We start from the raw sequence: 64,756 nt of genomic DNA on the forward strand, positions 1-64,756 counted from the left end.
GGCACTAGAGCAACTTTCCAGGAACCTACAACCTCCAGATGGCTCCCTGGTCCAGATAAGTCCTGAAACCTAGCCTGGCCTCTCTGGAATATCAGATGGTTCCATCTCCCTACCCCATATTAGTGACAGACCCTTCCAATATGAAAACTTTAGAATTACCATAGCCCAAAAAACTCCAAGGAGTGGGGTGGAAAGGTTAAAGGTGATGGTGGAATTATACATAGAAGAGAGGACTTAACAAATGAATATGAATGTTGAATCATTAAATTGATATCTCTTTTAGTCTCCAGTATTTTAGAGCAGCTAGAAGTAAAAACCTAAAATTGTGAAATTGTAACCCATGTCAAACTCTGAAATATGTTTTACAACTATTTGTGGTGCTGTGCTTTGAAATTCACAGCTTTTTTGTATATATAGTATTGTTCATAAAAAAGAAGGAAAAAAAGTCAATTGTGATGATAATAAAGTATTTAAACCCTGTAGCCTCCTATATTTTGGAGCAGCTAGAAGGAATAATATGAAATGATCATATTGTAGCCCATGACAAACTCTGGGATTTATCCTGTAACCACTTTTTGAAGAATGCTTTGAAAGCTATTGCTTTTTTATTTCTTTGCTTAGTGTAAATGTTGTACTACACAATAAAAAAGTTAAAAAAAAAAAAGAATGGGAATAGCCCAAATACCCCTACAGAGTGTGAGAAAGATCATAAGTGAAAAATAGTTTATACTTTAAAAAAAAAAAAGCAGAACAAAACTAAACAAAATCCAGAGATCTTCCAGTTCATTGAAATTTTCAGAGGCCTAGTTGAGTGGTGGTGTGGTTTGAAGCTGTCCGTACCACAGAAAAACACATAGTATTAAATCTACTCCATTCCTGTGGATATAAATCCATTGTAAGTAGGGCCTTTTGTTGAGACTACTTCAGCTAAGGTGTGACCCACCTCATTCATAATCAGTCTTAATCCTATTACTAGAGTCCTTTATAAATGGAATGAATGCAGAAAGAGAGAGAAAACTACAGAATCAAGAAGCTGAAATAAATGAAACCAGGAAGAGAAGGGAGAGACCAGCAAACATTGACACATGCCTTGCCATGTGGCAGAATAGCCAATGACCACCGGTAAGCAGTATTTGGGAAAAGAAGCATCACCTTGATGATACTTTGATTCAGATATTTTGTCAGGCTTAAAACTGTAAACAAATAAATTTCCATTATCGAAGCCAAACCATTTCATAGTATTTGCTTCAGGCAGCCTAGGAAACTAAAGTAAGTGGCTTTTGAAGCAAAACCTCTGCCATCCTCTTGAGATGACTACTATCCCTTTGAGAATCATTGCTTACATATTCATGGACCTTAGTAGAGACTGAAGGCTTAAACTTGGGCCACCAAGTTATTGGTGACCTGATGTTCCCATTGTGAAACTGGGTATTGGCTGATTTACCAAGATATAAATTTGGACATGCATGGCAGCACTCTTATAACCAGTGGAAGTGATATATGAGATTGGACTCAAGCAAATCCTGAAGGCATAAGTAAGTTACATGAAGAAATAGTGTAAATGCTTGTGGCCACAACTTCTGACACATCATCACCTTGCCTTTCTCTCTCCTAATCTGAATCTATGGCTTCATGTGGAGTTCCCTATAACCAGTTGACTGAAAAAAATAAAACTCAGGCCTGGATTACAGATGGTTCTGCACAATACACAGCTACCACCCAAAAGTAGACAGCCCCTTTCTAGTACATCTCTGAAGGATGGTGATGAAGGGAAATCCTTACACTTTCAGAATTTGAAGTAGTGTACTCTGTTGCTCATTTTGCTTGAGAAGAGATCTGTTTCTCTGGTGGAACCCTGATTGATGCAAGGTCTTTAATGGGAGTTATGTGCTGGTATTTCATGTGAAGAATGTAGCCAGCTGGGGTTCTCCCTAACTTTGGTAGTACTGTGCATTATCACCAATAATTGGTAGAGTTTTTCCCAGCTTGGTATTAATCCAGTTTGTCATTAGAACACTTTAATTTAGAGTTTGTCTCCTTGTCCATAGCAATGACACAGCTCACCTGTTGTGGTTGGGGTGGGAAATTGTAGCATCTGGCCATATGATGGTGAAATGAGGCTAAGAAAATAGCAAATTCTTAAGCGTTACATCTGATCATGAGTGTTTTCCATTTTATCAGAGAAGGGGGTAGGCTTAAACTCCAAATTCATGAGTCTTCTAAACATTAACTCAAAGGAAGAAATGTTATGTTTGCTAGTGACAGTTGACCTTATTTTTAATAAAACTAATGATAAGATAATGGGCCCCCCAAAGTCAGTGAGTGGCTTTATGTAAATTAACCAAATAATTCTTTAGTATATAATTTATTCATTCCACTTGTCCAGAAGACTGAGGGTGATAAGGAGTATGATAAAATACTGGTATTTGTAGGGATTTAGAGAGCACCTAAAATGCAATAGAAATGAAATTGTCTTCAGTAACAGATTCTAGATATTCATAAATTCTAAAGTTGGAATATTATGATTCAGAAATGCATTTATCAATGTTTAAACATATCCTATAGTTGAAAGGACCAATTTTGGCCTTGCAGACATTATACACAAAATTACTAAACAAAACTTTTTTTCATAGTGTTGTGTATTTAATTTTTAATTTTTATTTTTCTATGAGAATTTGTGGGAATACAGAGCAATTATTCATAAAATACAGGATGCACATATATCACCCTATTATTAACACTTGCATTGGTGTGGAACATTTGTTACAACTGATAATACATTTTTATAATTATGCTATTAACTATAATCAATGGTTTAACTCAGGGTTCACTGTGTGTATAGTGTACTTCCATGGATTTTTAAAAAAATTTTTATTCAGTTATTATTTTTTTTACATGGGCAGGCACCGGGAATCAAACCTGGGTCCTCTGGCATGACAGGGAAGCATTCTTGCCTGCTGAGCCACCGTGGCCCGCCCAAGTTATTGTATATAAAATTTAACATTTCCCCTTTTATTCGCATTCAGATATATGTTTCAGGGCTCTTAATTACATTCACAATGTTGTGCTACCATCATCACTATCTATTACCAAAACATCTCCGTCATTCCAAATAAGAATCATGTACATTTTAAGCCATGACTTCCCATTCCCTAACCTCAACCCTGGTAACCTATATTCTAGATTCTGACTCAATGAGTTTGCTTATTCTACTTGTTTCAAATCAGTGAGATCATACAATACTTGTTCTTTTGTGTCTGGTTTATTTCACTCAACATGATGTCTTCATGTTCCATCTATGTTGTAGCATGTATCAGGACTTCATTCCTTTTTATGGCTATATAATACTGTATGTCTTCACCACATTTTATTTATCCATTAATCAGATGATGAACACTTAGGTTACTTCCATCTTTTGGCAAATGTGAATAATGCTGCTATGAATATCAACGTGAAAATATCTGAGTCCCTGCTTTAATTCTTTTGGGTATATACTGAGAAGTGGGTTGGAGGGGTCATATGCTCTTCCACAGCAACTCCACCAATTTACATTTCCATCAGTAATTAGTGTTCCTATTTCTCTGCATCCTCTATAACACTTTTCATTATCTTTTTTTTATTAACAGCCATCCTAATGTGTGTGAAAAGGTGTTTCATTGTGTTTTTGATTTGCATTTTCCTGATGGCTAATAATTTTGAGCATCTTTCCGTGTGCTTTCTGTCCACTTGTATATATTCTTTGGAGAAATATCTATTCAAGTCTTTTGACTATTTTTAAATCGGAGTGTTTTTCTTTTGTTGTTAAGTTGAAAGATTTATCTCTATATATTGTGGTTTCCAAATATTTCCTCCAATTGTGTAGGTTCTCATTTTACTTTCATGATAAAATCCTTTAAGATGAAAATGTTTTATTTTGATGAGGTTCCATTTATCTATCATTTTCTGTTGTTTCTTATGCTTTTGGTGTAAAGTCTAATAAACCATTGCTTAACACAAAGTCCTGAAGATGCTTTCCTATATTTTCTTCTAAGAGGTTGATAGTTCTAGCTCTTATATTTAGGTCTTTGACCAATTTTGAATTTTTTATATAAGATGTGAGGTTGGGGTCCTCCTTTTTATTGCAAATGGAGATCCAGTTTTCCCAGCACCATTTGTTGAAGAGACTATTTTTTCCTAATTTACTGATTTTCCCCTTGTCAAAAATCACTTGGAAAAAACTGTGAAGTTTCATTTCTGAGCTCTCAATTTTCTTCCATTGGTCTGCATGTCTCTCCTTATTCCAGTTCCAAGTGCTTTTGATTGCTGTGGCTTTATAATAAGTTTTAATATGGGGAAGTGTGAGTCCTCCAACTTCATTATTCTTTTTCAAGACATTTTTGGCTATTCAGGTCCCCTTATCCTATATATAAATTTAATAATTGGCTTTTCCATTTATGCAAATAAGTTTTTTTTTAATTTGGTTGGGATTGTATTGAATGTATAAATTTCTTTGAATAAGATTGACATTTTACTGATATTGAGTCTTACACTCCATGAACAAAGAACGTCCTTCCATTTATTTAGGTCTTATTTGAGTTCCTTAAACAGTGTTTTGTGGTTTTCAATGTAAAGTCTTACATTCTTGGTTAGACTTGTTTCTAGATACTTGATTCTTTTAGTTGCTGTTGTGAATCTTTTTTTTTTCTTGATTTCTTCTTCTAACTGTCCATTACTTGTGTATGAAAATAATACTTTTGGGGGTGTATTGATCTTGTATCCTGTCACTTTGTTGAATTCATTTATTAGCTATAGGAGCTTTGTCATGCATTTTTCAAGAATTTCTGTGTATAGGATCACATCATCTGCATATAGAGAAAGTGTACTTCTTCCTTTCCTATTTGGATGCATTTTATTTATTTTTCATGCCTAATAGCTCAGGCAAGGGCTTCCAGTACAATGTTGAATAACACTGGTGACAGTAGGCAGACAGTGCTTCTGACCTTCAAGGAAAAGCTTTCAATCTTTCACCAGTGAGTAGGTTGTTAACTGTGGGCTTTTCATGTATGGCCTTTATCATGTTAAGGAAATTTCTTTCTATTCCTACTGTTTTAAGCGTTTTTATCAAGAAGGGGAACCGGATTCTGTCGAATGGCTTTTCTGCATCAGAGATGATCATGTGTGTGTTTTTTTTCCTTCATTCTGTCAATGTGGTGTAATGCATTATTTGATTTTCTTATGCTAAACCAACCCTGCATATTGGGGATAAGTCCTGATTGATATGGTGTATAATTCATTTAATATGATGTTGCATTTTGTGTGTTAGCATTTTGCTGAGGATTTTTTGCATCTATATTTAGAAGAGATATTGGTCTGTCATTTTATTTTCTCATGGTATCTTTATCTGGTTTGGGTATAAGGGTGATGTTGGCCTGGTAGAATCAATTAAAGAATTACCTCTTCTTCAGTTTTGAAAGAGTTTGAGCAGAATTGAAGTTATGTCTAATTGGAATGTTCAGTAGAATTCCCCTGTGAACCACGTGGTCCTGTGCTTTATTTGCAGGGAGGTTTTTGATTACTGATTCAATCTCTTTACTAGTAATTGGCTTATTGAGATCTTCCAATTCTTCTTGTGTATTTCTTAGAATTTGTCCATTTCATCGAGGTTATCTAATTTATTAGTCTACAGTTGTTCATAGTATCCTTTTACTGTCCTTTTATTTTAAGAGTCGCTAGTAATGTTAGCCTTTTCATTTCTGATTCTCATTATTTGCATCCTCTTCTTTTCTTTGTTAACTGAGCAAAAGATTTATCTATTTATTTACCTTTCAAAGAGTCAACTTTTAGTTTTGTTGATTCTCTCTATTGTTTTTTATTTCATTTGTCTACACTCTGATCTGTTATTTCCTTCCTTATACTTGTTTTTGGTTAATTTGTTCTTCTTTTTCTAGTTATTCCACTTCTGAGATTAGGTCTCTGATTAGATGTCTTTCTTCTTTTTTTTAAAGGATTTATATTATATTTTAGACAAACATTATTTTCAAGTATTTTTTAAGTACAAAGCTGATTATTTGTTTAGAATGAGAAAAATCACAGTAAAATACCAGAACATGGGAGATTCCTGTTCCTTTCATCCTAGTTTTCTAGAAAATTTACCAGAAATGCCTACACAGAAATGCTTCTTATTGCGTCCTGACTTCTCCCCTCCATCTATGACATTCTCCAACTCCAAACAATTCCCAGCAATTGTGGGGAGCTGGGGAAAATTATGAGGCCTAGGTTCCTGGCAAAATCCTCTGTAGATCACAAAATTTAAAAGGTAGAATTAGCTATTTGTAGAGCATCAAGCATTTCCTAGAAGGTTAAAGGGATTGATCCTTGAGCAGTGATGTGATCGCTGCCCTACAAGGCATACCAAAGGCAGTGAGCCCGCAGTGTTAGATTCCCCTGACCTAACACTTCTTCACTGAATTGTGCCGAATTTCAGCATACTATGTACAGTATGTGGTCCTACTGGGTGAAACATAGAGGGTGATCACAGCCCCTCCTTGATAGCCTGTTCATGGGTTTGGAATGAGCCAAAGGGAAAGTGAACTTAGCAGTCATTGTTCTCACCCACATTTAAATCCTGGTTATGTTATGTTACAATACTTTACATTGCGTTATGTTACTTTATATGGAAATCACCTCATTTTGTTGAATGAGAATTAAATAAGTTAGTATTTACCAACAGTTTAGAATGTTCTTGATACACAATTAGTTATCAATAAAAGTGATACATTATTATTATGAAAATGATTCCAATTTATAACATTTGTACACATTTGGACAATATTTAATGTTGTAAAATTTATGGAACAGATGAAGAATCTGATCCACTTTTTTTCAGAGTGTGCAGGCTCCAGGAATCGAACCCGGGTCTCCAGCATGTCAGGTGAGAATTCTACCATGGAACCACCCTTGCACTGCACCATTTGTTGTTGTTGTTGTCATTGTTCTTTTAACTTTTTTATTATATAGTATAACATATACACAAAGCAAAGAACTGAAAAAGCAATAGTTTCCAAAGCACTGTGCAACAAGTAGTTACAGGACATAAATATTTTTTTAACATCACAATCGACTTTTTTCCCTTCTTTCTTGTGAAAAATAACATATATACAAAAAAGCTATAAATTTCAAAACACAGCACCACAATTAGCTGTAGAACATATTTCAGAGATGACATGGGATACAATTTCACAATTTTAAGCTTTACATCTAGCTGCTCTAGAATGCTGGAGATGAAAAGAGATAAAAATTTAATGATTCAACATTCGTATTCATCAGTTAAATCCTATCTTCTCTGTGTAACTCCACCATCACCTCTGATCTTTCTATCTCTCTTTAGGGGTGTTTGGGCTATGGCCATTATAAATTTTTCATATTGAAAGGGTCTGTCATTCATATGCAGCAGGGAGATGAAACTTGCTGATGTTCTGGAGAGGCTGGGCTAAGTTTCATGACTTGTCTAGACCAGGGATACATCTGGAGGTTGTAGGTTTCTGGAAAGTTACTCTAGTGCATGGAACACTTGTGGAATCTTTTATATTGCCCTAGGTATTCTTCAGGACTGGTTTGGGGTTGACAGGTTGTGATAGGTACCAAGGTCTAACTGAAGCTTGCATAAGAGCAACTCCCAGAGTAGCTTCTCAGCTCTACTACTTTCTATGCCACTGATATTTTATTAGTTACACTTTCCCTTTTTGGTCAGAATGGAATTGTTGATCACATGGTGCCAGGTCTGGATTCATTCCTGGGAGTTATCTCCCATGTTGCCAGGGATACTTTCACCCCTAGATGTTATGTCACACGTAGGGGGGAGGGCAATGATTTCACTTACAGAGTTGGGTTTAGAGAGACCGAGACCACCTCTGAGCAACAAAAGAGGTCCTTCAGAAGTAACTCTTAGGCATGCCTATAGGTAGTCTAAGCTTCTCTGCTACCTACATAAGCTTTACAAGAGCAAGCCTCCTGATATAGGGCATGGCTTATTTATTTGGGTGTCTCTGAAGCTTGACATAGTATCGGAGGATTCCCTGATGGTAGAATTTAATAGTTCCATATTCTTTCTCCTATCCCTCAGGGGACTTTGTCAATACTTTTTGATTATCTGTTTAGTATACTATAATGTGTATCCAGGCGTTACAATAATCTATACAGGATTAAAGGACCTCTTTCTTATTCTGTGTTCCCTGTGTTTGAATTGTTCAAATGAGCTGTACAGATAGGTTGAATTAGATTATGCACTACAGAAAATTTCAGTTCTAGACTAAATAACCCTTCCTTCCATTGGTCTCAAAGAGGATGTGTGGTTCTAAAATATAGACACCGTCCCTCACCTCTGTGTTGTGAATTACTTTAACCCCAACCTGTTTGGCTTCCTTCTTATCTCTAAATATCAGGTTATATATATAAAGTAGCCTCTCAAAATCCAGAAATAATCATCACCACTCCAGACTTAATGTGTCTGCTCTAAAAGTTTACAGTCTGGGCCCCTGTTTTCTTGTAAGCATTTATTCTTTAAAAACAATACACTAAAGTTGGTATGACTGGGAGTTTGTTATAAAAGAATTATCTCAGAAGAAAATATTGTATTTTCCTAAGTCAATCAGAAAGGGATACATGGAACAGTTGATTAGGAAAACAAGAGTTATGATGATATTGCCTTTGATTTAAGGCATTTTTCTTAAGAAGTGTAAAGCATTTTCTTTTGAATGTCTTTAAGATAGGGAGGTTCAGGTATCATTGTCATTTTATAGATTGTCAAGTTTAAGCCTCAGGCAGTTAATTTGACTAAGATTAGAGGTAGTGGTGCTGTTGCTGGGGTTTATAAGAAGACTCAGTCCATTAAGTCAGCAATTTTTTTCTGTAAAGGGCCACATGGTAAATGCATTCTGTCACAACAGCATGTAGTCTCTGCCTTTGTAGTGCAAAAGCAGCCTTAGACAACCCACAAAACATTACTATGATCTGGTAATTAGAATTCAAATACTAAATGATAAAGCTTGTTCTTTGAGGATGATTTTGAGTTTGCCAAATGGCTGAAAGGGAAGCTGAAGACTCATTTTAATACTTTCCACTCTTAAGGTATTTAGTATCTTGTGAAACAGGAGCTCTGAGGATATTTTCTCAATCTCTTGCTTCTGACATTTCTAAGGTCACTGGAAGTTCCTGCTTTCAAGTGGTTTCTTTTTTTAGCACCACAGCCCTGGTCTTGCTACAGCAGTAGGAGTAAAATGCTGACCTAAAGTTTGATGCCCTTTTAAACTGAAACTCGAGATGCACAAACTCTAGGCTTAGAAATGGCAAGAGGCAAATGACAAATTGAGGCAAAACCGTTTATTCCAGAAATGATAACCTGATATGTTTGTGACTTCTTAATGAACTTTCCATTTAGTGCCCAAATGGCTTTCAATACCTGAAATTACAGGAGCCAGTCATAAGTTCAGAATGGTTAAAAAACCCAAGTGAAGACATAAATTTTTGCTTTATCCACAGTGCCTCCATTGGTCTTTTAGGACCATTCTCTTCCTTCTAGTTATTGGCAGATCACAAATAAGAAACAAGTTCTGATTATTATTGTTATTTTTATAGTATCCTTTTTCATGAAGAGCTTTCAATTTATCCCATGTTTTTTTTCAAACAATTCTTAAATAGAGGGGTTATCTTGTCTTTTTGAGAGATGGGAAAATTTCAGGGACAGAGAAAAACTTGCCAAAGTTTCAGAGCTGGGCCTGGAACCTAGGTTTTCAGCATTTGGCAATGTTATCATGACTACAGGTGTTGTTTCCCGGTTGGCAGATGATATTCCATTCTAGGGAGATAATAGGGCTCTGTGGTCTTTAATTTTAGCATTGCCGTCTCTGTATTCTTTGGGTCATTAGAAGAAAGCTTAATTTACCTCCTTGTTATGTAGGAGGATAGCATTATGTAGTGACTAATATGAACATCTGTCCTGCGTTGTGTGCTTTTCTGTTCCATGTCCCCCTTCATTTGGCTTGCTTCCTGCGCATCTTTGCTTAGTTTCCTGCCAGCAATTCTTTGCTTTGTTCACCCTTACCATCTTGCTTTATGTTCTTTTTTTTCCCTCTCTTTTTCAGTATATTTCTTGTTTTCTCAGTTTTTCTCTTCTAGGGGAGACTATAAAATACTCCCTTTTAGCCAATATAAAATCTTTCCGAGGTCCTTAAATTGAGTGGAGGCTTTCCTGTTGTCACGTTTTCCATCTGTCTTCTCTGTCCTAGCCTTCTTTGTCGCTTTTATGGGGAATGTGTGTCTTTCCCCCTTGCAGGCAGGTCTTGGTAGACTGCAGCTTGTGAGTCAAGATACCTAACTTTTACAAGAAGAATATGTCAAAATGATGAAATGAGTCAAATAAGGAAAGGGAGATATAATCAGAATCTTGTCCTAGGAAATGGGGAGAGGCCAATGGGATGTAGTTAGAAGTTAAGCCATGGCTCAGGTTTCCAATTGGAGGGAAGATGTAGGGGAGCAGAAACGATCAAAACACCTACAGTATTTTGAAGCAAGAACAGATCCCGTTGCTAAGTTGTAAAAAATTGCTGTGCTATGAACTCTGGATCTTTAGAGATATTCAAAAGGACTCCTGGTGGGATGAAATGATTTTACAGTTGTCTTTGGAATCATCGACATTTACTGTAGGTTTTTAATTTTTTTCTATTTTTGCTTTTCTCTGCAGGTTAAAGCCGAACCAGCCAAAATAGAAGCTTTCCGGGCTTCACTTTCCAAGCTAGGGGATGTCTATGTCAACGATGTTTTTGGCACTGCTCACCGAGCCCACAGGTACCAAGAGACTTGTCCATTGTTTGGCTGAGAGCAGTATATTCCTCTGTTGACTTGAGCAGCCCAAGCTCTATGTTGCTTTTGAAGATCTTTAATATATTGAGATTCTTTGAGCTTCTGTCTCTATTTGGGGCTACCATTGTGCCTTCTAGTTCATTATCCCTAATCCAAAGAGGAAATAAAAGTAAAAAATGTTGGGAATTGTGGAACTCTTCACTAGGGCATGCTAATCTTCAGGAAGAGGTTGTGCTTTTTCACTTTGGATATTTTATTTATAGTTCTCCCTTTGCAAATGTTATAAGATCAGAATCTTACACTTTGAGTAGGAAGCACATCCAGGAATGGAATCCTCTCCTTTTTTTATTAACTGGTTGATTACTTATTGTATATAAACACTTAGCCTGCTGAAACTATTAATTAGGTATCTTAAGTCCTACTATGGTCATTGCTTTTTACATGTTCCCTTTAACCCCCCCAGTATTACTCCAAAACTTTACTTTGTATCTAAGTGTTTTCTTTGCAGTTTAGAGCTGAAAACAGTGGTCTCCTGGAGTCTGAGAAGTCTTTCAGTGATAGCCTCTAGGTCTGGGGGAAATGATAAGAATTGATTGGAATCTGAATATCTTTGATCTTTTCTAGCTCCATGGTGGAAGTGGATCTGGCACAGAAGGCTGGTGGTTTCTTGATGAAGAAGGAGCTGAATTACTTTGCCAAGGCCTTAGAGAGTCCAGAGCGACCTTTCTTGGCCATCCTGGCGGGTATGGAGAACTCTTTAAAATCATGCCTTAAGTAGTGTGTTTGCCTGGGTAGTAGGCCATAACTTGGTGCTTTATCACCAGCAAAAACAGACTGGGTAACTGAGGAAAGTTTACTAAAGTGACCATTTACAAGGTATGGGTGGGATTTAGGGAGATATAAAAAGGGACAGTGCAATAATCTGGGGCTAGAGACAGCTAACACCATCCCTAGACTTGAAAAGTAAAAGGAAGGGGGGAATAGTTACCAGAGTTCAGACAGGGTAATTCTGTGAAGAGGACCCTGTAGCAGGAACTGTAACCTTTGGCCAAGGGATATGGCCAAGGCATGGTCTTCTAGTAGGGAGGGAGCTAGGGAAGTAAATTCTCTGACCTCTCTCTGATCTCTTGCTCATATACCCCTCTACCTCCAATTGGTTGAAACCCAACTTGAAGCTAGAAGGGAGGGGAGCTCATTGATGTAGTCCATGAAGGTCATCCTCTTGGAACAGAGAACAGGGTAGAGAAGGATAGAAAATGGTTCTTGAGGGCAGAATGAAAAAAATCCACCACAGGAAGTCATATAACAATTTTGAAGAGCTTCGTCCTTTGACATACATATAATGTGGCAAGGTGTAAATAACTATAGAAACCTCAGCTTAAAGTATCATGTAAACCTCATTTTTCTAGATCACATATCCATTTTATTTTTTTTTCTCCTATGGGGAAAGGTACCATGTGCTTAATGATATTGTAATAGCTTGGTTAAAACTAGAAATTTCAGAATTGAGAGTTGAGAGTCTGGCGTAAAAATCTTAGCGACAGGGAGCTGGGACAACTCAGAAGAGAGAGCTACTCCCTGTAACTTGGCATGGCTATGTAGGTGGCAGCCTCTATGGCTTGAGATCCTTGGCTTTTCATGAGAAGAGTTCTATTCCATGGAACTGAACACATTCAGCATTTCCCTGTGAAAATTGATTCTGAAGTTGGGTGTCAATTTTAAATAATATAATTGCCTGAAGTTGAGAGAATAGTATAGTAAATTCCCAGGTACCCCTTACCTTGTTTTAACGATTATTGATGTTTTACCCCTAACTCTTTAGTGTCAGGAATATTTTAGAGCAAACCTTAGATGTCATATAATTTCACTCCTTGTACTTGTGTATGTATCTCTTAACTGATAAAGGAGATTTCTTTGAAATAACCACCATGTTACACCTAATACAGGCTTTGTGAGCCCAGTTTCAGGGCCCTAAAAAAATTCTGGTAGGTATAGGTTGTTATCTGTGTCCCATTCTTGCAAAAAGGTATTATTCCCAGAAGTATTTTTCTCCCTTGTACATTGGGTTATATAGGTCTAGCTTTGTTCTCCAACCTTCTGGAGGCCTGGAATATGGGAGTGAGTTGCACCTAGTGGTTTTGGTTAGGTTTTAGACTGTCCTGAAATAGCTGCTTTGGGGATGTTGTTGTGAGATTTTTTGCCACCTTTCTGCAGTGTATTCTCCCTAGCCCTCTAAACATTTTTTTTTGGAAAATTTTACATTTTAAAAAAGATTCTTTATTGTGGAAACATTCAGCCATGTACCGAAGTCGAGAGAATGATATAGTAAAAGTCCCAGGTACCTATTACCTTGTTTCAATGATTATTGATGTTTTTGCCAATCTTGTTTCATATATATCCCTAACCCTTCATTGTCAGGAATATTTTAAAGCAAGTCTTAGACATCATGTAATTTCATTCTTAATACTTGTGTATGCATCTCTTAATTGATAAAGGAAATTTCTTTGAAATAACCACATTACACCTAACATAATTCAACAATTTTGTTAATATCATCTAATATCCATATTCAGTCACTCTTGATTATCATAAAAATATCTTTATGCAGTTGGTTGGTTTAAATCAGGATCCAGATAAAGTCCAGGTATTTATTGCATTTGGTTGTTAAGCTTCTTATTGTATAATAGTTTTGTCTTATTATTTTCATTCCTTTTTTTTGTAAGGACATTTGAACTGTACAGTATCACACATTCTTTAGAAATGGCTCCGTTTTAAAATATATATATATTTTTTTCTTTTTTAAACAAATTATCTATTCTTATCCTTAGTGGTAACCAGTCTTGACAAGTGAAGTAAACAGACTCTTGCCATCCATTCCACCATATCACTAGTATTTCATACTTCCATTTCACATATTAGCATAGGGCCTCTCAAAGGATAGGCACAGTATTGTTTATTCAATAAAGTGGTAAATCAACAGGCCCAAGTGGGATCTCAATATATGGGAATGTTTATGAAGACAAGCTATTATGTGAGGTTTTTTTTTTTCTTCCTTTGCATGGGCAGGCACCGGGAATCAAACCCGGGTCCCCGGCATGGCAGGCAAGAACTCTGTCTGCTGAGCCACTGTGGCCCACCCTATGTGAGGGGTTTAAAGGTTGTGCTTCAAATAAATTTAGTTCAGTTTAGCTATTTTTCTCTCACAGTAAGGTGATAGGTGTATCCGTATTTATTGTCTTATTTCCTTCTATTGGAATATAAACTCCAAAAGGGTACATTCTTTGTTTTGCCCAACTTGAACAATGCTTTGTACTGAGTAGGTGCTCAATAAATGTGTGAAATTGAAAAGTCCAACAGAATAAAAAAAAATGTCTCCATAAAGTAAATGTCCCAGCAATGTGAGCTTAGCCCTAAGGGTGTGAATTTAGACTGGGAACATCTGTCTGTTCTAGCTCAGTGTATACCCATTTGGGGTTCAGTCTGATCGCTGTTCTAGAGTTAGGATAATTGTGAATGAGCTAAGGGATCCTGGGCACAGTTGCCAGTCTTGGCCCTCTGAATTTTGGGGAGATAAACATCCATGATTTCTTTAGACAAGAGTAGATCTTCTGAGCCCTTTTTGGTCTGGAGCTACACCTTAAAAAGATTGCTTGGTAATTGCTTGGCCTTTTAGGTTGGAGAAACAGAGCAAAGCTTAGCCAGTACTTTTGTTACTTTGTGGGACATTTCTCTGTACCTGTGCCTTGATACAGAAATTCAGGTTCTATGTATTATCACTTTCCTAGTTATTGTTTGATCTTTTGATGACGATTCTTGCTTTCCCTTCTAGAGCTAAAGTTGCAGACAAGATTCAGCTGATCAATAATATGCTGGACAAAGTCAATGAGATGATTATTGGTGGTGGAATGGCTTTTACCTTCCTCAAGGTGCTCAACAACATGGAGGTAGGAAACCAGTGACAAGTGAATGTGAATTAGCTCTTCATGATACATGATAAATAGGTTGTGTAATTTTAAAAAGAAAACCAGCTTTTGACATGAGCCCTTAAAAACTCCCTCTACTTTTATTTATTTTGGTGAGTTGTTTTTCTTTTGTCTTTGCATTGTCCTTTTGTATTGCACTGTGTCTGATTCCTTCTGCTTTCCTATTCTTAGTATAGAAGCTTATCTTCTTTATCATGGCTCCTCTGTGTAGATTGGCACTTCTCTGTTTGATGAAGAGGGAGCCAAGATTGTCAAAGATCTAATGTCTAAAGCTGAGAAGAATGGTGTGAAGATTACCTTGCCTGTTGACTTTGTCACTGCTGACAAGTTTGATGAGAATGCCAAGACTGGCCAGGCAACTGTGGCCTCTGGCATACCTGCTGGCTGGATGGTGAGTTGTTTGGGTGTTTGTAGTATGAGCAAACAGAAACTTTCATTCATTCATTCAACTAAAGATCATTTTTTAAAAACAATCTCTTAATATTTGGAGAGGTCTCCAAATATTAAAGTGAGAGTCCTCCTTGTGGGAGAAAAGCAGTAGTATCAGATGGCTGCTGTCTTCACCAGTAACAACGGTCAAAACCATTTTTTTTTTTTTGGTTTCTTCTTCATCCATTTAATGTTTATTGAGTTCTTTTATGTATTGGGTTATAAGTACTTTCATGGCTTGAGCTGCTCTGGATTATGTTGCTACCTAGAAATGTATATAAGAAATCTTTCTTGTATGAAAACATTAAAATAGTAGAAGTAAACTGATTGTGACCAGGGTAAAATGTATATGTGTTATTAAACACCGACGTAAATAGTTCAGCTAAGGCTACATATTATCATTTTAATAGCTGTATAAAATTGTATCATGCTAACATTATATGTTTGCTTAGTCATTTTCTTTTTATTAGTTATCTGGGTTTTATTTAATTCAGTGTCTCTCAAAGTGTTGTCCCAAGATCTGTAGCATCAGCATCATTTTGGAACTTGTTAAAAATGCAAATTCTTGGGCCCTACCCCAGACTTACTGAGTCAGAAACTGGGAGTGAGACCAGCAATTTGTGTTAAAAACTAAAGAGTATCTTTTGGTTCTAGAAGAATGTTTACCCTTGATTTCTAGTCTTGGTGGAGGTGGTGGTATGTGCTCCTCTACGTAGCTTTTCTAGGTAGCTCATCCTTCTTTTAACTTTACCCCTTAGGGCTTGGACTGTGGTCCTGAGAGCAGCAAGAAGTATGCTGAGGCTGTCACAAGGGCTAAGCAGATTGTGTGGAATGGACCTGTGGGGGTATTTGAATGGGAAGCTTTTGCCCGAGGAACCAAAGCCCTCATGGATGAGGTGGTGAAAGCCACTTCCAGGGGCTGCATCACCATCATAGGTAAGGAACATGTCTGAAGTTGCTAACAAAGTGAGCTGGCAGAATTCTGATCAGAGGTAGAAAGGAAACGGTTAATTTTTCCTGGGTTTCTTGACCCTAGGTGAATTTTGAGAGATAAAGAGGTGTGCAGTTCATGGAGGAGCCTCTTGTGATGGAGTTGGGTTTATCAGCTATGTTTTGTATTTGAGAACACAACTGCCTCATCATCTTTTATGTTTTTTTTTCTTTCCTCTCCTTTTGCTCTTTACCTGGCCTTCATCCACCAGGTGGTGGAGACACTGCCACTTGCTGTGCCAAATGGAACACAGAGGATAAAGTCAGCCATGTCAGCACTGGGGGTGGTGCCAGTCTAGAGCTCCTGGAAGGTGAGGTTCTACTCTTTTGTCCTGCTTGTTTGGGGGTGGGGGAGGGCTGTGCAGTGAGAGTGAGAGGTAGAAAGGAGTGGAAGAAGGTAGGTAGTGTTTTCAGTAGTCATTATTAGCAGAGTAGTGCAAATGGAGGGACTTCAAATAAAGGTCTTGGCATCCATTTGAGGTGGGGAGGGGCAGATAGCAAAAATTATTCTCAAAGAGGTCACACTTTAATAGACCTGGGATCTAAAATGCAGAAGTTATCCAACTCCTGTCCATATTCCCTCAAGAAGAGTTGACACGTTATTGGGAAGATAGAATGGGGCAGATCTGGCTTGGTGGGCCCTATAGTAATCCTGTCTCCATATGTGCTCTCTCAAAAACAGGTAAAGTCCTTCCTGGGGTGGATGCTCTCAGCAGTATTTAGTGCTTTCCTGCCTTTTGCTTCCTCTATGTTTCCCTAAAGTCAACTTAGTGTTTTCTGCTTTGCCACTTGGTGTTAGTTAATATCTCCCCCCCACATCAAGGTTCAGCTTGTGGCCAAGAGATGCAACATCAGGAACCCTTAAACAGCTGCGCAGCATCTCAGCTCATCTTTACTGCACCCTGGATTTGCCTATCTTCTTCATAATCCCATTTGAATTTCTTAGTGACTAAACCATTGTAGCTTTCTAGAGTGCATATATTTATATTTTGCCTGCTAAAAGTGAATTATGTTAGCTTAGTTCTCTTTTTGAAGTAGTTTATTCTGATTAGCTTTGTCACCGTTTCAGTGCTCTGCATGGAAACAAGATAAAATTCCAGTTGTAGGCAAAAAAGGGGACATAGTTGATGATCTATAAGAAGACAATAAAAGTATCCATTTAAACTGGGATTTTTCCTGTCATATTTTGTTAGGAAGGATGAGAACAGAATCTTGAAGGGATCAAATCATCTACATTTCTGAATGCAAGAAATGAGGCAGCTGTAGTGGGGTGGTGGGGGGATTAGATAAATGATATTCTTTATTGAGGGCCTGCTTTATGTCATTATACTAGGTGCTTTATTATACTAGGTGCTTTATTTTAAATTTCATTTCTGTTACACATGATCATAATACAAAAAGGCTTATAACAACCTATTCCTCTCAGTAATAAATTCCCAGTACCCAGAAGTGACCACTTTCAACTCTGAGCTTTTTTCTGGTATTTACTTCCATGTTTCTAAGTAGCGTGCTTATTCTGTTGACTTTTTTTTATTAAGATATTATTACTTTACTATCATGGAAGACTTAGCTTTCTTATAACCTCCTTTGCACATATATTCCACTCTTCATTCTCCCATTATCGTTTTGTCATAATTATAGACTAGACTAATATTCTTTATTATAATTACATTCACAGCTGGGCTATATAGTAAGCTATGATTATATTTATATTCGTAAACTTTTCATTTTCTTTGGAGTTAAGTTTTTTATTGTTGTTGTTTTTGCGATGGGTAGGCACCGGGAATCAAACCTGGGTCTCCGGCATGGCAGGCAAGAACTCTCCTTGCTGAGCCACTGTAGCCTACCCTGGAGTTGAGTTTTTAAGAAATAATTTTCTTATTTTCTGTGTACCTATCACTCATTTAGTCCTACATCTGCCAGCAGTCTAAATGTCTCAATATATTTAAACATATCAGGCAATCTCTGTTGAAGACGTTCCTCCTGGATTTCTCTGATTTGTACTGACTGCTTCTAGGTTTGCTGTACAGCTATGTCTCTGGGATTTCCTTAGCTTTCTTGGGGATTCTTTCACCTACATTGGATCCCCATTTTCCTGGATCCTTTTTTTCCCTTTTAGTTTATTCTCATTTTTCTGGAACACAAGCCTCCACCAGCTTCCTGAGAAAGGATGTCTGGGTGGTAAATTTTTCAAGACCGTCTATATTCAAAAATGTCTTCATTAAAACCCTCACCCTTGATTGCTAGTTTGGCTATATATAGAATTTTAGCCTGGATATCACTTTTTCTCCGACTGCATCATCACAATTGAGAATCTAATGCCACTCTGATTCTTTTATTGTCCTTTTCATTTTTCCCTTTCAGTCTCTTTCCTGTCATTTTAATGGGGTTTGGGAGCTAGCAGAGGTAAACACATGATTTTAAATGATCATGTTTAACCAGAAATTGTGTGCTGGGCATTTCATTTTATATGCAAGATATGTATTTTGCTTTTATGAATGAAGAAATAGTTGAACCAGATCACTGTTTAGTAAATAACAATTAAGATTCAAGTCCAGGTTTGTCTGACTCCAAAGGCTAGTGCTTTTTCCTTGTGCCTAACTCCTTAAAATCATGGTTCTAGACTATTTACCTAACTCTAAAGAGAATATCAAAAGAAAATTTTAATGGCTGCTTTAAACAAAAGCAAATTTTGTTTAAAAAGAAAAATTTTCTTTAAAAAGAAAATTTTTTAGGCCAGATTTCTTCTTTAAAAATTCATTTGCATTGAATGATTTCTAAATGTTGGCTTAATTTCTTTTTTTTCTTTAATAAAAAAAAAATTCATTTGCATCATACTTAACATTGTACCCATATTTGTAGTTAATTTTAAGATGTTTCAACTTAATATATAACTAGGCATATGTACCATGTTTCTTCCCACCTCTAAGGGTATACCATCCTGCATTAAGAGGCAGGAATTCTAGTCCAGTCTCTATAGATGAGGCCCAGAGATGCTACCATAGATCCAAGGAATTAATGTAGCAGCCTGGCAAACAGATGACCTTTTCTTTTCCCCTACTAATCTCCTTTTCCTCATTTTACTATGAAAATTTCAAATGTACAGAGGAATTCAAAGAATATTAAGTATCCATAAACCCAGTACCTAGACTCTAGTTCTCAATGTCATCAATCTGCTAATTTCTGATTACCTTTTAAATATTCTACTAGTCTTCATTTATTCAGGTTGTTAATTCAGAGAATGAGGGGGGAAACTCCAGTTTTTGTTTTTATTACAGTTGAATTTTAATTTTAATTATGTAATTAAATAATAAATTTTTGATAGTTTTGTAGTTTTATTGAGATAGAGTCACACACTGTACAAACCATCCAAAGTATAGTCACTGGCTCAGTGTCATCACATAGTTGTGTATACAACCCCATGATCAATTTTAGAACATTTTCATTTCTCCAGAAATGCAATATAAACTTAGATCTCTGAGGAAACTTGATACCAACTTCTACCACGGTTGTTCCATTTTACATGCCCACCAGCAGTGAATAAGTGTCCCAATTTCTCCACATCCTTTCCAGCACTTTAGTTTCCTGTTTAACAGGGGCTTTTCTAATAGGTGTGAGATGATATCTCATTGTGGATTTGATTTGCATTTCCCTAATAACTAGTGAAGTTGACCATCTTTTCACGTACATTTTAGCTATCTGTACTTCTTCCTCTTTGGAAAAATGTCTATTCATGTCTTTTGCCCATTTTTTAATTGGGTTGTTTTTATTGTTGAGTTGTAAGATTTCTTTATATATCCTGGGTATCAAATCCTTATGTATGTAGTTTTCCAGTATTTTCTCCCATTGAATCTGTTCCCTTTTCACCTTTTTGACAGAAAACTCCTGTTCTCGAGTAAGCTTGGCAATTAGCCACATACATAAGTACCTACTATGTGTTTATTACATGATGGGGGGTATTTATAAGATTGTATTTATGCCCTGAAGGAATTTACAACCTAATTGAGGAAGACAGCATACAAGGAACAACTTAGGAGCATATGAACTAGAATAGCAGAGGGCTGTTCTTACTGATTTAATAGAGAATTACTGAATTGTTTTCAAAATAGTTTAGGCTTAAGTGGTAAATTCACTTTTAACTCTCACACAATGTACGTGTATGTTTACCTGTGTACAGAAAAAAAATCTTCATGCCATAAGAATTCAATCTATACTTTGGCTGAGTGTTAACTGCTGTTTTATTTTTTCCTCTTTATGTCCCAAATTTCCTTCTCCTACAGGCATTTGTACATGATACAAAAGTTTAAAAAGTACAATATAAGATCCTTACCCTAGTTACCTGTCTCTTCCCAGAAACAACCACTGTAAGACCATTTTCCTTAAGTCTAGAGCAATTTAATGCAATATTAAAAGCATCCACAAAAATAACATTAAATTATAAATGGTGCCATATTATGCACACAGTTTTGTACTTGCTCTTCTGATTGCACTGTTTTTTTCTCTATATATCTTGAGAACTTGGATTCCTGACACCTTAGGTGCGTTACATTTTTTATTCTCCCCTATGCTAGCTGTATTCCCACATTCATATTCAAATCAAAGACACTTGTTTCCTGCTTCTTGTAAAAGGAAGAACTTGGGACCACAGTGCCCCAGCCCCTAGAAGGTAAAGGACAAAGAGCTGCCTTAGGTCATTCTTAAAGGTAGATTTAACTGGTAGTCGTTTAGGGAAGGGAGAGCTGCAAGATAAAACAGTTTCCCTGTGAAAAAGCAAATCAACCCCAATTACAAGTTCCCAACAAAGACAGTAAGATATTTTTAATGGATTTAGACCCATATTCTTGCACTCATTTTTATTTTCCTCACTGTGATGAATCTTATGTTGATTCCAAATAAAAGCAAGCCACTCCCTGATTATACATTTAATCCATCCATTAAATCTTAGTTGCTTTCTGGCCCTCAGAATTACTGGGCTCTGTTCATCTTCCTTAAATCTCTGAAGTCAAAAATGGAAGCTCACTGATAATGTTCAGATTTTTATTAATAATTTTGGAACAAATACAATAATGAATCCTTATAGTTGTAAAACATTTTACAAGTTTGAAAGAACTTTCACATATACAACTAAGCCCTCACACCATCCCTGTGAGGTAGGCAGAGTAGTTGTTATTTTCGAAGTAGGAGAACAAGGCTCAGAGGTGAAATAAGGTCACACATTCATAAATGATGGAGCCAGGACTAGAACCTAGGCCTTCTGACATGCTACCTCCCTGAGAACATTCAAGTTATATCCTATGCTATATAATCAACATTTCTCTCCTATGATGTTGATCAGATCCGTTTTAACAAGTTTTATACCACCTGTCCCTAATAACAAAAAACAGTGATGGACATTTCTACCTTGTTATAGAACTATTTCTCTCCGACTTATCAAGTACCATCCTAAGGTGAAACTTGATGTTTTAAGCTTTGAGGATCCTTGGGTATAAATTCTAAATTACATAAATAATTTATTTTAGAAAATTCTGCAAACATATTCCTAAGTTAAATTTACTTAAACTCAAACACAGAACAGGTCTGGTTACATTTGTGAAAGCGTTGCAATCTTTCTCAATAAAAGTTTTAGATGTGTATATGAATGAAAAATGTGGAAAAGTGTTTAGCAACATAGCCATACTAGGAAACCTAGGCAGAGGTCACCTAATGTAAGTCTTATCATGCAAATTTGTTTTCCTTATTGACCTTATTGAGGAAGGAAAACCATTAGAATCTACTTTGAGGTATGATCCCATCTTCTATGTGACACCTTTAGCAACAAGCTAGAAAAAGGATCTGAATAGGAGGGTTCAAGAAGTAGTAATTAAAGCATATGTGCGAGATGGAAGAAAACACTTGCTCTATAGTGGTTTTACCTCGGTCCAGTGTAAATATACCTATCAAGGCAGATTTTAGTAAGCTATTTTATTTTCTATGTTAAATTTAGAACTCTGGAATGGGTGGAGTTATCAACTTGGAATAATAGACTGAAACTGAATGTAACTGACTATATGTCAAAAGCATAGTAAAAGTCAACAGGCACAAAAGGCAAGGGAAAAACCAAACTGCTCTTGACTATAGAAAAAAACAGCAAATACATAACCTTCGAGTGAAATAACATCAGGCATGTAGAGCATGTTTTAAAAATATAAAAATGATACTCAACTGTACTATCAGTAATGATATTTTAAAATTTCTGGTTTTGGCTTTGTTAACTTAAGAGGAATGGGGAGAAACTTAAGCCTAAGGAGGTACAGAAAATGAATGGGATCTAGAAAGGGTGTTGAGAGGCAGTGGGAAGTTAGGAAAGATCAAAAAATAAATACATTCAAAATGGATTTAGAATCTCTCTAATGATTTAAATTCTAGAAATGTTTCCTAAATTGAGAGATTTGTTCAAAGAATTTAGTGACAATAAAGGTGACTATTTACCTTACAAAGAAAGTATTTTAATGTAGCTTATCAATTTTGCTGTTAAAGATCAGTCACTGACTCTACTGTAGAAATTGAAACTTAAGTGCTGCTGTCAGTGATACATGGCAGAAAACTGCTTCCAAAATAGCCATATAGGGCTTGGCATTAAAGAAACAATTACTTAACTTTTTGTACTTTTAGCCTAATGAGAAACATTTCTACTCTTATGAATTAAATCTAATAGTTTTAACTAAAGTGAAAAATATTACAGCTACCTTTACGTTTTCTAAGATACAACTTGAGAATATCTAGAATGTCCTAGTTCAGTGTACTGGGTTCAAAACCAACTATACTTTTGAAATGCATCTAAGCTAGACTACATGCCTTACATAGCATCATCGTCATCATCTTCATGTTTTCTCTTCAATGAGTTTGATTCGTTGGCAGTACTCTGGGATGAAACCATGTTGCTGGTAATAAGAATATTTTTGGGCCCAATCATTGAAGGATTAATTAGAACATTCTGAACTGCAGTTGTTGCAGGAACTGTAAACAGAGGAAAAAAACCCAAACTATGAATTAGTCAGAATCCAAAGTATATGGTAAAAAGCACACAACAAAGTTGAATGTAATTCCAGTACCAATTTCAATAGCATGAGGTACAATTACATCATAGGAGAAACTCAGGTAATTACTCAGATAAGAGTAATTACATTTAATTACATTAAGAGTTGAATTACATTTTTTATCTGTTAAAGTATCTAGTGTAAAGTTAAAAAGAGTTGAATTACATTTTTTATCTGTTAAAGTATCTAGTGCAAAGTTAAAAAGCTATGCTATTTGCTTTGGAACTTAATTGCCTAAAAGTTCAATCAGTATTTGGTCATGGAAAGCAGTGCATTGAATTCATTGTGGAACATACTAAAGGCACAAGTTAGAGGTCAGGAATCATGCTTTCTTCATAGCTCAGTATTCTATGTAAGTTGTATATTGTGTTGGGTTAGGTTTCAGAAGATGTGAAATCTAAAAATATTCATTAATAAACTATGGTATAACAGTTCTTTTATTATCCCAATTTAATATATATCTGAAGTAAGGTACATTTTTTTAATTTGAATTTTCATTTATATTCTGAATTGCATACACATATTTATTACGTTGTGTCTTTTTCTTGGGCTTTAATCCTAAGTGCTCTTCCTTTAAGACACCTTAACTTTGTGGATTTAACTTTGAGATCACAGTATCCTTTGAGACTCTGGTGACCATGCTGAATATTCTTCTCTTCTCCTAAAAAAGTTACATATGCATAAATTTCATACAATTTTAGAGAGCCCATAGGCCCCTCTGAAGAACCCTGATTTGCAGCATTACTGCTTCCTTCTTGCCATGCTATTAAAACAATTTAACTCTTACTATAGGAATACAGATTGTTCTACAAAAACAAATCATTCACACATTTTAAAACTCAGGACAATAAAGGTAAAAGAATCACCTCTACCCATCACATTACCTGGTTTGGCAGGTGTGGACTGAGATGGTGGAATCTGCACCGTAAATCTTTGGCTTGTCACTGACACTGGAGTTGCAACTTTATTTGGGACAGATACTGTTTGTGGGGCCGCTGTAGTTATAATTAACAGACCATGTTAGTTAGATGACTTATACAGGTTTATATTCTGCACACCTTAGCTTATCAGAAATACCTTCAAAGCACAGGGAACTAATGAAAGGTGAGGAGAAGTAATTAGAAATAAAGTAACTTTAAAAAGTTTACCAGCTCAACAGATTAGATGCAAACAGTGAATTTTTGCAACTGTTAGTATTACTATATGAAGTCAAGAAGTTGAGATCTTGAATCCACTAGCACAATAAAAACCAAATTTTCTACAGATTACTTTAGGTGGCATTTTATTTTATTTATTTATTTATTTATTAACATGGGCAGGCACCGGGAATCGAACCCGGGTCCTCGGGCATGGCAGGCAAGCATTCTTGCCTGCTGAGCCACCGTGGCCCGCCCTTTAGGTGGCATTTTAAATCTCTGTCACCTGCTAAGAATTAGAAGGTGTCTACTAAGCCCTTGAACCTAAACCAACATGCATCTAACAAAATAAGCCTATCAGATAAACCCCATGGCATCTCCAGGTGAGTATGAAAAACTTAATACTTTTCTATACCCAGAAACTGTTTAAGCAGAAAGATTTTAGATGAAACCTAGTCCAAACCCCTCCTCATTGTTCAAATTCTACCTATCATTCCAAGGTACATCCCCAACAAACCCCATTTTGTAAAGCATTTTTTTGGTTTGCTCAGAAGTCATTTCTTCTGCCTCTGAAATTCCTTTAACGCTTCATAGAAGTCATTATTTTATCTTATTTTGTCGCACTGCTAGATTACAAGCCTTAGCTAACATTTAGTATTCTTGAGAGGACATAGCTATTATGCCTTGTTCATAACAGGCACTCAAAAAAGAATGTTTGCTTAATGAATGAATTTTGCAAATGATAAAATCAAGACTTAAAAAACGTAATATACTGACATGATAGCTCACGTTCTCACGTCAAAAGTATATTTATGGAAATGCGTTTGTTCCCAATTTTTCCTTTGGAGATCCAGGCTTTCCATATCTCCTTCCCCCCTGGAACTAGCAGTGTATTTGGGTTAGAGCTGCTGAAGAAACCATAACTATTATTATCTCTAAGGACAAAGGGGAAGAAAACCCAAAGGTACTCAGGAATCCAGGTTCTCACACTTTCTCTCAAAACCCCAAAGAGGAGGTCTTCCTTTAATATATCTCCTTCTCTAGGCATTTTTTTCCCATGTGTTAGGGACTGGTCCAAAGAATTTGGTGAAGCAAAATAGAACAATACAAGTATTTTATTTTGTCAAGAAAAGAAAATTCATAATCAGCAGATGTTTTCTTGGACATTACCATAAGGAATTGTTAATACATTTAAGTAGGTATAGATTTAAGGCTTTAAAATAGAAAAGAGTATCTGTTTACGTCTCATGCTTTATATAATTCATTTAAAGTTTTTTCTAAAGTTTAAACCTTACATCTTTAATAGCAGTTTTTGGGAGCACCCTCACTCTAGATTTTAAAAATTTCTAAAGCTCGCATGCCAAACGTCTAACCGGGAATAAAAATTATAATTTATAATTAATTTGATAAACATGTAATTAATTGCCACAGCCTAAGTTAAATATATATTCAAATTTCTATCCACAAAGGTCACATGCAGATCATTAGAAATGTACACCCAATATTAGGCCAAGCTGGTATCAAAACGCAGGAGTGCAAATTTACACATTAAGAATATGAAAAGATAGTATACACACCTTAAAATTCAAATGTTGTTTATACTAGAGCTATATGACAGGTATGAATTCAAGTTATAAGCAATAAGAGGAATAAATTTATACTGGTCAAAGAGAAGGGGATTTTTTTCTGCAAATACTTTGATTACTAGACTATGAAAGAAATCCAGCAAGAATGTAGGGAAAAAGAAATCAAGCAATCTAAATATATTATTTAAGGCTTTCCTTATCTAATCAATGACATTTAAAAGAAATCACAGCCCAGTGGTATTTTAAATACTATTCTCCACTAAAGGAACAGGGATCTCTGGAGAAATGGCTGATGCTAGGGCAGGGACAGGAAAAATGGAAGATGAGCTTATAACATCTTGTGCCTGAAAGTGAGGAATACTCGACGATTGACAGACACAGGAGCCAGCGTGAAGGTGGTTCCACTGGCTAAATACAGGACTATAGGTACTACATTTTAAAAAGGTTAACGTTAAAAATAACTATTTTTAAACTCAGGCTTTCTGCACATTTTAAGCTTTCTTTTGCCTGTGACCCCTTGCCAATTTATTCAGAAATTAATTTTTGATAAGTAGGCTCCTGCCATGAGTGTATTTCAATTTAATTTATATAGAAGATAAAAAGAACACAGCTTAGAGAAAAATCCTGGTTTTGGTGTCATAGTTTATACCAACAAGAATGTTGGGCTCATATGTCCAATTCTATGATCATCTGGGATCAGATATTCCTTGTTGTTTTCTCATTTTGAAATTTGATAAACTATATACTTACAGTTTTACTAGAGAATGAGTAAAAATATCAGTGACAACACACATATGGGAATTCTGACTCACCTTTTGACTTGGATTACAGTTCAAAACCAAGTGCTGAGGCATTTCTTCTTTACCAGCCAGAAAAGCCATTTTCCCCTCTCACTTACCTAAAGTAGGCGTGGTAGGTCTGCTACTAACAGCACCAACACTTAACCGTGGAACTAGTCTTCCCTGGTTAGGTCCCTAGGGGATTTTAAAAAAATAAACAGATTTTAATGTTCGTATTTGACATCAAAATTTACCAAGAATGAAATTAGGATTGTTGACATGAATTATTTATGGATGGAATTCATGGTAAGAATTTCCTATTTTGCTCTATCAGTGTTCTAAATACAACTTTTAGAGTTTTCAAAATATGTATATGTATTTATATATGCACACATGTATATACTCTATATAATTATAAAAATAAAATCTTATATAGTATTTAAGTTGAAGGTAGAATCTTATTTGAATTGGATACCAGCTAATGTCCTTGTAGTTTTTAATCTTAAATAGTATCTTAACCTCAAAATAAATAAACTCTTATACAGTCAAATTTCAGACAACAAAGACAGCCCAATGTGGAGAGAACTTTTTCACTCGTAGGAGAGCCTCAGGTCATATTTCAGAGTAGGCCCAATTCCTGATGGTATATCATTTGTTCTGTCACCAGGCCTCACTAAAAAATACGGTATAGTAGAAAGATTGTGAGGTAGAAGACCTGGGCGTCAGTCCTAGCTTTGCTACTATCTCCGTAAATGAGTTCAGGCTCAGTTTCCTGACCTGAAAAATGAGTGTTGGGTTAAATGAACACCCAAGTTCCTTGTAGTTCTAAAAATCTTGGATCGTACATTTTGTATTTTAACATAACAGCTAATTGCAGACATGGTATTTTCAAGGCAATACATTAAAAAAATCCTAGTAAGTTCTCTTTGCCTTTACTACACTCTACACAAGAGACTGGTACTTTTTACCAATGCCCTTATCACATCCCAGCTTTTTCTTTTTAAAGTTAAGTTGACTAAAAATTCTCACCTTTTTAATCAAGGACTTCAGCCTATAGTTTGGAGCTGTTACGCAGTATCTGTCAGGTGGGAGTCTAGGTCCTGCATAGGGCTTAATCGGTGGTAAAGGGATTTGATTCCTCTGCCTTGCAATATCCAGTAAAAACTAAAAAAAAAAAAAAAAACAAAACCCTTATTAGAACTGCAATTTAAAAAACTGTAAGTAAATATAATGTCAAATAAAAGTTTGCTCACATCTCTTGGGGGAGGAGAGGTAAAAGAGTGGTCAGCACGACACTTGATTGCCAGTCTCACATCATCTGCATCAACATTAGGTTTTTTAGCATGGTTTGAATAAATTTTTGCATCCTCCAGAATTGTAGTCACATATCCTTTAAGAACAAAACAATTTCTCTTAAACATGTGAAAACAGTTCAACTTATGACCACTTTTATTAATAAGAAGGTCCCACTAATTTTAGAAAGTTTATGAATTTTGGTTTTAATATCTAATTCCTATCTTTAGGATCCATTTAAAATATATCATAGTATAACTACTACTGTCCGTAGCTTGGGTTCATTTTTACCGCTGTAGGCTGAATTCCATGATATTAGCTAGTAAAATAATTTGGTTCAAGATGTCGTTACAGTCAAATGATTTCTCTGAATTCACAAGTGAAGCACATTTGTGGTGTTTCATTCACTTACGGAAAGCAAATTCCAACATCTGATTGATAACCCTTGGTTCGTAGTCTTTAATTCCCATATCCTTCAGAATCTGTGCCATCACCTGTGGAGTCCAATAAAAACGCCAGATGCATAATCTGGGTATTTGACAATCAAGGCCAGAGCAAAGGTCCTTAAGTTTTGATATGGGATCCCCTTGTCTGGGCTCCAAACTCCTCCTCCTCCTCCTTTCCCTCCCAAGTGAGTGTCAGGATCCCACCAAATTCCGCCGGCCGTTCTTTGTTAAAAACTTTTTTTGCGGGGGTGGGGGCGGAAGCATAGAGAGAGAAAGAGAGGCGCTTCTCCGGGAGCGGTAGGGGTGGTGTACAGATAGTTGTCCGAGGAAAGTGGCATCGGAATCCTGCACACGGAGACGCAGGGCTGCCGGATGACGTGACAGCGACGAGGGGGCCCGGGCCCGAGGCCCAGGAAGCGAGGCCCAGCGGCTCACCCGGGGCGGGCTGCGACCCTCAGCCGAGCGCGGCCAAGGCGGCGGGAGAGGGCTTCAAGAGCCAGGGCGCACCCCCAACTCGCACTCCCCGGCGTCCGAGCTGGGCTGAAGCCGGCACGCCGGTTCACCCTGAAGCCCTCAGCCTGAGCCTGACGCCGGTTCACCCTGAAGCCGTCAGCCTGAGCCTGACGCCCCGGTCCTCAGCTGTGCCGAGCTTCGCGCCCCCCATCTCGTCCTTCGCACTTACCAAAGCATCTCTTGGGGCGTTCTTGAGGGCCGCCATCTTAACCGGCTCCATGTCATCCAACCGGTCGTCATCCAACCGGTCGTCATCCAACCGGTCGTCATCCAACCGGTCGTCATCCAACCAGTCGTCATCCGTTGATGGAGGACAGCTGGAGGGCTCCTCATGCAGGCTCCACCCCTGAGGGGGTGCAGAAGGCGGGTTTACTGCGCCTGGGCTCGGCTGGCGGCCATTTTACTGCTACAGAGGGGCCCTGCGGAGGCTGGGGGTGACTGGGCTAGGTGGAAGCGAGAGCAGGGCGCCTGAGAGGCCGGGGGTGACTGGGCTAGGCGGAAGCGAGAGCAGGGCGCCTGAGAGGCTGGGGGAAGCTCGGCTAGGCGTAAGCGAGAGCAGGGCGCCTGAGAGGCGTAAGCGAGAGCAGGGCGCCTGAGAGGCTGGGGGAAACTGGGCTAGGCGTAAGCGAGAGCAGGGCGCCTGAGAGGCTGGGAGAAACTGGGCTAGCCGTAAGCGAGAGCAGGGCGCCTGAGAGGTGGAAGCGAGAGCAGGGCGCCTGAGAAGCTGGGGGAAACTGGGCTAGGCGTAAGCGAGAGCAGGGCGCCTGAGAGGCTGGGAGAAACTGGGCTAGGCGGAAGCGAGAGCAGGGCGCCTGAGAGGTGGAAGCGAGAGCAGGGCGCCTGAGAGGCTGGGGGCGACTGGGCTAGCCGTAAGCGAGAGCAGGGCGCCTGAGAAGCTGGGGGAAGCTGGGCTAGGCGTAAGCGAGAGCAGGGCGCCTGAGAGGCTGGGACAAACTGGGCTAGGCGTAAGCGAGAGCAGGGCGCCTCAGAGGCTGGGAGAAACTGGGCTAGGCGGAAGCGAGAGCAGGGCGCCTGAGAGGCTGGGAGAAACTGGGCTAGGCGGAAGCGAGAGCAGGGCGCCTGAGAGGTGGAAGCGAGAGCAGGGCGCCTGAGAAGCTGGGGGAAACTGGGCTAGGCGTAAGCGAGAGCAGGGCGCCTGAGAGGCTGGGAGAAACTGGGCTAGGCGGAAGCGAGAGCAGGGCGCCTGAGAGGTGGAAGCGAGAGCAGGGCGCCTGAGAGGCTGGGGGCGACTGGGCTAGCCGTAAGCGAGAGCAGGGCGCCTGAGAAGCTGGGGGAAGCTGGGCTAGGCGTAAGCGAGAGCAGGGCGCCTCAGAGGCTGGGAGAAACTGGGCTAGGCGGAAGCGAGAGCAGGGCGCCTGAGAGGCTGGGGGCTGGACCTGGAGGATTGAAAGAGACGGGTAAAGCCTTCTCTGGCGAGCCCTTGGCCAACATGCTCTCGTCTTTGCCGGGGGATAAAAGACGTGGAAGATCTGCATAGAGGAGCTTGTCTTCCCACAGCCGTTAGCCGGAAAAGTGCACCAAACGGACCACTCGTCTTTTCTTACGTCCCTCCTTACACCCCTCCTGCTGCTACCCACAGCCGCTTCCTTCTCCCTGGAATTCCTGCACAAGCCCCGGCCACCACTCTGCCCCTATGTTAGGATTGCCTAGTAAAATACAGAACCCTCAGTTAGAACAACGACTGTATTTTAAGCCTAAGTATGCCCCAAATGTTGCCTGGGACATAGTTACATTAAAATTTTATAGGTTATCTGACATTCAAATTCAACTCGGCACTCTGGATTTTTCTCAGCTAAATCTGGCAACCCTATCCTGTGGCCTGCTTTCCACTCAGCAGGAATTTCCACTCTAAAGTCTGCCACGGCTGGCCATTGCACTTTGATGAAAACCTTTTGACCACCTGCACGATTCCCCGCTGGGGCCCTTCCTGCTCCCACCTTCCTTGGCCGTGAACTGTTTCCTCTGTCTCCGTTGATGCCCAAAACTGGACCCTCACTTGTCTTCCAGACACTGTCCCCTCCTCACGCCCAAAACTGGACCCTCACTTGTCTTCCAGACACTCTCCCCTCCTCACGCCCAAAACTGGACCCTCACTTGTCTTCCAGACACTCTCCCCTCCTCACGCCCCACGGAGCAGCCCAAGTAACTGACAAAAAATGTGTACCAGTTCAACATCTCTGGCTGAAAGGGTCCCAAAGGACACTCTTTATTACCCACCCCTCCCTTACGTCACCAACGCCCTCACGTTCTCCATCTTAGACCGAGTACAACCGCCATGTTAGCAGTCTTTCCCGCACAGTTCACATTCATCGGTAAGTCCTAACAAAGTTACCCACCAAAGGTCCATCAAATCTGTCTGTTTCTCCGCATTTCCATCCAGTGCCACCACGCTAACAGTCCTAGCCAACAGCACTATCGCCAACATGACAGAAATGGGGCTCTCAAATAGCGATACCCCCACATTCTTCACACAACCGGAGTCATCTCGTAAGCATAAATCAAATGATTTTATCCCCCACTGAAAAACCCTCCGATAACAACGACTTGGTAGGCCCTTCATTTGGGGGCACCAGCTTACCTCATCAGACGACTCTGTAACGTCACTCCCACAAGCAGCCATGTTGAACTCTGGGCAGCGCCCCCAAGGAGCACGTGGTCTTAACTCGTTTCCAATGAGAATACCGTTTCGATACTGGGCAAGTAATCTTCCCCGCAATTAGCGTGGGCCGCTTCTATGAAAAGCAAATAACTTTATTTCGAATAGATACTATACGTGCAGAGTCAAAAAATAAAAATTAAGGAATAGACAAGGGCGAGAAAGCCTCTCTCGGGTGTTCCCCAGCAACTTATATCCCTTTCACAGAAACAATCGCTGTTACTGCGTACGCAATGTCCGTTTCAGTTATGCAAATTATGAATATGACCATATTTATGTCTTGTTCTTCCCCCAAAAGAGAATATCCTCTTGGGGTGACCAACCTTTATGGAGCTAACCTGAGATAGCCTAGCTTGAAAACCTAATACTATATAATTATATTATATAATAACCTAATATATAATTTACTTTAATATTAAATATCACTTTAATATTAAAATATAAAATAGGTGTTCATTTAAGAGATATTTTCCTGAGTTATATACATAAACCCTGTTTAAACAAAACAGCAATGCTAATTAACAATGAAAATGGTAATGAGCAGTAAGTCTAAATAATGTGAGAAAAATATAAAAATTTTTTAACAATATTTCTGTCCATGGCCATAGCAATGGATTTTAACTCTTTATTGGATTAGTATATTTTAGAGGCTATAATATTGTGTATTTTTTTAAAGAATTCTCTTTCTATTTATTATTATGAACTGAAGTAATTTATGGCAAGAGAATCCAATCAACACTAAACTATTTGCTTCCCTCCAGACGATTTCCTCTCTGTAAATACACAAGCATGCATTTTTACTTACTTATAACTAGTGTGAACATAGTGTTGTTTAAGAAAATTTTTCTTTGCCTTGGTATCCGGATTTGTTTTATTTTATTTTATTGTGAAAAATAACATATACAAAAAAGCAATACATTTCAAAGCTCACTGTAACAAGTAGTTATGGAACAGATTTCAGAGTTCGGTATGGGTTACAGTTCAGAATATTTGGTTTTTCCTTCTAGCAGCTCCAAGAAACTGAAGACTAAAAGAAATATCAATAAGATTCAGCAGTCATACTCATTTGTTAAATCCTATATTCTCTATTATAACTCCTGCTTCTCTTTGATCTTTCTCCCACTCTTTGGGGGTATTTGGACTATGTCCATTCTAACTTGTTCATGGTGGAAAGGGCTGTCAATAATATGGGATAGAGGGTTGGAACTAGTTGATGTTCTGGAGAGGCTGGCCCCTCTGCATTTCAGGACTGATTAGGTCCAGGGACCCATCTGGAGGTTGTAAGTTTCCAGAAAGTTACCCTAGTGTATGGAACCTTTGGAGAATCTTTTATAACGCTCTAGGTATTTGTTCTAGTTTGCTAGCTGCCAGAATGCAATATACCAGAAACGGAATGGCTTTTAAAAAGGGGAATTTAATAAGTTGCGGCTTTACAGTTCTGAGGCCCAGAAAATGTGCCAATTACAGCAAGTGTATACAAATGTCCAATCAAAGGCATCCAGGGAAAGATTCCTTGGTTCAAGAAGGCCGATGAAGTTCAGGGTTTCTCTCTCAGGTGAGAAGGCGCAAGGCAAACACAGTCACAGTTTCTCTCTCAGCTGGAAGGGCACGTGGCGAGCACGGCGTCATCTGCTAGCTTCTTCTCCTGGCTTCCTATTTCATGAAGCTCCCGGGAGGCATTTTCCTTCTTCATCTCCAAAGGTCGCTGGCTGGTGGGCTCTCTGCTCCTAGTGGCTTTGTCGTTCTGCTTCCTCTGAATCTCCCTCATTCTCCAAATGTTCCCTCTTTTATAGGACTCCAGAAACTAATCAAGACCCACCCAAATGGGTGGAGACACATTTCCCCCAATCCAGTTTAACAACGACTCTTGATTGGGTTACATCTCCAGGAAGATGATCTGATTACAGTTTCAAACATACAGTATTGAATAGGGATTATTCTGCCTTTACGAAATGGGATTTAGATTAAAACATGGCTTTTCTAGGAGACATACCTCCTTTCAAACCAGCACATTTCGCAGTGTGCTTTAGGATTCACAGGAATGGTTTCCGGTGGGGTTTGGTAAACCGTGATAGGTAGCAATATCTAACTGAATGATGTCCAGAGTAGCCTCTTGACTCTATACCCTCTTAGCCACTGATAACCTTATTTTGTTACAATTATCCCCCCCCCCCGTTTGGTCAGGCAGGCGTTGTCAATTCCATGGTGCCAGGGCCAGGCTCATCCCTGGGATTCATGTCCCACATTGCCAGGGAGAATTTCACCCCTGGATGTTATGTCCCATGTAGGGGTAGGGTAATGATTTTACTTTTACTTGCAGATTTGGGCTTAGAGAGGGAGAGGCCACATCTGAGCAACAAAACAGGTAACTCTTAGGCATAGATATAGGTAGGCTTAGCTTCTCTGCTACATAAATAAGCTTCAATGAACAAGCTTCAAGACCAAAGGCTTGCCTATTGACCAGATTTCCTAATGTTTGAGACAATATCAGGGATTTCCCCAGTGGTAAAGCCTAATAGTTCCATATTTTTTCTCCCATCTCTCAAGGGACTTTGTCAATACTTATTATCTGCTCAAGTTACTCTGGGATGTATCCAGGTATTACATTAAGCTATACAGAATTACAGGTCCTCATTCCCCTTCTGGGCTCGATGTGTTTAGGTTGTTTAAATGATCTATCAAGACAGGTTGAGTTAAGTTATGTGCTACAGAAAAATTAGGTTTTGGAAAAAATAACACTCTCCTCCTTTGGTCTCATTGGGTAGGTGAAGTTCTAAAATACAGACAATGTCCTCCTTAACTCTATATTCTGATTTACTTTAGTCCCGACCTGATTGGCTTCATTCTTAACTCCAATTGAAGCCTGACCTCTTTTTCAGTTTCTTTAACAGTTGTATGTGACAATGCTGACTTTCAGAGCTGAAGATCTTCTACTCTGAGTGTTAGGTGTCACATAGGTGCCCAAAGTTCAAGAGAAATACCAGGTTATATATATATAGCACAGCCTCTCAAAATCTGTAAATAACAATTACAACTCCAGACTAAATGTGACTGCTGAAAGAGCTTACAATATAGGCCATAATTTTCTTATAAATATTTTCTAAAAAAGACCATACAATATTTGTTGTTTTGTTTCAGGCTTATTCTACATCACATCATGTTCCTCAGGATCATTCACCTCAGTCCATGCTTCACAACTTCATTTCTTTCTTTAGATGCACAATATTCCATCATACGTATACACCACAGTACACCATTCTACTTCTCAGTCAGTGTATCCTTCAGCCACCTCCTTCCATTGGATATCATGTATAATGTCCAAAGTCAACAATCCAAGTTTCACATTAGCCTCACTTGGTTGTATAATCATCAACACTCTCAATTTTAGACAATTTTCATTGCTCCCAGGAGAAAATAACCTATAAACACATCCTCACCAAATAGAAAATCCAAATCTCTCCTTAAATCTTGTCCTACCCCCACCCAATTATTTACCCGTGGTATTGCTGTGGTACTATTGATGTCTTCCTGTTAAACATAGCCCATATATGCAATAGTAGTTTCCCCCATACCCCTATATTGTTTACTCTTTGTATAAGATTCATACCTTTGCAGTAGTTTATTCAAGAACTTATTTATATTTGTTGTGTTGATCGGTGGGATACATGGCTCTGTACAACCCTTTCAATCATGCTCACCTTCAATGTGGTGATATTGCTTATAGACCCACTAATGAACTACCTTCACTTCTGTCCATTTCCTTACATGTACGTTCAACCTCATTAGCTAACCGTTCACCCACCCCTAGCTTCTGTGTATGTCTAGGTCCCATATATTCTATATTGTAAGCCTCTGAGTTACCTTTACCAAGGTTATAAAAGTAAACTCATACAGTATCTATCCTTTTGTGTCTGCTTATTTCACTTAGTATTATGTCCTCAAGGTTCATCCACGTTGTCACGTGCTTCATGACCTCATTTTGTCTTACTTCTGTATAATATCCCATCGTGTGTACATACCACATTTTGTTCAGCTACTCCTCTGTTGATGGGCACTTGGATTGTTTCCATCTTTTGGCAATTGTGAATAATGCTGCTATGAACATTGGTCTGCAAATGTTCGTGTATGTCACTGCTTTCAGCTCTTCTGAGTATATACTGAGTAGTAGTATTGCTGGGTTGTAAGGCAACTTGATATTTAGTTTTCTAAGGAGCTGTCAAACTGTCTTCCAAAGTGGCTATAACATCAATACATTCCCAATAGCAGTGCATAAGTGTTCCAATTTCTCCACATCCTCTCCAACATTTGTAGGCTCCCGTTTGTTTAATAGCAGCCATTCTTATAGGTGTGAGGAGGTATCTCATTGTAATCTTGATCAGCATTTCCCTTATAGCTAATGAAAATGAGCATTTCTTCATATGCTTTATTTATTTATTTTCTTTCTTGTTTTGATGCATGATTTGGGAATCGAACCTGGGTTTCCCACATGCAAGGCAAGCATTCTACCACTGAACCACCCACACACCTCTTCATGCGCTTAAAGCCATCTGTATTTGCTCTTCAGAAAATGTTTATTCATATATTTAGCCCACTTTATAATTGGGCTGTTAGTTCTTTTGTAGGTTGAGTCGTATGATTTCTTTATGTATAAAGGATATCAAACCTTTATCTGATACGTGATTTTCAAATATTTTCTCCCACTGAGTTGGCTGCCTCTTCACATTTTTTGACAAAGTCTTTTGAGGCACAGAAGCATTTGATTTTAAGGAGTTCTCACTTATCTATTTTTTTTTCCCACTTATCTATTTTTATTTTTAATGCTTGTGCTTTGGGTGTAAAGTTTAGAAGCTACCTCCTACTACTAGATCTTGAAGATGTTTCCCTATGTTTTCTTCTAGGAGTTTTATGGTACTGGCTCTTATATTTAGGTCTTTAGATCCAGTTTGAGTTAATTTTTGTATAGGGTGTAAGATAAAGACCCTTTTCATTCTTTCAGCTATTGATATCCAATTCTCCCATGCCCATTTATTGAAAAGACTATTCTTTCCCAGTTCAGTGGATTTGGGGAACTTATCAAAGATCCATTGTCCATAGATTTGGTGGTCTGTCTCTGCACTCCTATTCTGTTGGTCGATGCTTCTATCTTTGTGCCAGTACCATGCTGTTTTGACCACTGTGGCTTTTATAAGAACCTTTAAAATCCGGAAGAGTTAGTCTTCCCACTTTATTCTTTTTTTTTTAAGGATTTTTTTTAGTTACTTAAGGTCTCTTGCCCTTCAAGATGAATTTGATAATTAGCTTTTCTAAGTCTTCAAATTAGGTTGTTGGATTTTTACTGGTATTGCGTTGAATCTGTAGATCAATTTGGATATAATTTACATCTTAACTACATTTACTTTCCTATCCATGAGCATGGAATGTCTTTCCACCTATTTAAATCTTCTTTTATTTCTTTTAGCAATGTATGTAGTTTTCTGGGTACAGGTCCTTTACATCCCTGGTTAAGGTTATTTCTATATACTTGATTCTTTTAGTTATTATTTTGAATGGAATTTTTCCCTTTATTTTCTCCTCAGTTAGGTCATTGCTTGTATGTAGGAACATTACTGATATTTGCACCTTAATTTTGTATCCCGCCACTTTGCTGAATTTGTTTATTAGCTCAAGAAGATATGTCATAGATATGTCAGGAGTTCCCAAGTATAGTATCATGTCATCTGCAAATAATGAAAGTTTTACTTCTTTGTTTCTGATTTGAGTGCCTTTTATTTCTGTGTGATTGCTCTAGCTAGCACTTCTAGTTCAATATTGAATAATAATGGTGACGGAAGTCATCTTTATCTCCTTCCTGATCTTAGGGGAAAGGCTTTCAATCCCTCTCCATTGAATAATTGCTGGCTATTTGTTTTTCATGTATGCATTTTAGCATATTGAGGAATTTTCCTTCAGTTTCTACCTTTTGAAGAGTTTTTATCAGAAAAGAATGCTGAATTTTGTCGAATGCTTTTCCAGCATCAATCTAGATAATCATGTGATTTTCCCATTCAGTTTCTAAATGTGCTGTATTACATTGTTTCATTTTCTCGTATTGAACCACCTTTGCATTCCTGGTATAACCCCACTTGGCTGTGGTGTATATTTTGTTTAATGTGTTGTTGGATTCAATTTGCTAGTATTTTGTTGCTGGGGAGCCACAAGCAAATGGCTTTGTGCCAGTGAATGGGTATTTTCAATCTCAGATACCTATTTCTTACAATTTTCATCAGTCAATTTTCCCACAGTATCTTTCTTATCAACCTTTACAACAAGCTGCATACCCTTGTCCACCTAATCCAGATGTGCTACCAGAAGTTCCTTGGACTTATGCTCCATGGCAACAAGAGCCCTTTCAGCCAGGACATTGAAAATAGTCTTCTGTCTGTTGAGAATTTTTGCATCTATATTCATTAGGGAGATGGGCCTGTAGTTCTCCTTTCTTGTAGCATCTTTATCCAGTTTTGGTATTAGAATGATGTTAGCTTCATAAAATGCATTAGGTAGCATACCTTTTTCCTCAAATTTTTGAGAGTTTGAGCAGGATTCGTGCTAGCTTTTTCTGGAATGTTTGATAAAAATTCCCCTGTGAAGCCATTTGGCCCTGGGCCTTTCATTGTAGGAAGATTTTGGATGATTGATTGAATCTCTTTACTTGTGATTTGTTTGTGGAGATCTTCTGTTCTTCTCGTGTCAGTGTAGGTAGTTCTTGTGTTTCTAGAAATTTGCTCACTTCATCAAAGTTGTCTAGTTTGTTGGTGTATAATTGTTCATAGTATCTTCTTATGATTTTTTGGGGGGTCCATGGTAATGACCCAAGCCCTCTTATTTCTGATTTTGTTTGTTTGCATCCTCTCATTTTTCTCTCTGTCAGCCTAGCTAGGGGTCCATCGATTTCATTGATTGCCTGAAAGAACCAACATTTGGTTTTATTGATTCTTTCTATTGTGTTTTTTTTTTGTTCTCCAATTCATTTTTATTTCTGCTTTAATCTTTTTTAACACTTTTTATTGTAAAATATAACACATACACAAAGCAAAGAAAGAAAAATTCAATAGTTTTCAAAGCACACTTCAATAAGTAGTTATAGAACAGATCTATATAAAATGGTAGTTTGTCATAACCACCATCTCAGATTTTTCCTTTCAGGTGCTCCAAAACACTGGAGGTAGAAAGAATATTAATATAGTGATTTCATAATCATACTCATTTGTTAAATCTTATTTTGTGTTATACCTCCTCCTTCTTCTCTGATCCTTCTCCCAACTATAGGCATCTTTAGGCAATGCTGGTTCCAACTTTTTCATGTTGAGCCTTTTTCATGTCCACTCTAAAGGATACGAGGATGTAATTAATTGATTATCTTGGACAGGGTGGTCCCTCTGAATTTCAAGATTTATCTGACCTAGCAACCCTCCAAGAATTATAGATTCCAGGAAGGCAACTTAGTGCATGAAACCTTTATAGAGTCTCAGTTCAAGTTCTAGGTGTTTTTAAGAGTCAACAGGAGTGATGTTGGTTGGGGTTTAGCAAACCATGGGAAATTAGCACCATCTAACTGAAGTTTGCAAAAGAGTCGTCTCCAAAGTAGCCTCTTGACTCTATTTGATCTCTCTTGGCCACTGATGCTTTGTTTTATTACATTTCCTTACCCCTTTTTGGTCAGGAAGGTTTATGTCAATCCCATGGTTCCAGAGCCAGGCTCATCCCTGGGAGTCATACCCTACGTAGTTAGGTTTTTACCCCAAATGTCATGTCCCCTGTAGGGGGAAGAGTAATGAATTTCCTTGAAGAGTTGGGCTTAGAGAAAGAGAGGCCACATCTGAGGAACAAAAGAGGTTTCCTGGAAGCAAGTCTTAGACCTCGTTATGGGTAGTCTTAGCTTCTCCCTTACAGAAATAGGTTTCATTAGGGCAAGCCTCAAAATAAAGGGCTTGCTTTGGCCCATTTTTAAATTGGGCGTCTGTATGTTGTTGAGTTGTAGGATTTTATTATATATTCTGGAATATATACCTGGTTTTCAAAGACTTTCTCCCATTCTGTAGACTGTCTTTTTACTTTCATGATGAAGCCCTTTGATGCATATATTAGTTTCTTAAATGCTGCCAGAATGCAATGTACCAGAAATGGAACAGCTTTTAAAAGGGGAATTTAGTAAGTTGCAAATTTACAGTTCTAAGCCTATAAAAATGTCCAAATTAAGGTATCCAGTGAAAGAGACCTTAATTCAATGAAGGCTGATGGGTCTGGAACAGCCCTGTCAGCTGGGAAGCCATGTGGCTGGCATCTGCTGGTCCCTTGCTCCTGGGCTCTGTTGCTTTCAGCCTCTGTTCCTGTGGAGGTTCCTCCCTTTGCTTCTTTGGGACTGTCTTTCATCTCTTGGCTTCCTTTAGCTCTCTCCAGGTTCTGGCTTGTTTAATCTCTGTCTGCTGGGCTCCAAACATCTCCAAATATCCATGTCTCTGTTCTCTGCCTGTCATCTCTGCTCTGAAGTTTCTGTTGGCTTTGAAGCTTCTGTCATTTCTGGCTCTCTAAAATTTCTCTCCTTTTCAAGGGTTCCAGTAAACTAATCATAACCCACCTGGGATGCGTGGAATTACATCTCCATCTAATCAAAAGTTTCACCCTACAATATTGAATCAGGATTAAAAAAAAACAGCTGCCCCCACAAGACTGGATCAGGATTAAAACGTGGCTTTTCTGGGGTACATAACACTTTCAAACCGGCACAATGCACAAAAGGTTTTTATTTTGATGAAGTCTCATTTATCTATTTTTTCTTTTGTTGCTTGTGCTTCTGGTACAAACTCTAAGAAACTATTGCCTAAATCAAGGTCCAGAAGAAGTCTCCCTATGTTTTTCTCTAGGAATGTCATAGCTGGCTTTGCTTTAATCTTTATTATTTCTCTTCTATTTGCGTTGAGGTTATTTTGCAGCTCTTTCTCTATTTTCTCCAGGTGAGCCATAAAATCTTTGATTTTTGCTCCTTCATTTTTTTAATATAGGCATTTAGGGCAATAAATTTCCTTCTCAGCACTGCTTTTGCCACATCCCATAAGTTCTAATATGTTGTATTCTCATTTTCATTTGTCTCCAGGTATTTACAAAATTCTCTTGCAATTTCTTCTTTGACCCACTGATTAAGAGTGGGTCTCTCTATATTTGTGAAAGTTCTGGTTCTTTTATGATTTTTTAATTTCCAGCTTCATTCCATTGTGATCGGAGAGAGTGTTTTGAATAATTTCAAACTTTTTAAATTTATAAAGACCTGCTTTGTGCCCCAGCATATGCTCTATCCTGGAGAACATTCCATGAGCCTAGAGAAGAAGGTATATCCTAGTGTTTTGGTGTAGTGATCTATATGTGTATATATATGGCAGAAATTGGAAAGGTACCTCTACACACTATGGAACACCAAGGATTGCCAGAAAACATCAGAAGCTTAGAGGAGGCAAGGAACGATTCTTTTATATGGAGCATGGCCCTGGTGACACTTTTATTTCTTTTTTAAAAACATTTTTATTGAGAAATCTTCACACACATATATTCTATACATGGTGTACAATCAATGGCTCACAATATCATCACATAGTTGTGTATTCATCACCATAATCATTTTTTAGAACATTTGTATCACTCCAAAAAAAAATAAAAAGAAAAAAGAAAAAACTCATACATACCATACCCCTTCTCCCTCTCATTGATGACTAGTGTTTCCATCTAACCAATTTTTTTTTACCTATGTCCCCCCTAGTATTTATTTTTTATCCATATTTATTTACTCATCTGTCCATACCCTGGATGAAAGGAACATCAGACACAAGGTCTTCACAATTGTACAGTTACATTGTAAAAGTTATATCATTATACAATCTTCTTGAGGAATCAAGGCTACTGGAACACAACCCAACAGTTTCAGGTACTTCCCTCCAGCCACTCAAACACACCATAAACTAAAAAGGGATATCTATATAACGTATAAGAATAACCTCCATAATAAACTCTTGACTCTATTTGAAATATCTGAGCCACAGAAACTTTATTTTTTCTCATTTCTATCTTCCCCCTTTTGGTCAAGAAGGCTTTCTCAATGCCTTGATGCTGGGTCCCAGCTAATCCTGGAATTTCCATTCCAAGTTGCCAGGGATATTTACACACCTGGGAGTCACGTCCCATGTAGGAGGGAGGGCAGTGAGTTCACCTGCCAAGTTGGCTTAGAGAGGCCACATCAGAGCAACAAAAGAGGTTCTCTGGGGGTGACACCTAGGCATAATTATAAGTAGGCTTATAAATTTCATAGAGGCAAACCCCAAGATCAAGGGCTCAGCCTATTTATTTGGTTTGTCTCCACTGCTTGAGAGAATATCAGAAATTCTCGAAATCGGGAAGTTGAATACTGCCTCCTTTCTACCCATTCCCCCCAAGGAACTTTGCAAATATTCCTTTATTCACTGTCCAAATCACTCTGGGATTTATTGGGGCATCACACTAACCTGTTCAAACTAAAAAAATTTCAAACCCTATTCAAGATTCCATGTGCTTATGGTGTTCAACTAAATTGACTAAAGCTAAATTAGGAAATGCATTAACCAAAATATAAATTTTATACCCTTTAATATCATACAGAAGTTGAAGTATTAAAATATGGACTATAACATCCTTTATTCCCCAGTCTTCTCATATACCTTAGCCCTATCCACATCAGTTTCCTTCATATCTGTTCGATGTCTGATCACTATTTCAACTTAAAAAAAAATTTATTTATTAATTAAAAAAATAAGAACAAACAAAAACGTTAACATATAATTCATTCTACATATATACTCAGTAATTCTAAACATCATCACATAGTTGCATAGTCATCATTTCTTAGAACATTTGCATCAATCCAGAAAAAGAAATAAAAAGACAACAGAAAAAGAAATAAAACAATAATAGAAAAAAAGATTATAAATACTATACCCCTCACCCCTCACCCCCATCTATCACTAGCATTTCAAGCTAAATTTACTTTAACATTTGTTCCCCCTATTATTTATTTTTATTCCATATGTTCTACTCATTTCTTGACAAGGTAGATAAAAGGAGCATCAGACTCAAGGTTTTCACAATCACACAGTCACATTGTGACAGCTATATCATTATTCAATCATCCTCAAGAAACATGGCTACTGGAACACAGCTCTACATTTTCAGGCAGTTCCCTCCAGCCTCTCCACTACATCTTGAGTAACAAGATGATATCTACTTAATGCATAAGAATAACCTCCAGGACAACCTCTCGACTCTGTTTGGAATCTCTCAGCCATTGACACTTTGTCTCATTTCACTCTTCTCCCTTTTGGTCGAGAAGGTTTTCTCAATCCCTTGATGCTAAGTCTCAGCTCATTCTAGGGTTTTTCTCAACCCCTTGATGCTGAGTCTCAGCTCATTCTAGGATTTCTGTCCCACATTGCCATGAAGGTCCACACCCCTGGGAGTCATATCCCACATAGACAGGGGTAAGGTGGTGAGATTGCTTGTTGTGTTGGCTGGAGAGAGAGGCCACATCTAAGCAACAGAAGAGACTCTTTTTGGGGTGACTCTTAGGCCTAAATTTTAAGTAGACTTGACCCATCCTTTGTGGGGTTAAGTTTCATATGAACAAACCCCAAGACTGGGGGCTCAGCCTATATCTTTGGTTGTCCACACTGCTTGTGAGAATATCAAGAATTCAACTTGGGGAAGTTGCATTTCTCCCTGTTCTCACCATTCCCCGAAGGGGGCTTTGCAAATACTTTTCCAGTCACTGATCGAATCACTCTGGGATTCATCGGGGCATCACTCTGGACAAAACAACAAAATCTCATGTTCTACCTGAGATTCCAAGTACTTATGGTGTTCAATCAAACTGTCTAAATAAGTTATATTAGGAAATGCACTAGTCAAAATATAAGTTTTGTAACAAATAAACATTTTTTGCTTTAGTCTCACACATAGGCTGACATTTTAAAATATTAATTACCACCTATTTTCTGCACCCTGCAATGATGACATTCCTTTGTTCTTCCTCATGCAAAAAACATTTTTAAAATTTGTACATTTAGTCACTATTATTATGCACTCTAAGCATTCCTAGATTATACCATCTCAATCTTTAACATCTATCTTTCTTTCTGATTTCATTTATGTCCCCAGCCCTCCTCCCTCTATCATTCTCCCATGCAGCTTCATTCAGTGTTTTAACATAATTATATTACAGTTAGGGAGTATTGTGCTGTCCATTTCTGAGTTTTTGTATTCAGTCCTGTTGCACAGTCTGTATCCCTTCAGCTCCAATTACCCAGTATCTTACCCTATTTCTATCTCCTGATGGTCTGTTGCCAATGAAATATTCCAAGTTTATTCACTAATGTCAGTTCATATCAGTGATACCATACAGTATTTGTCTTTTTGTTTATGGCTAGTCTCACTCAGCATAATGTTCTCAAGGTCCATCCATGTTGTTACATACTTCATAAGTTTATTCTGTCTTAAAGCTACATAATATTCCATTGTATGTATATACCACAGTTCGTTTAGCCTCTCATCTGTTGATGGACATTTTGGTTGCTTCCATCTCTTTGCAATTGTAAATAATGCTGCTATAAACATTGGTGTGCAAATGTCCGTTTGTGTCTTTGCCCTTAAGTCCTCTGAGTAGATACCTAGCAATGGTATTGCAGGGTCATATGGCAATTCTATATTCAGCTTTTTGAGGAACCGCCAAACTGCCTTCCACAGTGGTTGCACCATTTGACATTCCCACCAACAGTGAATAAGTGTGCCTCTTTCTCCACATCCTCTCCAGCACTTGTCATTTTCTGTTTCATTGATAATGGCCATTCTGGTGGGTGTGAGATGATATCTCATTGTGGTTTTTATTTGCATTTCTCTAATGGCCAGGGACACTGAACATCTCTTCATGTGCCTTTTGGTCATTTGTATTTCCTCTTCTGAGAAGTGTCTGTCCAAGTCTTTTTCCCATTTTGTGATTGGATTGGCTGTCTTTTTGTTGTTGAGTTGAACAATCTCTTTATAAATTCTGGATACTAGACCTTTATCTGATATGTGATTTCCAAATATTGTCTCCCATTGTGTAGGCTGTCTTTACTTTCTTGATGAAGCTCTTTGATGCACAAAAGTGTTTAATTTTGAGGAGTTCCCATTTCTTTCTTTCTTTCTTTCTTTCTTTCTTTCTTTCTTTCTTTCTTTCTTTCTTTCTTTCTTTCTTTCTTTCTTTCTTTCTTTCTTTCTTTCTTTCTTTCTTTCTTCAGTGCTCTTGCTTTGTGTGTAAGGTCTATAAAACCGCCTCTAATTATAAGATTTGTAAGATATTTCCCTACATTTTCCTCTAACTGTTTTATGGTCTTAGACCTAATGTTTAGATCTTTGATCCATTTTGAGTTAACTTTTGTATAGGGTGTGAGATACGGGTCCTCTTTCATTCTTTTGCATATGGATATCCAGTTCTCTAGGCACCATTTATTGAAGAGACTGTTCTGTCCCAGGTGAGTTGGCTTGACTGCCTTATCAGAGATCAAATGTCCACAGATGAGAGGGTCTATATTGGAACACCCTATTTGATTCCATTGGTCAATATGTCTATCTTTATGCCAGCACCATGCTGTTTTGACCACTGTGGCTTCATAATATGCCTTAAAGTCAGGCAGTGTGAGACCTCCAGTTTTGGTTTTTTTCCTCAAGACACTTTTAGCAATTCGGGGCACCCTGCCTTTCCAGATAAATTTGTTTATTGGTTTTTCTATTTCTGAAAAATAAGTTGTTGGGATTTTGATTGGTATTGCATTGAATGTGTAAATCAATTTAGGTAGAATTGACATCTTAACTATATTTAATCTTCCAATCCATGAACATGGTATGCCCTTCCATCTATTTAGGTCTTCTGTGATTTCTTTTAACAGTTTCTTGTAGTTTTCTTTGTATAGGTCTTTTGTCTCTTTAGTTAAATTTATTCCTAAGAATTTTATTCTTTTAGTTGCAATTGTAAATGGAATTCGTTTCTTAATTTCCCCCTCAGATTGTCCATTACTAGTGTATAGAAACAGTACAGATTTTTGAATATTGATCTTGTAATCTGCCACTTTGCTGTACTCATTTATTAGCTCTAGTAGTTTTGCCATGGATTTTTCAGGGTTTTCGACATATAGTATCATATCATGTGAAACAGTGATAGTTTTACTTCTTCCATTCCAATTTTGATGCCTTGTATTTCTTTTTCTTGTCTAATTGCTCTGACTAGGACTTCCAACACAATATTGAATAACAGTGGTGATAGTGGATATCCTTGTCTTGTTCCTGATCTTAAGGTGAAAGTTTTCATTTTTCCCCATTGAGGATGATATTAGCTGTGGGTTTTTCATAAATTCCATTTATCATTTTAAGGAAGTTCCCTTATATTCCTATCCTTTGAAGTGTTTTCAACAGGAAAGGGTGTTGAATCTTGTCAAATGCCTTCTCTGCATCAATTGAGATGATCATGTGATTTTTCTGCTTTGATTTGTTGATATGGTGTATTACATTAATTGATTTTCTTATTTTGAACTATCCTTGCATACCTGGGACGAATCTTACTTGGTCATGATGTATAATTCTTTTAATGTGTTGTGGATTTGATTATCTAGAATTTTGTTGAGGATTTTTGCATCTATATTCATTAGAGAGATTGGTCTATAGTTTTCTTTTTTTGTAATATCTTTGTCTGGTTTTGGTATGAGGGTGATGTTGGCTTCATAGAATGAATTAGGTAGCTTTCCCTCCTCTTCAAATTTTTTGAAGCGTTTGAGCAGGATTCATACTAATGCTTTCTGGAATGTTTGGTAGAATTCACATGTGAAGCCGTCTGGTCCTGGACTTTTCTTTTTGGGGAGCTTTTTAATGACTGATTCAATTTCTTTACCTGTGATTGGTTTGTTGCGGTCATCTATTTATTCTCGAGTCAAAGTTGGTTGTTCATGCCTTTCTAGGAAGTTGTCCATTTCATCTACATTGTTGTATTTATTAGTATAAAGTTGTTCATAGTATCCTGTTATTACCTCCTTTATTTCTGTGGGGTCAGTGGTTATGTCTCCTCTTCCATTTCTGATCTTATTTATTTGCATCCTCTCTCTTCTTTTTGTCAATCTTGCTAAGGGCCCATCAATCTTATTGATTTTCTCATAGAAACAGCTTCTGGTTTTATTGATTTTTCTCAATTGTTTTCATTTTCTCAATTTCATTTATTTCTGCTCTAATCTTTGTTATTTCATTCATTTTGTTTGCTTTGGGGTTAGTTTGCTGTTCTTTCTCCAGTTCTTCCAAATGGACAGTTAATTCCTAAATTTTTGCCCTTTCTTCTTTTTTAATAAAGGCATTTAGGGCAATAAATTTCCCTCTTAGCACTGCCTTTGCTGCATCCCATAAGTTTTGATATGTTGTGTTTTCATTTTCATTTGCCTCCAGATATTTATTGATTTCTCTTGTAATTTCTTCCTTGACCCACTGGTTGTTTAAGAGTGTGTTGTTGAGCCTCCACATATTTGTGAATTTTCTGATGCTCTGCCTATTATTGATTTCTAACTTCATTCCTTTATGATCCAAGAAAGTGTTTTGTATGATTTCAATCTTTTTAAACTTGTTGAGACTTCCTTTGTGACCCAGCATATGGTCTATCTTTGAGAATGATCCATAAGCACTTGAGAAAATGTGTATCCTGCTGTTGTGGGGTGTAATGTCCTATAAATGTCTGTTAAGTCTAGCTCATTTATTGTAATATTCAAATTCTCTGTTTCTTTATTGATCCTCTGTCTAGATGTTCTGTCCATTGATAAAAGTGGGGAATTGAAGTCTCCAACTATTATGGTAGATGTGTCTATTTCCCTTTTCAGTGTTTGTAATGTTTGCCTCATGTATTTTGGAGCATTCTGGTTTGGTGCATAAATATTTATGATTGTTATGTCTTCATGCTGAATTGTTCCTTTTATTAGTACATAGTATCCTTCTTTGTCTCTTTTAACTGTTTTACATTTGTAGTCTAATTTGTTGGATATTAGTATAGCTACTCCTGCTCTTTTCTGGTTGTTATTCGCATGAAATATCTTTTCCAAACCTTTCACTTTCAACCTATGTTTATCTTTGGGTCTAAGATGTGTTTCCTGTAGACAGGATATAGAAGGATCCTGTTTTTTAATCCGTTCTGCCAGTCTATGTCTTTTGATTGAGGAGTTCAATCCATTAACATTTAGTGTTATTACTGTACGGGTAGTACTTTCTTCTACCATTTTGCCTTTTGGGTTTTATATGTCATATCTAATTTTCCTTCTTTCTACACTCTTCTCCACATCTCTTTCTTTTGTGTTTTTTGTATCTGTCTCTAGTGCTCCCTTTAGTATTTCTTGCAGAGCTGGTCTCTTGGTCACAAATTCTCTCAGTGATTTTTTTGTCTGAAAATGTTTTAATTTCTCCCTCATTTTTGAAGGACAATTTTGCTGGATATAGGAGTCTTGGTTGGCAGTTTTTCTCTTTTAGTAATTTAAATATATCATCCCACTGTCTTCTCGCCTCCATGGTTTCTGCTGAAAAATCTACACATAGTCTTATTGGGTTTCCCTTGTATGTGATGGATTGCTTTTCTCTTGCTGCTTTCAAGATCCTCTCTCTTTGACCTCTGACAATCTGATTAGTAAGTGTCTTGGAGAACGTCTATTTGTATCTATTCTCTTGGGGTACAGTGCACTTCTTGGATCTGTAATTTTAGGTCTTTCATAAGAGTTGGGAAATTTTCAGTGACAATTTCTTCCATTAGTTTTTCTCCTCCTTTTCCCTTCTCTTCTCCTCTGGGACACCCACAATATGTACCTTTGTGCGCTTCATATTATCATTCAATTCCCTGAGCCCCTGCTCATATTTTCTCATTTTTTCCCCTATAGTTTCTGTTTCTTTTTGGATTTCAGATGTTCCATCCTCCAGTTCACTAATTCTAGCTTCTGTCTCTTGAAATCTACCATTGTAGGTTTCCATTGTTTTTTTCATCTCTTCTACTGTGCCTTTCATTCCCATAAGTTCTGTGATTTGTTTTTTCAGACTTTCCATTTCTTCTTTTTGTTCATTTCTTGCCTTCTTTATATCTTCCCTGAATTCATTAATTTTGTTTTTGATGAAGTTTTCCATGTCTGTTCATATATTCTGAATTAATTCTTTCAGCTCTTGTATCTCATTTGAACTACTGGCTTGTTCCTTTGACTGGGCCATCTGTTCAATTTTCCTAGAGTGATTTGTTATTTTTTGCTGGCGTCTAGACATTTAATTACCTTAATTAGTTCATTCTGGAGATTGCTTTCACTTCTCTTACCTAGGGTTTTCTTGCTAGATGAGTTTGTTGTCTATCTGTTCTTTGACATTCAGTTCAGCTTTTTCTGGACCTCTAGCTTAGATTTTGTTTAACAGAGGATACTTTTTCGGTTCTTGTTTTCTTGTTTCTTGCCCTGCTTATATGGTGCCTTCCCCCTCCCCCACCCTTAGGAGGGTTTACATAGGTATTATAGACTTCAGCCGGGTTTTCACAGACTACACTGGCCTCCTATCAGGGGTAAGGACTCACCTGCATCAGTTTTCCCTGAGGGTGAGACCCAGCAGGTTAAAAGACTTTCCTGTGAAGTCTCTGGGCTCTGTTTTTCTTATCCTGCCCAGTATGTGGTGCTTGTATGCCTGTGGGTCTCACCAGCATAAGATGATGTGACACCTTTAACTTTGGAAGACTCTCCCTGCTGGCGGGGTGGTGGAGACAGAGGAGAGGTTGTAGGCTGGTTTTAATGGCTTCAAATCGCCAAGCCCTGGGGTCTGAATTCCTTGACGGAGGGATTCCACCTGAGTTGGTCTTCCCCCTCCCCTGGGGAAGGCACAGGTGGGATACAAGCCCTGAAAGCAGCCCATTTCTGTCTATGCCTGGGGCAGTTGCAGCCTGAGAAGTCCTGCCACTTAATCCAGAGGCAGTCAAGCCTTTGTAGAAACACAGCCCAAAAACCTCTGTTTCTTTTCCTCCACTTTGACCAGGTTCACCTGAGCTGGGGGCCTATTTTTAGTAGTCAGAATTTGTTAATTAATGCCACAATTGGTGGTTGGTTGGGCTCCGCCCCTGCTGCTGTTAAATTCTCTTTCCTTTCCCCTCTGGGAAGCAGCCTGTGGGTGAGGGGCGCCGGCCGCCGGGGCTTGGGGAACTTACGGTTCTGGGGAGGCTCGCAGCTGGTCCAGCTGGTCCAGATTGGGGTACGCTGTGTGTCCAGTCACTGACGTGGCCCCAGGAGCTGTTCTGTACTGTTTCTGGTTATTTAGTAGTTGTTCTGGAGGATGAACTAAAACGCCTGCATTGCTAAGCTGCCATCTTGGCCACACCCCACTATTTCAACTTTTAAACAGTTCCTGTATTGGGTGCTGCTGACTTTCATGTCTTCAGAGCTCTAACTTTGATTCTGATGCGTCACATAAATACTTGAAATTTCTGGAAAAGACCATGCTATATACAAACAGCTCAGTATCTCAGAATTTAGAATTAACAGTTCCTGAGTATCTGCAACTGCTTTAAGAGCTTATAATCTAAGATCCTTTACAATAAGCCCCAACCTGGTAACCCAATGCTCTAGACTTTAATTCCCCGAATTTTTATATTATAGTTAGTTCATATGATTGGGCATGATAATATTTCTCTTTTTGTTCCTGACATTTCATTCAACATATAGCTCTTAAGGTTCTCTCACTTGGTTGTATGCCTCACGACATCATTCCTTCTTGAGGCTGCTCAGTAGTCCATTGTATGTATACACCATAGATCCCCCTTCCATTCCCTAATTGTTGTACACTTAGGCCACCTCCATTCATCTGGATCGGGAACACTGTCACCAGAAACAGCAGTATGCAGATGTCCATTCATGTCCCCATACTCAGCAACTCCAGTTATATACTGATCAATGGGGTTTCAGGATCATATAGCCAACCCACCCCTAGCCTCTTGTGGAACCATGACACTGCCTTCCAAGGGGCTGCGCCTCTCATTTCCCTAGTGACAGTGAATAGGTCTTTATCTGCATTTTCTCTAGCACATGCTTCTCTCTATTCATTTTTAAACAGTTTTATTCACACATCATACAATCCAACACAAGTATAGAAGTCTTCACCATCATACTCTATTTGAAGACATTTCCTTTTCTTCCACAAGGAATCTATACACCTTTCCCAATCCCTCCACCTGTTGACATATAGTTTGGGCTTAATGGCTTTGTTACAGTCAGTGGAAGAATATTACAATGTTGCTGTTGACCATAGATCCTAGGTTACATTGATTGTACTTTTCCCCATATACGATCCATTTTCAATACCCTGCCATATTGACATTCACTTGTTCTCCCTCATGTAAAAACATTTTTTTAAACTTTTATTGTATAGTATAACACGTATACAAAGCAAGAAATAAAAAAGCAATAGTTTTCAAAGTACTCTTCAACAAATGATTACAGGACAGATCCTAGAGTTTGTCATGGGCTACCATACAATCCTCTCAGATTTTTCCTTCTAGCTTCTCCAGAATATAGGAGGCTAGAGGGCTTAAATACTTTTTTTATCATCAAAATCTACTTTTTCACTTCTTTTTTTGTGAAAAATAGCATATATACAAAAAAGCTATAAATTTCTAAGCACAGCACCACAGTTAGTTGTAGAACATATTTCAGAGTTTGACATGGGTTACAATTTCACAATTTTAGGTTTTTACTTCTAGCTGCTCTAAAATACTGGAGACTAATAGAGATATCAACTTAATGATTCAGCATTCAAGTTCATTTGTTAAATCCTATCTTCTATGTATAATTCCACCATCAGCTTTGATCTTTCCATACCTCTCTTCAGGAGTGTTTGGACTATGGCAATTATAAATTTTTTATATTGGAAGGGTTTGTCCACTAATATGGGGTATGGAGATGGAACTGACTGATGTTCTGGAGAGGCTGGGCTAGGTTTCAGGATTTATCTGGACCAGGGACCCATCTGAACAGTGGCTACTGTATTGGCTAGCACAGATTGGGAACTACTTAAGTTTGCTAAATCTGCCAAAATGCAATATTCCAGAAGTGAACTGGCTTTTAACAATAGGGATTTATTAGTTCACAAGTTACAATTCCAAGCTGTGAAAATGTCCAAATTAAGGCATCAACAGGAAGATTCCTCCTCTGAAGAAAGGTTGCTGGCATCTGGGACACCTCTGTCACATGGGAAGGCACACGGCCAGCAGATCTCTTCTTTGTTTCATTGCTTTCAGTGGCTCTTTCAGCTTCCATGGATCCTTGCTTGCTTCTCTGGAGTTTTTCTCTCTCAGATCTCTACAAACTTCTCTGGGTATTTCTCTCTCTAAATTCCCTCTGCTTTTTCTGTCCTTTATCCTGTCATAAAGGATCCTAGTAAAGGATTAAAACCCACCTTGAATGGGGCGGGTCACATCTTAATTGAAATAACCTAATCAAAAGGTCCCACCCACAATGGGTCTGCGCTCACAGAAATGAATTAAAAGAACATGGCCTTTTCCAGGTTAAAAATAACAACTTCAATTCAGCACAAGAACAGATGTTAAAATTAATAATTGGTTGGAGATAGGGGATAGCATTTATACAAGATCATATAATTAAGTACCAAAGTTGGGAAAATAACCTACGTTTCTAGATTACCAATCAAAAGCAAGCAGATTTATTTCCAGCCCCTGTGTAGTTATTTCTAACTCAGTGACCACATATGGGCATGGTTGAAGCATGCTGAGTGTGTGACTTTATGTGTGGGTTTTGATGTTTGCAGGTGGGGGAAAGTGGCATTTGATTAGCATGGATGAGAGAGCTCCTTTCTATGGATTTGTATAGTTCTTGTCTTTCTCTTCTGACAGAACTAAAAGAAAGTATATATTTAAAGTTCAGTGAAAATGAAAAAATGCTATACAAATGGAAGATGTAGTAATGATGATAGATGCCAGCTTTACTTCTTCCTACTTAGCATTTGCATTTGAGTCAGCTGGAGATGGGTGTAGGTGGGGAAGTGGACTGAGTTGATGGGTGATTTTGGCAGCTGAGCTGAGAAGGAGGGAGTCTGCTGGATGTGTGTGATCAGGGAACCTGCTAATAGCCTGCACACCTAGGAAGTGGGGCTGATTAAACTTGCCCCGCCTCAGCTTTTGTTCCAAGAGAGGACTAGAAATGGAAATTGGAGAGATTATCTACAATCATTTATGTGTCAAGTTTAGATTTTTTCCAAGGAAAATGGAAAAAGTTTTCCAAATGAAACTTTCTGAGTAAAGTTTTCACTGTATTATAAATTCTTGGTCAAAATATTGTTTTAAATAGAGACTAGTCTAATAAGAGTTATTTCAGGGGTGTCTAATAGTTGCACAGTTTCAAAATCCCTTTCTACTTGAAACTTGCTAGTAGAAGCCTAAAATACCTTGAAGTATAGTTAAAGATAGTCCTCTCTTAGATGACTTTAAATTCAGATTCTCAATGAAGGAGCCTAAAGTAATGATTCTAATAGGAGAGGTGATTTACAAAATTGCAGGGAGGTAGGGAGAATTGGCTGTGAAAAGCATATTCTGGAATATAGAATGCAGAGATTGGAGTAAGGATTTTTTGCACCCCACTCTGTGGATGGGCACATGAAGATACAGAAGGGTTTTGATATTATAAAGTCAACCTTCCACTCACTAGGCAGGGCTGGAGCTCACAGAGCTTGGACTGAGATTCAGCTTGCCCTTCTCATCATGATGAGTCTTTTTTTTAATCATTCCATTCTACATATATAATCAGTAATTCACAGTATCATCACGTAGTTGCATATTCACCATCATGATCATTTCTTGGAATATTTTCATCTATTCAGAATAAGAAATAAAAAGAAAACTGAAAAAAGTTCATATGTACCATACCCCTCACCCCTCCCCCTCACCAATCACCAGCATTTCAATCTAAATTTATTTTAACATTTGTTCCCCTATTATTCATCTTTATTCCATATGTTTTACTCATCTGTTGATAAGGTAGATAAAAGAAGCATCAGACACAAGGTTTTCACAATCACACGGTCACATTGTGAAAGCTATATCATTCATTATACAATCATCTTCAAGAAGCATGGCTACTGGAACACAGCTCCACATTTCAGGCAGTTCCCTCCAGCCTCTCCACTACATCTTGACTAACAAGGTGATATCTATTTAATGAGCAAAAATAGCCTCCAGGATAACCTCTCGACTCTGGAATCTCTCAGCCATTGACACTTTATTTTGTCTCACTTCACTCTTCCCACTTTTGCTAGAGAAGTTTTTCTCAATCCCCTGATGCTGAGTGTCAGCTCATTCTAGGGTTTTTCTCAATCCCTTGATGCTGAGTCTCAGCTCATTCCAGGATTTCTGTTCCACGTTGCCAGGAAGGTGCACACCCCTGGGAGTCATGTCCCATGTAGACAGGGGGAGGGTGGTGAGTTTGATTGTTGTGTTGGCTGGAGAGAGGCCACATCTGAGCAACAAAAGAGGTTCTCTTGGGGGTGACTCTTAGGCCTAATTTTAAGTAGACTTGACCTATCCTTTGTGGGGTTAAGTTTCATATGAATAAACCCCAAGATTGGGGCCTCAGCCTATAGATTTGGTTGTCCACACTGCTTGTGAGAATATCAAGAATTCAACTTGGGGAAGTTGAATTTTCCCCCTTTCTCATCATTCCCTGAAGGGGACTTTGCAAATACTTTTTAATTCACTGTTCAAAACACTCTGGGATTTATCAGGGCATCACTCTGGACAAACCAACAAAATCTCATATCCTACTCAAGGTTTCATGTGCTTATGGTGTTCAATTACTCATGATGAGTCTTAATAAGAGTCTTGCAGAATCTCTCCCCATAGAATGATGAAGCTGGAGGGAACCATGGAGAGCATTTATGTCTTCCTCTCATTCTACATATGAGGAAATTTATGAGCAGATTATCTGTGTGACCTTGAGTAAGTTATTCCATCATTCTGAGTCTTAGTGTTTTTATAGAAAAAGTGATGCTAATAATATTAACTCTGCCTATTTCACAGAATTTAAGAATGGAATAAAATGACAGCTGTGAAAGGAATATGTACCCTAGAAAAGCCATTTTTTAATCCTGATCCAATCTTGTGGGAGCAACAGATTCTTTTAATCCTTATTCAGCACTATAGGCTGGAAACTTAATTAGGTTATCCCCACAGAGGTTTGACTCACCAAATTGTGGATATTAATTTTGATTAGAGGGAGATGTGACTCCACCTATTCTAGATGGGTCTTGATTACTTTACTGGGATCCTTTAAAAGAGGAAGCATTTTGGAGAGAGTCACCAGAAGCAATGGAGCCATGAGAACCATGAAAGCCCACGCAGCCAGAGACTTTTGGAGATGAAGAAGTAAAACATCCCAGGGGAGCTTCATGAAACAAGAAGCCTGAGAGAAAGCAAGCAGACATCACCGTGTTTGCTATGTGCTTTTCTAGTTGAGAGAGAAATTCTGAATGTCAATGGCCTTCATGAACCAAGGTATCTTTCCCTTGATGCCTTAGATTGGACATTTCTATAGCCTTGCTTTAATTTGACATTTGCACAGTCTTAGAACTGTAAACTAGCAACTTAATAAGTCCCCCCCCCCCCCGTAAAAGCCATTCTGTTTCTGGCATATTGCATTCTGGCAGCTACCAAATTAGAGCAACAGCTATTTAAAACTTTGAGGTATTATACAGGTAAGATGATTTCATTTCCTGTTTCTCCATCCTCCTTAACTATCCAGTGCTTTCTCTCACCCCAGATATTGCATGGTTTTTTATAAATATGAATGAATGTTTTGGAGAGAGAAATCTGTGTTACCTTGAGATAATTTAGGGCCCTGTAGGTTGTTGAAATTCCAAGGCAGGAAATTATCACTGTTGAGGATCTAGTTGTGAAGACCACAGTTTTATATCTGGTGCTAAGTCTGCTACAATGACTACATCTGCCAGGGTACTTGTATGTGTTTGTTGTGTGTGTGTGAGTGGTAGTAAAAATTTGGCTTAGGGACTATTATAGTACTATTTGTAAAATTCTCTTAGTAATTGAAACTTTCTGAGGATAAAGTGAAAACATTAATTTGACTTGGAGTTGGAGTCCCAAAATCAGTTTATTTTGCCACCATCACTGAGCAATTCACTTACATTTTCAGAGACTCAGTTTTCCTGTATGTAATTAATAAAAATAGAGGGTTAATAACATCCACCCTGTCACTTTTCTGGGAATCAAAGTGAGCTAATGCATGTGGAAGTGCTTGTGAACCTTAAATAACTAGACTAACAATCACAGTTATTTCCTGGTATCAGAGGAAAGCCCCGGGGACACACTCAGAAGCTGTCTTTGGCATATTTCCTTTATTTCAGTAATACCAGAAAACAATAGCCAAGAAGGGAAATAGATTTAAATATTTGATTTTGGGGACTATCTTCTCCTCTCTTGGTGAGACATCTTCACTTTAAAAAAAATTAGAATTAGCAGTGGATAAAATTTGTAAAGCAGATCAAGCATACTTTCAAAGACCTCCCCTTTCTTCTTTTTTCCTTTAAGTAGCTCCTCTCCGGAAAGGGAGTGGAGCATAGCAGGAGAAACTACATTCCAAGAGCTTTATGCCTGTTCTAGTTTGCTAGCTGCTGGAATGCAATATACCAGAAATGGAATGGCTTTTTAAAAGGAGAATTTAATAAGTTACTAGTTTACAGTTCTAAGGCTGAGAAAATATCCCAATTAAAACAAGTCTATAGAAATGTCCAATCTAAGGCATCCAGGTAAAAATACCTGGGTTTAACAAGGCCGATGAAGTTCAGGATTTCTCTCTCAAGTGAGAAGGCACATGGCGAACACAGTCAGGGCTTCTCTCTCAGCTGGAAAGGCACATGGCGAATACAGCATCACCTGCTAGCTTTCTCTCCTGGCTTCTGGTTTCATGAAGCTCTCCAGGAGGCGTTTTCCTTCTTCATCTCCAAAGGTCGCTGACTGGTGGACTCTCTGCTTCGTAGTGTTGCTCTCTCTGAAACTCTCATTCTCCAAAATATTTCCACTTTTATAGGACTCCAATAAACCAATCAGGATCCACTCAAATGGGTGGAGACATGTCATCCCCTAATCCAGTTTAACAACCATTCTTCACTAAATCACATCATCCAGGGAGATGTTCTCATTACAGTTTCAAACATACAGTATTGAATAGAGATTATTCTACCTTTATGAAGTGGGATTTATATTAAAACATGGCTTTTCTTAGGGGGCATGCTTCCTTTCAAACCAGCACAATGCCCTACTGGTTAATAGCTTAAACTCTCAAGACCATCTGTACTGACTCCTGGTTCCACCATTTAATAGTTATAATCTTGGACACTTATTTAAATTCTTTTGGTGCCTAAAATTCCTGGTCTGTAAAATGGTGCCAATAACTCATAGGGCTATTATGAGGCTGAAATGTAATAGTGCTTGGCAGAAATTGTGTTCCCAATAAATGGGATTTTAAAAAATTTCATACTTCAATTTTTGCTCTCTCAGAGGTATCTATATTTTAAAGTTACCAGCATGGAATTAGGCACTGTCTAAAAGAATGACTTCTGGATTGTAGCCTAAAGAACTTTCCCACATCTTAGCCCAGTTGGTGTGGTGGTTTGGTCATTACTACAAGTGAGCCTTCAGGCAATATTGGGGACAATTTGAATATGATACAGAATCCTAATTTTAAAAATAATTCCAGTCTTTCCACTTTACTTTTTGGTGATTTTTCCTCTATTTTTGTGTACAGATTATCATAGTGTTTTTCTTCATATTACTTATTTCTTAATAATCAGTACATCCCTGGACTCTCCAGAGACCCCTCATCACTGGCCAGTTGAAGTTTAAGTTGGCTGGTTGCTTTTTGACCTTGACTAAAACAAACTGACTGTGATGGTTTGAAGCTGTATGTAACCTAGAAAATTACGTTCTTAAATTTAATCCATTCCTATGAATATAAGCCTATTGTAAATAAGACCTTTTGATGAGGTTACTTCAGTTAAGGTGTGACCCAACCCAATCAGAATGGGTCTTAATCCTATTACTGGAGTGTTCTAGTTTGCTAGCTGCCAGAATGCAATATACCAGAAATGGAATGGCTTTTAAAAGGGAGAATTTAATGAGTTGCTAGTTTACAGTTCTAAGGCCGAGAAAATGTCCCAATTACAACAAGTCTATAGAAATGTCCACTCACAGGCATCCAGGGAAAGATACCTTGGTTCAAGAAGGCCGATGAAGTTCAGGGTTTCTCTCTCAAGTGAGAAGGCACATGGTGAACACAGTCAGGGCTTCTCTCTCAGCTGGAAGGGCACGTGGCAAACACGGCATCATCTGCTAGCTTACTCTCCTGGCTTCCTGTTTCATGAAACTCTCCGGGAGGCATTTTCCTTCATTTCCAAAGGTTGCTGGCTTGTGGACTCTCTGCATCTCATGGCTACATGGTTCTGCTCTCTCTGAATCTCTCATTCTCCAAAATGTTTCCTCTTTTATAGGACTTCAGAAACTAATCAAGACCCATTCAAATGGGTGGAGACATGTCATCCCCTAATCCAGTTTAACAACTATTCTTGACTAAATAACATCATCCAGGGAGATGATCTCATTACAGTTTCAAACATACAGTATTGAATAGAGATTATTCTACCTTTATGAAATGAGATTTATATTAAAACATGGCTTTTCTTAGGGGGCATACTTCCTTTCAAACCAGCACATGGAGTCTTCTATAAACAGAATGAAATAGGAAGCAATAAAGTGAAAGAGAACCCAGAAGAGAAGGAAAAGTCAAGGAGATGTCACTTTGTGCTTTGCCACATGATAAACTAAGAACAAAGGGTTGCCAGCAGCCAACCCCAGAATGCCACAGTCTTGTGGAGAAAGCATAACTTAGAACATGCTTTGATTTGGACAGTTTCTTGGCTTCAATACTGTGAGATAAAAAATTCTCTTTGTTTATATTGATCCATTTCATGGTATTTGCTTTAAGCAGCCTAAAAGGCTAAAACACTGACAAACATGAAGGAAAAGCTGTCCTTCAGATAATACAGAAGATAGAGTATGTCACATGGGTCTAAGCTAGATCTCTAGAGGTATAACAGTTATGATTATGGAACAAAAAGCTAAGCTTGTTTAGTTTCATCATTATTGATTTGGGGCACACTTCTGTGGGTCAAACTCAAACTCACTTTGTCAGTTTAAGATTGCTTTGGTTCCATGAAATTGCACCTAGCCATTTATTTCCCACCCACAGAGAGAAACTGTGGGCAAAATGATGAGGAAGTGAATGTGTGGCCACTGGTTGGTGGAATACTTTCCTTGTAGGAAAGTGTTTTCCTAGGTAGAACCAGGAAAAAAGGAAAATGCACTTAATAGAATGGGGAGTAAAGGTTTATATGGTGTTCACGCATTCAAACATCACTTTTGCTCCATCTCTTAATATAGAGCCTGGGCTATTGCTACAATTTCTTATTTTTGATAAAATGAGGTCTGTGAAAACACTTTGAAAATGGGAAAGCATTATAAAAATCTACGATTATGTTTTATCAGCTTAATGTTGCTATGTGTTCTAGTTTGCTAGCTGCCAGAATGCAATATACCAGAAATGGAGTGGCTTTTAAGAAGCAACTTATTAAACTAGCAACTTTAATAAGTTGCTAGTTTACACTTCTAAGGCTGAGAAGATGTCCCAATTAAAACAAGTCTATAGAAATGTCCAATCTAAGGCATCCAGGGAAAGATACTTTGGTTCAACAAGGCCGATAAAGTTTAGGGTTTCTTTCTCAACTGGGAAGGCACATGGTGAGCATTGCATTGTCTGCCAGCTTCCTCTCCAGGCTTCCTGCTTTATGAAGCTCCCTGGGAGGCATTTTTCCTTCTGCATCTCCAAAATTGCTGGCTGGTGGACTCTCTGCCTTATGGTTCTGTGGCGTTTTGTTGTCCTTCTCTACTCTCTCAGAATCTCGTGGCTTTCTCTCTTGTCCTTTAGCTTTTTCCAAAGTAAAACCAATCAAGACCCACCTGGAATGGGTGGACACATCCCCACCTACTCAAGTTTAATACCCACACTTGACTGAGTCACATCTCCATGGAGATAAGCTAATTAAAGTTTCCAACATACAGTAATGAATAGGGATTAGAAGAAACCATTTCTCCCACAAGGTTGAATAGGATTAAAACATGTCTTCCCTAGGGTACATAAACCTTTTCAAACCAGCACACTGTGTAATACTTTTGTTAGAGATTGTTGTTCTTTCCCTTTTGCACCAAGATATTATTGGTATCTTCTCTCCTCTGAAGTGGTTCCAATGCCCACTTTCAAATAGCAAATCCCAAAACCCCTTAACTCTTGCCTTTTTCTCCCAATTATTTTCTCCTGGTATTGTTAAGGTACTGTTCATGTCTTCCTATTAAATATGGACCATCACCTGCAATAGTAGTTCCCCCCATACCCCTCTATCATTTACTCTTTGTACAAGCTTCATAGCTTTGAAGTAGTTCATGCAAGAACTTATTTATACTTATAGTATTAATTATTATTATAGTAATAGTATTAATACATAGTTCTATAACCCTTTCAATCATGTTTATCATTGATATGGCAATATTGGTTATATATATGCTAATGAACTGCCTACACTGTTGCCCATTCCCTTACATTTTTTTTTTATTTGCATGGGCAGGCACCGGGAATTGAACCTGGGTCTCCAGCACTGCAGGTGAGAACTCTGCCACTGAACCCACCGTTGTCTACCCCCATTCCCTTGCATTTAAGTTCAACCACATTAGAAAACTGTTCACCCATCTCTAGCTTCTGTGTGTCTTTAATTTCCCTATATTTTATATCATAAGCCTCTGAGTTTACTTTTACCAAGGTCATAATAGCAAAATCATGCAGTATCTATCCTTTTGGGTTAGGCTTATTTCACTCAGCATTATATCCTCAAGGTTCGTCCATGTTGTCATATACTTCAGGACCTCATTTCTTGTTACTTCTGCATAGTATACCATTGTATGTATACACCACATTTTGTTTATCCACTCATCTGTCGATGAGCACTTGGATTGTTTCCATATTTTGTCAATTGTGAATAATGCTGCTATGAACATTGGGGTGAAAATGTCTGTGTCACTGCTTCAGCTCTTCTGGGTATATGTCAAGTAGTGGTATTGCCAGGTCATAGGTTAACTGGATATTTAGTGTCTAAGGAACTGCCAAGCTGTTTTCCATAGCAGCTGTACCATTATACATTCCCACCAGCAGTCTATAAGTGTCCCAGTTTCTCCACGTTCTCTCCAGTATTTGTAGTTTCCTGTTTGTTTAATAGCAGCCATTCTTTTCTTTTCTTTCTTTCTTTCTTTCTTTCTTTTTTGCTTTTTAAAAGGGGAATTTATTAAATTGCTAGTTTACAGTTTTAAGGCTGTGAAAGTGTCCAAATTAAGGTACTAACAAAAGGTTACCTTCACTCAAAGAAGGCTGATGAAGTTATGGGTTTCTCTGTAGTTGGAAGGGCCCACGGCAACATTTGCTAGCTTTCGCTTCTGGCTTCTTGTTTCGTGAAGCTCCCATGGAGGCATTTTCCTTCTTCATCTCCAAAGGTCTCTGGCTGCATGGGCTCCATGGCTCTGAAGCTTTTTCCAAAATGGTTTCCTCTTAAAAGGCTCCAGTAAGCAATCCCACCTTGAATGGGGGGAGATACATCTAATCAAAAGTTACCACCCACAACTGGGTGGGTCACAGCTCCATGGAAACAATCAAAAAGTTCCCATGCTATTTTTCACAAAAAAGAAGAAAGAGTCAATTGTGATGATAAAAAAATATTATATTCCTTCTAGCCACCTATATTCCGGAATAGCTAGAAGGAAAAATCTGAAAGAAAAAAAAGCTCCCACCCAGCAATACTGAAAGAGGATTAAAGAATTTGGCTTTTCTGGAGTTCACAACAAATTCAAATCGGGACACCATTCTTAATAATTTTCTATTGGCTATCAGATATGATTATAAAAAATATTCTCATCAATACATAGTTCATATATATATAATCATAGTTAAAAGTAATATATGCAACATTAAATTATGGGCTTTTTTGCTTGTGCCCAAAAGAAAACCTAATCAATTGGTTTGTTGATTTTTAAGGCATTGGAATATAATTTTTAAAATGCTTAAAGTTGAACTCACATGGATTATCCTTTCTTTAATCATTTGAAAGGATCCTCTGGTCTCAGGGTTACAGTGATAAATATTAATCATCATTATTATATAGTAGAAGTGCTTCATTATGTAGCAGAAATACAAAGTAAAAAGTTTCCACATGATGAAATATCAATTATTCTTTTATTGTAGAACAATTTTTTGCAGTGTACCCTTTTATTAAGATGTCATCTGGAAGATTTCTTTCTTTTTTTTTTGGTGCATGGACCAGGAATCGAACCCGGGTCTCCCGCATGAAAGGCAAGCATTCCATCACTGAACCACCCGTGCATCCTTCTTTTTTTTTATCTTTAAAAAGCCTTGTTTATTCTTTTTACTAATTTGTTATTATCCAACCAAAACAATGTACAAACATGGACATTCTTAACATACAAATGTTCCGTGCATGGTGTACAATCAATGGCTAACAATATCATCACATAGAAATATATTCATCACCATGATAATTTTTTAGAACATTTGCATCACTCCCAATAAAGAGATTAAAAGAAAAAACTCATACATATCATACCCCTTACCCCTCCCTTTCATTGACCACTAGTATTTCCATCTACTCAATATATTTTAACCTTTATTCCCCCTATTTCTTCTATACCTTTTACCACTGCCTTTATTGTTCACTAGTATTTCAATCTACTCAATTTATTTTAACATTTGTTCCCCCTATTATTTATTTACTTTTAATTCATTTTTTAACTCATCTACAATGTCATAGATAAAAGGAGCATCAGGCACAAGGTTTTCACACTCTCAGTTACATTGTGAAAGCTGCATCATTATACATTCATCTTCAGGAAACATGGCTACTGTAACACAGCTCTACAGTTTCAGGCACTTATCTCTAGACTCTCTAAAACACCTTAAATTAAAAAGGGGATACTGATAAAATGCATAAGAATAACCTCCAGGTGGGCGGTGCGAGGGTGTCTCAGTGGCAGAGTTCTTGCCTGCCATGATGGAGACCCGGGTTTGATTCCGGTGCCTGCCCATGTGAAAAAAAACAAAAAACAAAGCGAAAAAATAAAAAGAATAACCTCCAGGATAACCCCTCGACTCTGTTTGAAATCTCTCAGCCACTGACACTTTATTTTGTCTCATTTCTCTCTTCCCCTTTTTGTCAAGAAGGTTTTTTCAATCCTTTCATGCTGAGTCCCAGCTCATTCTAGGATTTCTGTCCCACATTGCCAGGGGAGGTTTAAACCTTTGGGAGTCATGTCCCATGTAGAGAGGGAGGAGGGCAGTGAGTTTGCTTGTCATGTTTGCTGAGAGAGCAAAAGGCCACATCTGAGCAACAAAAGAGGTTCTCTGGGAGTGACTCTTAGGCCTAATTTTAAATAGGCTTAGTCTATCCTTTGCAGGGATAAGTTTCATACGAATAAACCCCAAGATTGAGGCCTCAGCCTATTGATTTTATTGTCCCCACTGCTTGCGAGAATATCAGGAATTCTCCAAATGGGCGAGTTGAATTTTCCCACTTTCTCACTTTTCCCCCAAGAGGACTTTGCAAATACTTTTTTATTCACTGTTCAAATCAATCATCTATCTTTCCTTCTGGTTTCATTTGTGCCCCCAGCCCTCCTCCCTCTATCATCCTCACATTCAGCTTTGTTCAGTGTACTAACATTGTGCTACAATTTGGTAGTATTGTGCTATCCATTTCTTAATTTTTGCAATCATTCCTCTTGCCAAATGTATCCCTTCAGATCCAATTACTCAAAATCTACCCTATTTCTACCTCCTGATGGCCTCTGTTCTTAACTGAAATTCTCCAAGTTCATTCATTAATGTTAATTCATATCAGTGAGACCATACAGCATTTGTCTTTTTGTTTCTGACTAATCTCACTCAGCATAATGTCCTCAAGGTCCATCCATGTTGTTATATGCTTCGTGACTTTATTCTGTCTTACAGCTGTGTAATATTCCATTGTATGTATATACCACAACTTGTTTAGCCACTCATCTGACAATGGACATTTGAGCTGTTTCCATCTCTTTGCAATTGTAAATAATGCTGCTATAAACATTGGTGTGCAAATGTCCTTTTGTGTCCTTGCCTTCATGTCCTCTGAATAGATACCTGACAATAGTATTGCTGGATCATATGGCAATTCTAAGCTTAGCTTCCCAAGGAACCGCCAAACTGCCTTCCACAGTGGTCGTGCCATTTTACGTTCCCAACAATAGTGGATAAGTGTGCCTCTTTCTCCACATCCTTTCCAGCACTTGTCATTTTCTGTTTTATTGATAATGGCCATTCTGGTGGGTGTGAGATGATATCTCATTGTGATTTTGATTTGCAATTCCCTAATAGCCAGGGAAGTTGAACATCCTTTCATGTGCCTTTTAGCCATTTGTACTTCCTCTTCTGAGAAGTGTCTGCTCATGTCTTTTTCCCATTTTGTAATTGAGTTGTCTGTCTTTTTGTTGTTGAGTTGAACAATCTCTTTATATATTCTGGATACTAGAACCTTATCTGATATATTGTTTCCAAATATTGTCTCCCATTGCATAGGCTGTCTTTTTACTTTCTTGACAAAGTTCTTTGATGCACAAAAGTGTTTAATTTTGAGGACTTCCCATTTATCTATTTCTTTCTTCAATGCTCATGTGTTGGGTGTAAGATCTAGGAAACCACTGCCTATTATAAGATTTATAAGATATTTCCC

The 64,756-nt window shown here is 38.0% G+C and overlaps 2 protein-coding genes across 2 annotated transcripts; one reads left to right on the forward strand and one right to left on the reverse strand.

Annotated features, from left to right (window-relative positions):
• The first annotated feature begins 10,471 nt into the window (after nucleotides 1-10,471).
• Nucleotides 10,472-17,408, forward strand: LOC143671949 (phosphoglycerate kinase 1-like). Its single transcript, XM_077146991.1, has 8 exons — nucleotides 10,472-10,558; nucleotides 10,718-10,821; nucleotides 11,461-11,579; nucleotides 14,668-14,780; nucleotides 15,031-15,210; nucleotides 16,007-16,184; nucleotides 16,451-16,549; nucleotides 16,921-17,408. Exons 1-8 carry the CDS (start codon nucleotides 10,472-10,474, stop codon nucleotides 16,959-16,961), a joined length of 921 nt encoding a protein of 306 aa, XP_077003106.1. The 3' UTR covers nucleotides 16,962-17,408.
• A 3,853-nt stretch (nucleotides 17,409-21,261) lies between these two features.
• On the reverse strand, nucleotides 21,262-31,791 carry LOC143670967 (transcription initiation factor TFIID subunit 9B-like). Its single transcript, XM_077145962.1, has 8 exons — nucleotides 31,667-31,791; nucleotides 29,237-29,413; nucleotides 28,521-28,602; nucleotides 28,069-28,205; nucleotides 27,845-27,979; nucleotides 26,935-27,010; nucleotides 24,199-24,309; nucleotides 21,262-23,234 (listed from the first exon to the last, which is right to left on the reverse strand). Exons 1-8 carry the CDS (start codon nucleotides 31,706-31,708, stop codon nucleotides 23,074-23,076), a joined length of 921 nt encoding a protein of 306 aa, XP_077002077.1. The 5' UTR covers nucleotides 31,709-31,791; the 3' UTR covers nucleotides 21,262-23,073.
• Nucleotides 31,792-64,756: the final 32,965 nt, after the last annotated feature.

This window comes from Tamandua tetradactyla, chromosome X (genome assembly GCF_023851605.1).
Source record: "Tamandua tetradactyla isolate mTamTet1 chromosome X, mTamTet1.pri, whole genome shotgun sequence".
Lineage (NCBI taxonomy): Eukaryota > Metazoa > Chordata > Mammalia > Pilosa > Myrmecophagidae > Tamandua > Tamandua tetradactyla.

Excerpts from the sequence above, each read along its gene's own strand:
- LOC143670967 (XM_077145962.1), bottom strand. The coding sequence starts at position 31,708 with ATGGCTGCTTGTGGGAGTGACGTTACAGAGTCGTCTGATGAG. Across the intron at positions 29,414-31,666 it reads TTACAGAGTCGTCTGATGAG|GGGTGGAGCCTGCATGAGGA; the intron begins GTAAGCTGGTGC and ends GCACCCCCTCAG. Across the intron at positions 27,011-27,844 it reads TGAAGTCCTTGATTAAAAAG|GGACCTAACCAGGGAAGACT; the intron begins GTGAGAATTTTT and ends AAAATCCCCTAG.
- LOC143671949 (XM_077146991.1), top strand. The coding sequence starts at position 10,472 with ATGGCTCAGGTTTCCAATTGGAGGGAAGATGTAGGGGAGCAGAAACGA. Across the intron at positions 10,822-11,460 it reads ACTGCTCACCGAGCCCACAG|CTCCATGGTGGAAGTGGATC; the intron begins GTACCAAGAGAC and ends GATCTTTTCTAG. Across the intron at positions 11,580-14,667 it reads TTTCTTGGCCATCCTGGCGG|CTAAAGTTGCAGACAAGATT; the intron begins GTATGGAGAACT and ends TCCCTTCTAGAG.